The 72,089-nt window shown below is 40.3% G+C and overlaps 2 protein-coding genes across 2 annotated transcripts in view; one reads left to right on the forward strand and one right to left on the reverse strand.

Moving 5' to 3' along the window:
- The window catches only part of LOC139687552 (uncharacterized), a 135,568-nt gene extending 123,960 nt beyond the window's left edge, over positions 1–11,608 (forward strand). The window contains exons 12-14 of the mRNA XM_071584764.1: positions 6,558–6,770; positions 7,035–7,151; positions 10,351–11,608. Coding sequence (XP_071440865.1) covers positions 6,558–6,770; positions 7,035–7,151; positions 10,351–10,521 — 501 coding nt within the window. The 3' untranslated portion in view covers positions 10,522–11,608. The remainder of the gene's footprint in view (positions 1–6,557; positions 6,771–7,034; positions 7,152–10,350) is intronic.
- Positions 11,609–21,835: 10,227 nt separating this feature from the next.
- LOC139687749 (adenosine deaminase 2-like) lies at positions 21,836–60,379 on the reverse strand. Its single transcript, XM_071585023.1, has 8 exons — positions 60,011–60,379; positions 47,005–47,274; positions 44,734–44,903; positions 43,779–43,949; positions 37,689–37,839; positions 24,557–24,711; positions 23,507–23,709; positions 21,836–22,003 (listed from the first exon to the last, which is right to left on the reverse strand). The coding sequence occupies exons 1-8, from the start codon at positions 60,348–60,350 to the stop codon at positions 21,871–21,873; spliced, it is 1,593 nt and encodes a 530-aa protein (XP_071441124.1). The 5' UTR covers positions 60,351–60,379; the 3' UTR covers positions 21,836–21,870.
- Positions 60,380–72,089: the final 11,710 nt, after the last annotated feature.

Below are 72,089 nucleotides of genomic sequence, written 5' to 3' on the forward strand. Positions count from 1 at the left end.
CACATTTTAATTATGCTAATCAAACACCAAGAATGGTTGTGTGATATTTATTTAATTATTTGGAATTTAAGGAAATGGCAACCAAAAAATTAAGCTTTCACAGAGCTGAGCTTTGCTTCTTTTGTTTAGTCTTCATTTCATGAATATAGTTTATTGTTGAGAACTAAATGGTGACAAATAAGGAATCAATTTTGCTATCCCTATTCTTTAGGTGATCCATTCAGTAGGTGGTATTCATTTCACCGACATGAGTAGGGAGTGTAGAGATTAGGAGGGCACACTTATATTGGCACTGATCTTTGTTTTTGGTGCTTTATCTGTTAAATGCTTGCTCCCCTGTAGTTGGTTCTGAGGTAGAAAGCAACACTTGCAAGCAATATTAGTGTACCGTTTACCATTGCTTGAAGAATGTGTGATCACCAGTGACCCTAAGATGCTACCGATACGAGTACTAAACAAAAAATGAAGTAGCAGTTACAAAGTCATTCAGGGAATCCCTCTCCACCCATCACTTGTAATGAAAAAATTCGCTCATGGAATGAGTCATTTCAAAAATATCTGTACCCATTAATGAGTACTTGCTAGACAAACCACTTTCAAACCCATTTTCCACTATATCTTCAAACTCAGCCTCTACTAGACAACAACAAATTTTCTAAATGCCATAATTCCCAGAAGAAAGTAACATTCTACTCATTGATTCACTGCCCCCAATTTAGTTGAGAACTTACTAGATAGATTACAGCTGTTAATGTTCACAACTACCAACATCTTCAAGAAATATTTACTCTTTCATGACTAGAAACTTAAAGAACACTTTCCTTGGGCTAAAACATAATCTGATAAGGTACTGTAAACACATACCTCTAAACTAACTAAAATCAAAAGGAGCATTTCACTGCTTCTTAAACAATTTCTTTATCCTGCAATACACATTTTGGACACTTTGTCATGCTCTGCAGCGCACCAACTCCACTCTGGGCACTGACCCTCTGACTCCCTCCGACTCTCCACCATTTTACACTGCGGATATTGCAATTTCATGTACTGCAGGAGGATCGGGCAGAAGTTCAATGTCAGAGTTAAAGAGGACCAACTTACTTTCACCCACAAAGATCCTTCTTCCCATTTTGCAAAACATCTTACCTATGAATATAGCCTTAACTCCAATTTCAACAAGCACAATTCACCTTTCAAAAACCCAAGAAAAATGTCAACATCCTAGGAATGGAGATGATTCTTCATATCAAAATCCACCGTGTAACTTTGTTACCACTGTTTGTACACACAGTCTTATTACTAGAATCATGCTCCAAAACAATCATAAGCAATAAAAAATGATGTGAGCAGCTTGGTGAGTTATGCAATTGCTGACAAGCCTATTGGGCACTAGTTTGAAATTCTCCTCGGAAATTGCTGTTGAGTCATGATGCATTGGCTATTGTATGATCGAATTTGGAATTGCAAACATTCAAGTTTCATAAACACATGATAGATTATGCCTTAGAAGCATTGATAACATAATACTTATAAATGGTAATTTTACTTTAAGATATCTGTCTTGTCCTAAGGTAAAATATGCCCCCACAAGTGAATTCCAGTGAGGAACCCAGTGGAAGGGTAGAAAGGTGATAGAGTAAGTTAATTTTTAAACCCCTCCACTTTGCCTGTATATATTTCTCAACAGAGCGTGTACCCAATCAGTACTATAGGCATTTGTCGAAGGTGCAATGGTGTGCAGATGATCTACAATGGCATTTTCTTGAACAAACTTACTAAATGTAAATGAATGATTTTCAGCTACTTCCCAAATATTTCTAACCTGAATTGAATTGCCTTAATGAAAGGCGCTGTAGGTGTTACTTATAGAACTCAGTAACTTTCATGGGATTTTGCAATAACGTGAGTATCATAGCGAGTCCTCCTACTCTTTACACTCCCTTTGCACTAGTATATCTATTAAATGCCTAAATTAAATCCCTACTATATATTATTTTATTCTTAAACTCTAAGAAGAAATTTTATCTGTGAAAAACGTTTTTAATTGGTAAAAAATATTTGCCAGAAGTTAGTCTTCGAATCTTCCTAATTATGATTTAATTTTGTACACATGTAATGCTGAACCCTGGATGTAAATAATTGGTGAAAAGACATGACTATGACTACCTGTTGGAGAGTGTGGGGGAAGTGACAATTCCCTCTGCTCTCCATAGCCACTGTAATAATTTATATTCTCTTTTCAGCCAGCCATCTGTCATAAAATCTGTAATTGAATATTAAACTCATTGTTTCATTTTATTGCCCTCTAGGATTTCAAATTGCAGGCTATTGAGGGTAATGCTTGCATGTAAACCAAGTGAAAACGTAACTATTATAAGAGGCACATTAATGGGACATATTTAAGCATGAATGAGTTTATCAACCCTTTTCCGTGCTTCCCAAAATGCAAAAATCTAACCACTCAGACGAACCCATTGTTTCTTCCCACAACTCCCTGACAGAGAAAATCTTCACCTTTGTGTGCCAATACCTCTAACTCTTGGCCCATGTCCACATCATCCTATGTTCAGGACAAATGTACTGATGAATATTTCCTCAACCTACTCCATCTCCAAATTATAATGGCCACAATAGATATTGCTTCCCTTTACTCATCAATTCCTCATTCTGAGGGTCTCTCATCATACACATTTACTTCTTTGGCCTCACAGCATTGATCCACAACCCGTGCATATACTTACTTCCTTCCTAAAGGCTCCATCTCCTGTATTCTCCATATACACAATCTCATCCTCAGAAATTACTTTTCTCAATGTAAAATATATATTTTACTGATATATAAAGTTCTGCACAGTTGCCAACATAAAACACACAAATAAAACAGCTGTGCTTCTACTGTACCCACTTACATCATTCATGTACTAAACACTCTTCTGCCCTCTATCCATGGTCACCAAAAATGCATTATTTAAACCATTTCCCTCAAATTTACACAATAAATGTATAACTTGAATGAAAAAATCTTAGAAATTTTCATGTTCCTAAAAATTCTCAAAATAATAACCAATATACCTTCCCTATCCATACTACTTATTTCTAAGATATTCTGTTCCTCAGATATGTAGTTAAAGACCCTTTTCACTTTCAAACCATCCAGAAATCTATCTGACATCTCAAAAAACCCTAAAATCATGAATAAACCCACAAATACACACCAACATCTTGCAATTGAACTAAATGCAAAACCAATCTCATTTTCATAACTCTTTCTCCCCATTTACAACTCATGAATGCCATCCTATTCCATACTATTTTTTCTTGCACATCCAGTTTTGAAATTCACCAACTGAATTTCAAACTATCCTCCTTTGGTGGACATTTCAACACACCTGTCAACATCAGTATAAACAATCACTGCACCTTTTGCAATCCTTCTTCTTCACTGGTTTGTCTACCAGTTACCATACATGGCTGGCTGCATTGGCAACGTTTCCTTCAATGACTCATTAAGTGATTGAGTTATCACTTCCCTATCCCACTCAGACAAAATTAAAGCTCAAAATCAGTGAGGCGACATACCTTTTGCTCCTGGGAGCCTCTCATACCTGGGCTTGCCCAATTGAGGGTAACCATCCATCAATCGCAACTCAAAACAATTACCATTTGAATATCTCTTCTCCCCAAAAATACAATTACAAACACCCAAGACCTAGATAGGAAAAACCCACCTAGGTGAGAATTGAACCCGCAACCTCTGGGTTGGGAGGAGAAGATGGTATGCTGCTGCCACCAGGGTCGGTAATATATAAATGCTTGTATACATATACATGTGCATGTATATGTATGTATGTATATATATATATATACACACACAAAAATACATAATATATGTATGTATGTGCGTGTGTATATATATATATATATATACACAAAAATACATAATATATGTGTGTTTCTATATATATATACACACACACACACACACACACACACACACACACACACACACACACATATATATATATATATATATATATATATATATATATATATATATAGAAACACACATATATTATGTATTTTTGTGAATAGTGATATTGTTGATGAATTCATTTGGGCATGCATGAGCAAATAGATTAAAATCACCGAAAAATGAAGATTGAAGCATGGAACTATGAATTAATACAACAATTCAATATTTCAAGATAGTTTATATGTAATGGCACTCATGTCGTTAAATATATTGACATTTGTGGTTATCAAATGTGTAAGTAGTTATTATTGAAGAAAAGTGAGAAATTTGCTTTTCTCTTCTAAATCACATGCATGAGTGTCATTATTTGTGTTTGCTTGATAAAAAGAAATGATTTGCTTGGAATATAAACTAAGTCATACCATTAAATTAAATTATTTAATGGCCAGGTACAAATTGCTTATTATGAGGCTAAGGTTTGAAGAAGCTGATATTACATTGAAAATCCAGATTCACAGACAACAAGAATAACCTTTCCAAAGTAAATATCTTGTCTTTACTGTACTGAATTTTTCACTTGAAATTAAGAGGTGCTGCAGTCCAACCAAACATTTGATTCCCTATATATTTTCCTCAAGAATTTATTCTCAATAAATCCACTGATAGAAGTCGGCCTCCATAATTTTATATTCTCAATATTAACGATTGATAACATCTCTCTCTTTAAATTAGTATAATAATTAAGTATCTTATATTATTCTTTGGCTTTCTCTTGGTTCTCATGGTATTAATTTATTTTAACTTATATTCTTACTCTATATATCCTTTTCTTTCCATTAATTCAGTAAAATGAAAGTAATATCTAGTCTTATGACTCTCTAATTGTACAACACTTGTGGTTTGAAAATGGAAACTCACTGGCCAGTGACGTGCACTAATAAGAATGGATAAATTTGTACCTACCTAACCTAAATAAGTTTCCTTTGAGGATACCAAGGTCAAGGATTAACTTCTGTAATTAAAAATGACACTATGAAAACCTAAATATTTGTGCTTGTAATTATAAAATCAAGCCTTTACTTTGGTTTTATGCTATTGCTACTATATTATACTTCATAACTCTTCATGTGGAAATATTCGTAATCCTGTTCAATTTCAGCTTTGCCTTTCCATTGTAATGTCAGTTGTTCCTACTCATTTGTTCAATGATGTAATGAAGCAAGCTTGAAAGTGTTCTCAATCATGAATGGTAAATTTCTTTAATGAGTGGCTAAGTTTGCTTTTTCACATTTAATGAGAGGAGTGGAAAATGGAAATACAATTGTAGGTCTCTTGGTTTTTGTTGCTTTATGAAAATTAAAACTTTGTTTAGATTGATCTTCGTTAGTTAAGTCTCAGTAAAAGGAAAATGGAGAGTTATTTTGAGACTGTGTATGCAGTCCAAGTGGCTGATTTTGCAGGGAGACATTCAAGGTGTGAAATGATATAACCCTTCGAAGCCCATCTGAGCCCTGTTTGCCGCGAAGTGAAAACTATGAGGGGAACAGAGATTTAATTGCTCCCTCACAATCTCTCAGTTACCATAACACTAACTAATCATCAAGCTTACTTTGAAAAATTAATATTTGGGTTGGATAATGGTAGATATGTTACAAGAGATGTGTATATATACAGGTATGTCTATAATACACCTATGATATACATTTATTAATAATTATAGGTTGTTATTTTCACAGACAAAAAACTTGATTTTTTAGTAAGAGGACTTTGACACTATTATCAAATATCAAATTTGTTTTCTTAATACTTTGAAATGTTTTATACATTTTTTATTTGAATTATAATGTACAAATTATGAAAACAGGTTTATAAATTATCACTAACAAGTGATGGGCCTATTATTTTAACAGATATACTTTGGCGATCTTTAGTAAGCTAAGCTCTTTAATAAATAAAAATAAACTACTTGTATGTCATAGTAATAGATTTTTGGTGTATTGTATCTAATTTTTTAAAAATTGCAATTTGATAGTATCTGTGGAGCAGTAATTATTGCTGCTTCATTTTAGCCCTTAAATTGCAAAAATGTGACCTTAGATTCAGTATGAGGAAAATCATATCTGTGAAGTTGGACTGCAGCCTCAAAACAATGTTATTGGTTTCTTCTCTTCTTCATCTCTGATCACCTTTGTCTTCACAATTACTTTAGCTTCATGACACACTTCTCCACTCTGTCACTAAATAACCAAAATGGGTTCAATGTTTTTTCTCTCCCTTCCCACCACTTGTACCAAATTTCCTTTCCCTTTCCCCATTCTCCCATGCCACAAAAAACTGCCCTGTCCTCCTTCTTGCTCTCTGTCCCTCTCCATGGCTGGAACAAAAATGATCTCACAAAATATATGAAATATTTGTGTGTAAATAACAATGAATTTGGAAAACTAACAAATTAACACTGGATGCCATGGTGAATGTCATCAATTACCCCTGCTTCCTCCCATCTTCCCTTTTCTCCCCTTCCCTCTCCCCTCACCCTCTCTCTCTACCCCTCTCCACTGGCTGCTGGTGATGATTGCTGGGCTAGCTGTCTTTCCGATCAGTCCAGTCCCTCCTAGCGAGTGTCAAGGCACAAGTGCACGACATCCTGCAGATGCCAACTTCGTCCACACCGCCTCCCACAGCGCAGGCTGTGAGCAATGTCTCCACTGAGACATCTGGAGTTGCTGAGATGGAGGAGGCAATGGGCGATTATCTACGAAGGAATGTGGAAAATTTTGATATGACCAAGAATGTTGAGGTAAGCAAAGTTAAATTGGTGCGTGTTTGAGTTGCAAATGGGCATGCACTTTCAATGGGTTTGCATAAAGATGTAAGCTTCGTGGAAAAAATTTAGTTTCTTCTTCTATCTACTTTTCCAAAATGATTTAATAGCAAGGTTTAAGATTATTCATAATTATTTTTTTCATCCAATAAACTTAACATTGAATGGCTATTTTTTTGTTGAATGGTAACTGGGGAAATTGTCAAAGTTCTAACACTCATGTTCTATTTTGCTTTACAGGAAGTATGTTCTCAAATTTGGGCCACGCTCTATGACTACCCATGCCTCAAGTCCTGTGAGGGATTGGTGCAATATGTTAAAAGTGCTGTTCGTTTAGCCTGGAGTCTTATCAATCAGGTAAGAGCAAAATGTAGTCAGTTGGGTTGACTTTCTCTTTGATCCTGATCTTTCTACTTCCATCAGTCAAAACATAATCATAAAATAAAAATTGAGTCAAACCTATGTTACAGAACAATTCACAATTTTCAATTTTTTTACCCAATGTATGTAAAAATAAATTGTCCGAGTTTAAATTAGCTAAGGATCATTAAGTTCTAGATAAGTAAGATCAGTATGCATTCTACAAGTGCCTACGGGAAAGTTTGGTTGTGCTCAAATTTGATGGTAGAAATGGATTTGATAAATCTGAAATTCATTGACATCTTCCATTTTAGTCATATACTTGATTATTAATGATATATTGATGTAAAAGAAGAAAATGAGAAATAGGGGTGTTCCCACTTATGGAAAAGTGTTTTTTTTTTTGGCTGGTGCTAGATGGTATTAGTGACTTACTTCACATAGTTCAAAATACAATAAACCCATTTAGAATGCAGTATTTCAATTTTGCCCCAAAAGCAAATCATTTGGATGAACTTTCAGTCTAGCATCCATTTTCTAGCATTTATTTACATATTCATCAATGTTTTCATTCGCCTAGCACATTTTTTTACTGTAAATATCTCTAGTTTTAAAGGTACATACATTGGATGCAATAAGCATTTCTAGTTTTGTAGATACATATCCATTGAATTTTGATGAGAATTTTTCAATTTTTCAGGCATGAATTTTTATATAAAACCCATTCCAATGCGAATTATAGGTCACATGTAACTGTGGTTGGGTTTTATACCCATTGTGTATCTTTGGTGATTCAATTCATTGGGGATTTGCATCAAAGGTTAATGTGCCAACTTAAATGCATATGGATGACATAGCAGCTGCTGCTGATAAAGGAAGGAGCCACGTTTCCCATTATAATTTAGTATGAATTGATAAAGAGAAGTGCCAATGTAAGGAAATTGTTTGATTGCCATATAAGTATGTATACCTCATTTCAAGTCTTCATCATGAAACGTAATTCCTGGATAGACTGGCTACACCTGTTTTCCACTCTTATTTTGACTGAGAAAGAAGCTGAAATTGAATATTACATTTCATTTGGGGACAGTGAAATTTGATTGCCAAACTACTTGCCTGTCTGCCTCATTGCTGGCTATCGTGATGTGCCTGACTTTCATGCTTGCTTTAATTCAAAGTAAAGAATTTTTGTCCCCATTCACTCTGTATTGTATGTATATGAGGCAGGATATTTGTACAATGCTTGGATTGAAGGAGGGATTTCAAATGCTTACTACAGCATTTCTCGAAATGAAAATAATAATTTTGAATTTGCAAATGAGTTTTAAAACTCATCGGTATAATATTTTACTCTCCGCTAAAATGGGATACACTCACAGATTATTTCTGAAATTAAATATGTACATATGTAATAATTAGAATTTTTAGCACTCTGCTTTTCAGTAATAAGGCATTAGTTACTGCATAGTTCATGCAAAAGTTTCATAATAACTAATATCTCGATTTTTGACATACTCTGTACTAAGGTAACTAGGGTCCCCTAAAGTCCTGGAAGGGTTGAGAAATGTGGCTCAGGTCTCATTCCTCAGTGAGGGGCAATATCCAGCTGCACCTCTTCATGATGAGGGACAAGCATCTAAGGGTGGCTAGTATGGCACTGGAGACCAAATGAAGACCGGTGTAAACCCTCTCCTCTATCCTTGAATTGAGATGGGGTGCCCTCTTGTCCCAGAGGCTGGAAACAGCCCGTAAGGTGGGAGAGTGACAAATATGGCTGACAGCATAGCACAGAGAAGGCAAGGGGGGACCACTGCATTAAAGATCTCATGATATCTTTTGTTATTCAGCCATGGATAGTGGATTTTATACAAAGGAATGGAACTAATTATGAGCTTCAGAAATCATTTAAGAAACCAACATATGAAATTGGAGATAAGAAAATATTTTGCTAAAAAATTTATTTATAGTATATTATTATATGGATGTGAAACTTAGGCCTTGGGAAAGATGAAGAAGTCTCAGATGGAAGCAATGGAAATGTGGATTTGGAGAAGGATAAGGAGAACGAGATGGATAGACAAGGAAAGCAAGGTAGAAGTATTGAGAGGAATTAAAGAGGATGGGAATTAAATGAAAGTGATAGAAAACAAGGAAAATAATTAAATTTGTTGGATATGTTTTGTGGGAAAACAACTTCTTGGAAAATATAATGGAGGAAAAATTACTAGTAAAAAAGGGAAAAAAAGAAGATCGAGAATCAAATTTATTGATGACATATAAAGTACTATGAGAGTCCCTGCATATAAAGATAGGAAAAGAACATCAATAGAGAGAGCCATTTGGCTGCAAAGACAAGGATTTGAGATGATGAGGATGAAGTAACCAGGATTAATTTTGTTTTTCTCTCATTGTAATGCCACTTTATCCCACCATTTGCACCTTTGAATTTTGAAAACAAATAATGACCATTGACAAGAAGTAAGATGGTGGCTAATGGGTTTTACAAAGAAAATGATGGATGTGACTGGTCAAGCAAGGAAACTATGGGGTTCTAATAGGCAAAGGTCAAGCAAAATATTGTGCTGTTTTCCTATGATCATAAAAATGATTTCAACAAACTGTAGGCGCATCGTTTATGAACTGAAACAGAGCCTTCGTGATCTCTGTGTCCCTCAGTTCTAAGTAAAAACCATATTGGTGCAAGGAGACAAACCTAGTTTCAGATTACGTTAATGTTTCAACTGACCTTGCAGCTGCATTACATTTTCTGCTCTGCTCATTTGTGAGCTCACACTCTGCTGCTAGAGGTTTTTCAGATGGACAAATTGCACCTGCAGCTCCTGTTCTCCATCCTGACAGACTGGACATGCTGAATGTAGGCTAAATAGACCTGTTTGAATGGTTGGCCACCCATGGTCTGGCCCCTCCCTTCCTTTTTCCATCAGTGCTTAATCCTAATTTAGAACTTAAGACTCTGACCTTTTAGAAATGAGTCATGGCTCTATGGACATGCATAGTTCCTCAGTGATCAAGAATTATAAAAAAATCCATTTGTATTAATTCCACCCCTGTTGTACTTGCAGACCTCTTTGGCCATTAAATTTAAATGAGCAGTGTTCAAATTTTGTGCTTAAATATTTCAATGAAGGTCACGCTTTCCAATTATGCTAAATGTATTGTTTAATTGATATTGCAGTCACCACCATATATGCTGGAATACGAGCATCGTATATTTCGAAAGGACACGCACATTCGATTTCATTCATCTGATCAGAATGCAGACCGCATACGCTGTTACCTTTGGCCAGCATTATTGGAAGGAGGAGCAAATGGACCTTGTGTACACAAAGGGGTTGTTATCACATGAAAAAGAACAAAGTGAAGCCATCCATTACTCAGAAACTGAAGTGTGAAATTAGTAGTTAAGACGACAAAAATTTACCTAAAAATTCATGACTGACAAGCAACAATATTGTTGGTCCAAGCCACAGAAATTTTATGGTTGTCAATCTTCACTACTGCTGTATAGATATAAGTTAGCCATCCTGTGCTATTTGCAGCATACCACTCTTCAACCGGAGAAATTACTTGGATAATCAACTGGAATTTTTAATTGGAGGAAGAGAAGAATGGATTATATTTAGAAAAATATTCTCCTGGTGGTGTGTGTGGGTGTGTGTATGTGTGTGAGGGAATGGGTGAATCTAATCTTTACTTGCTGAATATTTTGTTTCAAATAAAATAACAATGGAATAAAAATAATGATGATCAATAGAATTCAGCAGATATATTCAGGGCAGCTAATATTGTAATAGCTTTACATATTTTTACATAAGGAATTTTGCATTGCAAGTTATAATAAATATTCACAAATTGCAATTATTACTATTCATATTTGGCATATAACTGCAATATTCTTGAGTAAAATATGATGAGAGAGATGTACATGTTTCAAGAGTTGTCATCACAAGCTAAAACAACTGTTTTCAAACTAAAGATGCTTTATGGAAGGAATAAATAATTATTATCTTACTTAATCAGGGTTACATGTTGTCTCCAAAAGAATACTTACAATGTCTTTTAGGCCATAGTACTGACTTGTCTTGTTAATGCACGATTGATTTCATTTTTATCGATGCATGTTTTGGGATGACCAAAAATGTTTTTAATTACATAGTACTCCTTGAGACAAAAATGCATGACATTTCTTGAACTGGGTAAAAAGTAGCATATAATACTGATAAATATATACGTATATTTAATAGTGCCTAGAATCTACTTCATTTAAATTACTACATATTGTTCTTTTATTTTCTGTACATAATGGGTATGAATATTGTGGATTGTTAAGATTTATAGAAATTTAATCGAATTTGCTCAATATCCATTGTAAAATCCATAAGAACTGATCAAAATGAATTATTGTAATAATCATGAGATCATATTAAGTTATAATGATAGCAGTGAAGTGGAATTGGGACCAACCAGTTCTAAAATGTATTAAATTTAGTATTCATTAAATATTTCAAGCCGATAAACAGCAAGTTATTTATAATTTATTATAATACTATGACTTGTGTTAACAGGAGTTAAAATCTAGAAACTGCCGGATTTTATTTAACTGCCTTTTCATATGTTAAACTGGAAATTAGAAGTCATGGACCTTGTCTCAGGATTATAATATCCCCCTCAATTCCTCTTCTTCAATTGAAATGATTGCCAAGGCATTTGCATTAGTTTTCCAGCCCACTACTTTCTATTTTATAAACATTTATATAACTCTATATAATTCTATGACTTATTTCTACTTTATACACCGTTGTAATTTACTATCATATGAAAGATATGTGAAGGAAGAAAATAGATTTTTAAAAAACAAGAAGAGTACCAGAACATCATTTTGCTGAAGTTTCAGAGTGTCAAAATCATTCACCTTGGCCAGGATCCCAAACAAGGTAAATGAATGATTTTTAAGCTCTGAAATTTCCTTATTTCAATGCATATTATTGACTCCATTGAAAATTAGTGTTTTGCCTCTTCAGCAGTCCTTATCATTTTGGTGCTTACATTTGTGAGATAATTTAACTATTTGTAAACACATTAAATATACTGAGCTACAAGAGGAATGGATGACCTTGATAAAGTAATAATAATATTTTAATTCTTTCTTTTTGGTAGTGCTGTATCATAATAATGTTTTCCCATGGACATATGCATGAGAAAAAATCATAAACATAATAATATATGTACAAATTGAATTTAACCGTCATCTTTATAAAATTTACACATTCAGTAATAAGCTTTTTGTCCAAGAATTGAACTCAGCTGACTTCTAAAACTTGATATTGAATGAATGGAACTGATGTGTGCATGGATATTATTAAAAATTGCAGCTGATGAATGACTGGGTCAAAGTGAATGGAGTTTATGAATAACAATTTGTATGGTTATCAATATTTCTACGTATGTTGATATCATGGATTTATGCATTTACAGGAAACCACAGAGGATGATGTCTGACTCTTCTTCTCTCAAATCTATTCTCTCATGAAAGTTATTATAAATGGAACCCAATCACCTTTTCCTCTCATTTCCTGATTCATAATGATAATCCTGTCTTTTATTCTCCAGATTAGGTACTTTTGGTGGCATGCTCTCCTATCTACTCTCAGAAGTTTCACCTTACTTTTAGAATTTCAAGGACATGGTATCTTTTGAATTCCTAGTGGAGCATCCTTGTCATTGGTGTATGATCACCCCGTAAATACATATATATGGTCTTCATAAAGTTCCATTGAGGAATCTGTTGTGAAAGAAAATCAACCATAATGGTGGATAGTAGTGGATTTCTGAATTGTGTACCAATATAATCAAGACTTAAGACTGCTGCTTCCCCTTAGAGATTAAAAATGGATAATGATAATGAAACTCCTCCAATTCAAGGTATGTTTACATTACTTTCCTGGTTAATTTATGATTTGATTCAGGCATTTATTTGCATGAATGCTGGAATTGGTAGTAAAATTATATAGATCCAGGATTGGACTTGGACCTGCAGATGAAACTGATTATGAGGCATATTACAACTTTTGCATATGGCATTAACCATGCATAAATATGAAATGTGAGTTAAGTAGATATATTTCATTAATAAACATATTAGATTAATACACTCTTAAGTTATAGGCTTCACTTTATGGAAGTATGTAGCATCCATATTAAAAGATTTTGTACTTTTCTACAGAAGGTAAATCTGTGGAAAATCGCAAAATCTTTTAATAGGGATATTAAATTGAGTTTTAGGAGCATTACATTTCAATGTAAAAATATCAATTCAGTTTATTCGCACAGCAACAATAGAGTCAGCACTTAAGATAATTATAATATTCTAATTGACATTTATTTTTGTATTTCATAGCACGATCCTATTTAGGGTGGCTTAAAATGAACAAGTGCTTAGACATGACAATGACAAAAGAGTTAAAAATTAGTTTTCATACATGGTGAGAATTAGTGGTGAATATTGTGTCTTCGGCCATGAAGAACAGGAAATTAGTCAGAGAGAATGAAAAAAATTACTTCATCTTTAGTTTAATATACTATGCGTACAAAATATGGAGAACCGTTATATTTTTATTAAAACTTTCTTTGCGTTCATTTTCGTCAATGAAGACTTTTCGCATTGTATAAAATGCGTTTGAGGACGGAGAGGACATCATTCAACAACTGCAAATTGATGTTTTCGGCACAAAAGAATCAATGTTTTTAGTGCATCATGTTCTCGTATCCATGGAGACATTTTATGGAGCTTAAGCGAAAGCATAAAATATGTTTTATCGTCCAAGATTGAGGTAACCATTTATTCATTTTCTCCATTATCGACCAAATCGCTGAGATGGGAAGCACGACTCAATACATGAACCATCCGTTCCAAAGAAATTAATCTTAACATAACTTCAATCGAACCTCCTAGCTGGATTACTTAGAAGAAAAGTATGATTGACATTCGTATGTGCAAAGTAATTAATTTCCTCCATTGTCGAAGAGATTACTGCGATTGACTACCTGAGCATAGAGACGCGTCTATAGTCACGATCCAAGAAAATTGTAATTTCCTCTCAAGCGAAGAAACAGTTTTGATGACGGAAAAATTTATTTCCTCTTTGGCCGAAGGACCTTTTCCGATTCGACAGACTTATCAAGTAAGAAAACGCTAGGAAGATCTAAACCTTACGAGATACAAGTAATTTCTCCCTTGTCTAATACAAGAACACTGCGATCGACTCTCTGAGCAAGAAAAGTTTGAATTACTAGCCTAGCGTGAAGAAAAGGAATTATTATCCATTTCCACTGCTACTGCACCGTTACTATTGCAATTGGCATCACAAAGAATCCACTCACAGTAAGGGAGCTGGAAACCTCCGAGAAGATGTTTCTCCGTCGCTCACGCTGTCTTCCTCAGATGCCTCGGGTGCCCCAACCTCCCCTCAGGTTAGAAGGGGGATCTTCGCCTCTCAACGTTAGGCCGACAACTCTTTCCGTCGAAGAGTTTCAACTACGAGGGTAGGCTGAAATGTAATGCACACATGCTTGTAGAGAGCGTACAAAAACAAATAGCAAGATCGGGATTACACTACATTAAAGCACAATTCTTATGTTCCAAAATCATATATTTATTTTTCAACATAGTCACCGTTAAGGCTAACACATTTTTCTAAATGTGTAACAAGTTTTTTGATTTCGTCCCTGAAAACCTCTTCCGACTTTTCTCGAATCCAGGACATGACAGCTGCCTTCACCTCATCATCCGAGGTGTAATGATTACCCTTGTGGTGTTCCTTGAGTTGAGGAACAAAATAAAAAGCGCAAGGCGCAAGATCAGGGGAATAAGTGAGGAATCGGTTCAAATTTCAGGTTTCTCAGAACCTCTCCTTTAGCGCGTGAGGTATGTGGACGAGCGTTGTCATGTTGCAAGATTATTGGGGCCAGGCTGCCTTTAACACGACAAACTCGACGTCGGAGGTGTTTTAGAGTCTGTATTTACTGGAAAGAATTTATCTTTGCCCCTCGTTCCAGAAAATCGGTCACATGAACTCGCTGAGCATCCCAAAACACAGTCAAAAGAAGTTTCTTCAACAATTATGGCTTTCTGAGGCTCGTAACCACGAAATTTTACTACCCATCGATTTACAGTAGAACTATCAACAGTATCGTCACCATAACAGCTTTTAAACGACGAGGAATCTAAGTAGGAATAATCTTTTCGGCAGTTATTAATTCGACAACAGCACGCTGTTTACCTTACGTTGACATAGCACTAGAACACGTCTCCATACTTCCGCTTCTCAAAATACACTGGAGAAGTGAAATGACCTCAAACCTGTGCATGCGTATTGAGGGGGAATGTTACTTCCACTGGCCACCTGGCGCGCTTCTGAAGGTCTTTTCGTTCGTGCTCTACAAGCAAGTGCGCATTACTTTTCAGCCTACCCTCGTATCTTAACTTCTTCGATCCTGCGAGAATAAATGTTACTTAGGATTACGCGACATGTCTCCGCCGGGGGTGAGGTGTCTTCACCGCCTCTCCATCCACAGCCATTGAACTCCTGACTGCGTCCTGCTCTCTCCTTCGGGACACAATTTTAACGCGGAGATGACTCCACCTAGAGATCCTGGAAAGGGTCACATACTACAGAGAGGGTGGGTACAGCTTTGGTTTTCCCCACTCCCGGACCTTTTTTCATGGTTCACGCAAGGAATGTGCCGTAATCATTGCAATTATAGAATACAATACAAATTGTGTTCAAATTCAGGGTTCTTGCATATGCTTACCCCTCTTACGTCAACGGATACCTTTATTATGCAATTTTATTATTGATGATTTGGCATCTGTTATGGTTTGCTCTTTATTTCCTTGCTCTGCATAAAGTATGTGCTTGCTGTTACATTGATGTCCTAATTTTATTTACAATAATTATATTTTGTACATTTATTTCATTTCTTGCTATTTATTTTTACACTTCTTGCTTGTTACTAATTGTTTATACTTACCTTATTACATAAATTGCTTATTATCATTATTTTTGAGTTGCTAAACTTTGCATATATCTGTGATAATGCCCCTAATATCAAATTTTAAAGGCAAACTAATTAAAAATCCACCAAAATTATCTCTAAAAAGAGCAAACTGGGAAGTATGCCAGAACACGTTTTCACTGAAATTGTGGCAACTAGATATTAAAATCATATGGACACCAAAAAGCAATTGCATGGACATTCCAATGGAAAATTTAACGAAAGCTTCGCAAGGCGCTATGAGGGAAAGTATACCTGTTTTGTTAAGTCTGGAGACAGATAAACTTCCTAGGTGGACAGAAAGCCTCAATAAAATACAGGGAAACCTGAAGATCCTACAGAGAAAAGAGCAGAGGAGTAGACCGGAGGACAGCATGTTCCACCAAAGAAAATTTTTAGAGATATTGCTAGAATTATAAATTTAAAATCACTAACCCATCGTTCATTAAGTCCCGAGACTGACTAAGAAAACAACATTTGTTTCGCATAATTCATTTTTATTTATCAGCATAATCACCTTCAAAAGCTATGCCTCTGGCGACATCAGGACTATTGGGGGGTGGGGCAGCATTGGTACCTGGTGTTTGGCCTGGAAATCGCGGGTAGCGCGTTGTGGCAAGGCGTGTTGTCGTGATGGAGTTGCCAGGTATTTGACAGCCAACCGTACCGCATTCCACAAACGAGCTGGGTGATCGGGGATAATCGAGGGGTGTGATCGGGAAAACCTCCTCTTAGGCTACAAAAGCCTTGTCCTTTGCAGCCTAACTAAAATAAGTTGTCCCTTACAGAGTGGGAATAAATTTTCAATCGAACCCAACTGACGGAATATGCGACGGCAATGGTCGATGCGGGAGGCGGAAGGAATAATATCACGCATGCCATGGAGTGTGCCATCGATAGAATTAAGAGAGTGCTTGGGAAATGGTACGCGCTGAATGATCATTAGTTAAGTAAGAGAAGCATGAAGGAGCGACTGCCGTAATATGGCAGGTTGACAGACCAGTCCCGCCGTAATTCTCAACTAGCAATCAATTGGTCCTACTTGGGGGGAAGGGGAATGCTGCGAGTCCTGTTGCCACGCTCTCGACGGGGGTGAGGAGGGTGAACATACGCTCATAGAGTGGGCAATGCTTAATAGTGATGGGGGAGGGAGTCAAAATTCCCGAGTCTGTGCAAATGAGAATATACGAACATATGGTGTGCTGAATGGCTTTGCAGGTTCTGAAAAACAAGTTTTGTCTAAAAAATAGTATAATTTATTAATCCTAAGGCTTCCGCGACGTCTATTTGATGAATTCATTCTTCTTCCGGGAATTATCGTCGCGTCTGTGAGTTGATGGACAACTGCTTCGCCCCCAGTCCTGGAGGCGTCTTCAGGTCGAAGTGATTTGCGTTGTTCAGTTCAGTTCAGTTTTGAAGGTTTTTATTTCCGTTAAGAACAGCGTACAAGAATGAATATAAAATATATAGTTGAAACATAACAACAACAATACGGAAACTCCGTTTTAGGATATACTCCTCTTTGGGGTGGAAAAATTAAATAAAGGAAAGTAAAACCATATACCACGATGAATACACCGGTTCTCGTTCGATCACTGAAGATTTGCGTTGTTTCAGTTTCAGTTTTAAAGGTTTTTATTTCCGTATTTTTAGAGTACAGAGTTCAAGATATATATAAACCACATGTAAACATAACAAAAACAACACGGAAACCCCGTTATAGGATAAAAATCCTCTTCGGGGTGGAAAAATTAAATAAGGACAGGCTACAAAGTGGGTAGCGTTTGCGGAAAACCTTTCTATTCTTTTCTGCGGGAGCGGTATCGGCCCGGCATTCGCCCAAGGGCGGAGGGAAACCCGTAAAACCTCCGCCAGACCACCGGAGAAGAGAGATGGAAGACAGATGGTAGAAGGATAACAGAAAAAAAACATTCATAGAATATAGAATAAATTAACAAAATTAATAATCAACAGTAATGTTTTTGCGAGTTCACTGGAAAGTTCACGGGGATCTCACAGGTAGTCTTTCACTGCACTTCACTTGTTGCGTTCAGTTTCTTCTTTGATCTTCGGCGAGGGGGGGGATTTGCGTTGCAATTTGGCCGCTATATATAGGAGACGCTGGCTGGCTGGGAGCTCTCTGATTGGCTCTCTCTTGGCGGCCAATGGGAATCAACCTTTTCCATGAGGAAGCCAGAGTGTAGCCGTCCTCACGGTTAAAATTGTTCAGATTCTTCATTATTTCAACTGCTTCTCTTATCAGTCTCGGGAAATAATGCCCTCCTTTTGCCAGCACTCTTGCTTGATCGAAGTTGATCGTGTGCCCGGGTTCCGACCATGCATGTTCGGCAATTGCTGAGAGTCGGAACTGTTCGTTATCTGTGGCACTTTAGTGCTCTTTGGTCCTGCATCTGATGGACCGTCTGTCTGACGTGAAGACGCCTCCAGGACTGGGGGCGAAACAGTTGTCCATCAACTCACCGACGCGACGGAAATTCCCGAAAGAAGAATGAATTCAGTATAATTTATTTTTTTCCCGGATAGATGGACGGACAGGCGGAGGTTTCTCTGGCTCTGTTGGAGGGTGGGGAGTCTCGGGGAAGACTGAAGTACGGTGGCAGTTGGCTCGCAGCCTTTGCGGAGTGCGAATCCTTCGTTTGCGAAACCTCTATAATGTGGCCTCGTTGCGCTCCGTCATGAACCATTTATTTGGACAGTGCTAGGTCATAAAAGTTTGCGTGCAACTGGGAAAAACTGGAAAAGAGACTCATAACATGCTCAAAGCAACTTATGGTCATTACGCCATGGGTAGATCGAGTGCTTTTGAGAGGCACAAGTTGTTTCGGAAGGACAAAGAAGATGTTGAAGACATCAAATGTTCCGTTCCTCCTTCGACCTCAAAAAGTGACAAAAATCTTGATAAAGTGAAGGTTTTTTTTTGTACAGGGATCGCAGGTTAAGTAATCGCATGGTTTCTGATGAACTTTGCGCCTTATAAGGGATGTGCATCGACTTTTCACTGAAAACATGGGCTTGGGAAAGGTGTGTGCGAAGTTGGTGCGGCGAGTGCTTTCTGAGTAACGGAATACCTGACCCGGCACAACGTGGCAACCCTGCCTCAGTTACCCTATAGGCCTGACGTTGCCCCACCAGACTTCTTCCTCTTCCCCCGCCTCGAAGCCGTGATGAAAGGATGTCAGCACGGCTCGGGGGAAGCGTAACAACAGGCCGCAACGAGCGAGCTTGGCAGCATTCCGGGCGCCCCCTTCCTGAAAGCGTATGAGTGAGGAAAACCCACTGGCAGTGGTGTGTGGACGCACAGGGGTGCTATACTCCGAAGACTTTAGAGTGAATGAAAAGAATCACTTCTAGAATCATTTTTTTAATGGACTAAGTCCTACTACTTCTGCGAGAGAACTCGTAGGAGGCCACAAATTAACGTCGGACAAAAATTATTGGGCGCGACAGCGATGGCTGGCCCCCATAGGGCAATCGGTGACAGTGGTAAACCTACGAGCGACACCAGTAAATTTCGTTTTGGGGACAAAATCAAAGGATATGAGTTTCCTTGATTACCATATGCGTACCATGGAGATTCGGTTGGCTTCAACTGGTGGGCCTTCGAGAATCCGAGAATCAGGGATTTTAACTTACTCTTCGTTCAGCGTTTCCTAACCTCTGAGGGAACCTCGCCGAGGAAGGCCCACTACTATCATACATGAACAAGAGATCGAGACAGGGGATACTTACGAGTACACATTCTTACGCGAAACCACGGAAAGGCTAGGACTCCAGGCGGGGGACGAAATGAAACGATTTCCAGACGGGTGAGCTCCAGCACCGAATTCCCATCGAGCCCACCACTTCCTAAGCGGCGGGTATCGTCAAGACCTGAATAAATTTAATTCCTATTTGAATTTCTTCCGGATCCCATTCAACTTACCCTTTTTTGATTAAATATGCTCAAAAAATTTTAAAAATTTGATATGCGACTTTTCGAGACTACTTTCCTGCTGATAAACAGGTAAGGGAACACGGAGGACTCGTTGATTCAATATGCCAATTACTGTAACAGGTTTTGCTGAAGGAACTGTATAAAAATGTGTGCGGGCGTTAATTTTACGCATTTGAGGATTGGATTTCTCATCTTTACTGTTTGAGCAAGTGTCTACTTTGGCTCTGGATTTATCTGTACTAAGGTATCGCTTTCAGCGTTAATGATTTTCATATCTCAAATCCAAAATTCTCGGCGTAAGCCTTAATCCATATCGTCATTTGATTGGAGTAATGCTAAATGACGATGGGATTTTAGAATTTTTAATACAAAGAAACGTGACACTCTACAGGGTGCGTTCCGAAAGTAATGCAATTATGTTTTTAGTAATTAATTGAACAGATTTGCACAAACACTTAAAATTCTTCAAAGTACTGTCCCTGGGCCTCTACACATTTTTCCAGCAACTCTGCCATGACCGGTACGCGTCCTGGAAGGCGTCTTCGGGGACCTCTGGCAAGGTCTTCGTCACAGCTGATTGGATTCCTTCTATGGACGAAAAACGGGTTCCTTTCAGGGTTGCCTTAATCCGACGGAGCAAAAAGAAGTCTGCTGGGGCGACGTTAGGACTATAGGGGGGTTGGGGCAGCGTTAGTGCCGGGTGTTTGGCCAGGAATTCACTGACTCGTAGCGCGTTGTCGTGATGGAAGTGCCAGGTTGCGGAGATGTCTTTTCTCGTCCTGATGACCCTTTTTCGGAGTCTTTCCAGCACATCCACGTAATAGGCAGCGTTAACTATCTGTTCTTGAGGAACAAACTCCTTATGGACCACTCCGTTACTGTCGAAAAATACAATGAGCATTTTTTTCACTTTCGATTCGCTCATTATTGCTTTTTTGGGCTTGGGGGACTGGTCGGTGTGCCACACAGAGCTTTGGCGTTTTGTTTCTGGGTCCTATTAAAAAACCCAGGTTTCATAACCAGTGTTGACGTTGCCCAAATAACCAAGTTCATTTTCAATACGTTGCAAAAGTTTACTTGGAATTTCCGCTCGGTTGGTCGTTCGTGACATGGTCGGTGCGCAGAGGTTTATAATAACTGATGTTCTGCCGCTCCCACACCTTGGAAAGCACTGAGATTGGTTTTGCGGCAAAGTTAAGCGTCCCCCACGTCTACTTTAAGTGGTTTGATTCCACCTCAACTAATAGGAGCGGCGCGGGAAATTCAATTGCATCACTTTCGGAACGCACCCTGTATTAGGTTGATTGTAGGACTACTGACCGAAGAGTCCGGGTTTGATTCCCTGGGAATCCTCTGGGAACTCAGCTTCACCGCAGCTGTGTGATTTTTTGGTTACCTGGTCCTTCAGGGAAACCACATGGAGCGTAGGGAAAGTGACACAGAGAAAGTGGTGAAAGAAAAACTGGCAGTGCTAAGGATTGAATTTCGCTGGTAAGTTGGGCTTTGTGCAAGAGAGTCATTTGATCTACCATCAAACGCCTTCGATAAACTGGCATTCGGATTGATTTCTGTGGTTTAAGTACATAATGAACAAACGTCACCAATATGAAGCAAAATAATTTTCATTTAACCTTTAATACTACATTGTCATTTTAATGTTATTTTAAGGTTGTTATTTATTGAAGTTTATTTCACTTCATTTGTGAATATTCCAAGGTCAATTTGGTGCTTCCGGATGGTTTTTTCAATGAACTGGTTCCACTTTTTCTGCCATAAATTCATTGCTCGATTTTTCTCATCTCCTTGCATTGAGCTATATCTGAAATGAAAAAAAACTGTGAGAGTAAATTCCACTATGCTATCTATTGTGATATGATGTTAGTAGAATAAGTGATTTATTGTAATTCATTAAACTTGCATCACGCCATAAATGACTAGAATTAAAATATTTCTTCACTGTATGGCACATTTTATCATGATAAAATGATTCCCTGGGAGGTTCCCTAAAACGGCTTCACCTCTCTTCATAGTAAGAGCGACATTGACGTATATTGTAGAAAATGTTCCATGAACTCAGGAATGGAAACAAATACATTGAATGGCAATCCGTTTATATTAATTCTCAAGTTTAAATGCAAATGTACAATTAAATGATGCGAAACTTGGAGTTGCACGAGGCTTTAAATGCGTTCATTGCAGCCTCACACATGGAACTGTAATGGCCAATCAAAATTTACATGCAAATATGTCACGTACCGATTCCATGCCATTTCAAAATGAAGTTAATTTGGCATGTGTATGTTGGTGTGTGACCGTGTGGGTTTTATTCCGTAGTTGTCAGTGTTTAGTATATTGGCTTTAATAACCTATATCTTTTAACAATAACTTTATAGAAGTTTCACGAGAAAGAAGTTTTAAGGTAATTTAAGTGGCAAAGTAATTTCATCCCTCGGCACTAAATTTGTTTTCACAGTCACAGCTCAGAAAAAAAATTACAAGAATTTGAAATCGATTAGATTACATTGGCAGTCATCTTTGGGCGATTTACGAGAAAAATGACAGTAAAGACTAACAGATTAAGAGAATTTGGGATTATAGTTTTTGCGTTGGGTGAAAAAAATTCAATCGAGTACACTTTTCTAACAATCACCCATAGTTAGCAATCAAGCAACCGTCAATCATATTAACTGATGTACGTAGGAAAAATGGAGGAGGACATAAAACAGAGAAGCTATCAGGGGTGAGGATATGAATGCAGAAGGATGGAATATGCCAATATTAGAATTAAAGTCACTCACGGAGCGAAGGTTACATTACAGATTGAATCCCTTGCATAAATTGGAAGGATGTCTCTTTAACAGTGATTTTGACGAGGTGTTATTATCGTACTGCAGTAGGAGAGATCATGTCAAAAATATTAGAGAGATTAGGTCTAGAACTGATAGATTTAAGATTTAATCTTTTCCACGAAAGATAGGGGGATCAAAAAAAACATTGTCCGGCCGCGGTAGGGGTAAAATATCCGGGTCAACATTAGTCTGGTGTGTGTTTGCCCCCTGCCACACACCCTAGTGGTGGCTTGCAGGGAACTAAAATATCTAAAAACAAATCAAAGCCAGAACCCTCATTTTTATCTTTTATCATCTTTGAAGGACCACGGGACAATATAGCTTTCAAGAAATTAGAATGTATTGGATCATATCTGATTATTCTTGCTTTTTATCCACGACTGATTAGATTGAATTCATTCCCCGCATGCAATAGCCGTCCTTGGTGGACTCCATTATGCCACGAGCACGTGTTGCTTGTCGAAATCACTTACAGAATGGAATTCACGGAGAGCTGCTTGAGCAATCGAAGGTCTGCCTCGGCTCCCGCGAACCCCATGAACGCCTCGTAGAAGTCGTAACTGAGTCCGGAGGCATTCCAGAAGCAAGGGTCGTCGCAGGAGATGACAACAGGGAATTCGTCGGCAAGCAGTGCTGCCGCCGGGTGATTGCGAAGGTCATCCACCAAGCGCAGCACCTGAAAAGTCGGCAGTTACGTATTTCGATCGGAAGGATTCCCGATTTCTCCAGAGTTCCCTTGCAAGCCAAGCCTCTGACGACACACCTCGTCATTAATTTGGTTGGGAGACCCCTGAAAACGCACTTTTAAGAGTCGCAGATTCTTGGTTAGGAGGCATAGGTTTGTCTGGTCTGTCTTCTTGACCTGTATGTGGTTGAAACATTCAGTTTCAACAAATCAATTAGCCTATGGAACTCGAAAGATTTCAATTGAAGTCTGCCTCTACATGTAAAACAAAGGGTTGTTTTTATTTAATTGTCAAGGGTCAAGAGGCCCATCTGATTTTTGAGATTTAGAAAAAGAATATTTCAACAAAGCATGTGGGATGGACGAAGACAGGTGCTTAATGACAGCCAAAGGAGGGAAATACCTTTTCTTGGACCGATGTTGGTTGACAAGGGGTTTCGCGGGGACCTTAAGCGAATCAAATGATCCATCAAAATTTGTGGGATATAGTTTTCCAGATGTATTGGTGACGAATAAGAGATTAGAATTATGAATGAAAGAAAGTGTGCATTAGGAGTGCATCTAGGGAGAGGGAAGCTGAGGTATGAGGAAAGAATTCGAATGTTGCCTGTTGCGAAGTGTCGGGGTTTCGAATGTTTCATGATACGAGAGGTCATTTCGGTACTCGGCGGGCCTTTCATTCTTTCAGGTAGCATGGGATGACAGTTATTATGAAACCAGGGAAAGGAAGTTATACTCCTTATTGTTTTTTTAATCAACGTCTGAAGGTTTCTGGTCCCCCCTCGTTTTCCCTTTGGACACCGTCAACGTAGTGGCGGTCGTATTTCGATAGCGTTACCTGATTGGAGATTGGGTTGACCTCTACGGCGATTCCGCGTTCCCTGGCCCGATGCACCACCAAGGGGTGCTTGAGGAGAGCGTAGCCGTGGCCTATACGAGTGGTGTTGAGCAATATGGCGTCGACCAGGTTCATGTCGGTGAGGCCCTGCCAATCTGCAATTATGGAACAAAGGTCTAAAGATCAAGTCCGTACTAGGAATGACAAATACACAGGGTGTTATAAATGTGTTGGCAAATACTTTTAGCCGTAGATTTTTCAATATGAGTACAATATTTTTGGTAATTCTCATGCCCAAAATTCCTTTGTCACGAGACTCTGGCAACGCAAATATGGAAGCAAAACATTTTTAGGCGACTAAGAAAAAGCTTCAATGTTTTCATAATCATAAAGGGTTGAATCTTTTGATATCCATTAATATGCTCGCTTAGGGGAGCCTCAATAAATATTTACCCTTTCTTGGGCGAAAAGCAAACGTTCAACTAAAAAACTAGGATAATACATGAAGTTTCTTTGATTAGAACTTTTCGTCATATATTGTTTTAAATCCAGGCACACGAAAAATGGTTGCTTAGTGACATTAGCAGAAAAATTTCCTTTCTAAAGATACCATTGTGTGTTCTGTGTAATCTGAATGGTGCAAAGCAAAAAGACCTCTAACACCAATCTAGGTTTCCAGTCCCCCATTATTGGCTTTGGTTGGAATCGTACGCCTGGTCAAAGTTGCCTCTGCAGCAACCATCTCCATACACATCAAATTATTTTAATAGGAATAAACTTGCAGAATAAAGAATGAATGTGGTTGCGCCAATGGCTAAAAAAGTTATTTTCGGCGCCAAAAGGTTTTCCAAATAAGTGTGGTACCTCCATCTTTCAGTTTAATTGCTCACTGTTTCCAAAAGTGAGCAGACAGATAAACCCGTAGACTGAATTTTCATGAATTTCTCCCGACAACTTAAGGCCTGCCCCAATGTCTAGGATTTGAATTGAAAACTTATATGATGGAATAGAGCGTTTGCTGAAAAATATTAAGCCTAATAAAGCCTCAGGGCCCGATAAAATACTCGCGCTTATACGAGTATTTAAGGAACTAGTGTCAGAAATTGCACCGTATCTAGAAAACATAGTTAAGAAGTCGCTAGTAGATCACAAGGCTCCTGGAGATTGGAAAGCGGTTTCTCCTAGTTGAAACTTAAACGGGAAATATGAGGACAAGCTAATAAAAATTAGGACTAATTAGAAAGGCACTGGGTAAATGTGATGAAAAATTCAAAGAGAAATGTTATCTTTCGCTGGTTGGGCCTTATTTGGAATATGCTGCAAGTATACGGGATCCTCTTGAAGTTGGATTGATTGTAGAATTAGATGGCGTGCAGCGTAGAGGAGCTAGATTTTTAAAACGTTGTTATGGAAATCCTAGTAGCGTATCCAAAATATTATAGGAGCTAGGCTGGGCATCAATCATGGAGTGAGGGTTACATTTCAGATTAAATCTCTCGCATAAATTGGAAGGACGTCTCTTTAGCAGAGATATTGAAAACCTATTAATACCCCCTTCGTACTACGGTTTGCGAGATCGTGTCAATAAAATGTAAAGAGATTAGGAGTAGAATAGGTGGATTTATGATACCATTTTTTCCACAAACCAAAAGGGATCATAATAACGTTGCTCGACGACGGTAGAGTCTGGTTTAGTACCCTACAACACACCCTAGCGGTGGCTTGTAGGTTACTAAAATATCTAAACAATATGCATAGTATCGCTATGAAAAACACTCGTACGTATCGTTTCCAATATACAGTCCCGCTTCTGAAGAGGATGTTATGGTCAAATGCACTTGCTTGATTGGTGGTGTTGAAAATGCCTTTCGGCGTTCTATTAAATGTTATAGTTACCTTTTGCGTATATTTGGCAATGAGCGAGATACGATATAAAATCAACGTTTACTGCTGTGCATTTTGAGGATTCCGGAATATTTCGTAAATATCCTTTCGCGCGAGAAGCGAATTGTAAAAGTAATCATAACTAATATCAAACAACGAGAGTTAACATGAAAGTGAAAGAAGAATGTGTTTCGTGTCACAGGCCAACTTAAGGTTATCTCGCAGCTTCGGAGATAAAATAGCCTTGAATCATGTCATTCAAAAGGTCTTCTGTTGCCCTAATGATTACATAAATTATATTAGTGTCTTCGAAAATTAGCACGATGTGCAATTGACATTTAATATTATGGCCACGAAAGATTTCGGGTAAATATTTGAAAAGGCCATTCTATGCGTTATCGGTTCGTATTATTTAATTTACCGTTTTTACGCACATTAGCGAGATACTAATGCAACAATTTCAGAGCGGAAAAATCATTCGCCTTGACTGGGACTCGAACCCAGATCCCTCAATATCCGGTCGAGTGCTTTAGCCACTTAAGCTACCGAGGCGTCCTCTTAAACTCTGAAATTTTGGGGCTTTTAAAGGAACTAGATGTTATGACGAAATACCGTACATACAATGTCACATGCATTCGTAGTCGTGCGCGAGGCGCCACTGTCCACGAGGTTAAAAGCCAACTTTAAACACGTATGGTGTTTTCCCTTTGACAAATTCCAAAGAAACTGCGGGAGATGCCGCAACAGTAACTTTTAACGGAGTCATCCGCTAATGTGCATTTTAATGCAACAATTTCAGAGCGGAAAAATCATTCGCCTTGACTGGGACTCGAACCCAGATCCCTCAATATCCGGTCGAGTGCTTTAGCCACTTAAGCTACCGAGGCGTCCTCTTAAACTCTGAAATTTTGGGGCTTTTAAAGGAACTAGATGTTATGACGAAATACCGTACATACAATGTCACATGCATTCGTAGTCGTGCGCGAGGCGCCACTGTCCACGAGGTTAAAAGCCAACTTTAAACACGTATGGTGTTTTCCCTTTGACAAATTCCAAAGAAACTGCGGGAGATGCCGCAACAGTAACTTTTAACGGAGTCATCCGCTAATGTGCATTTTAATGCAACAATTTCAGAGCGGAAAAATCATTCGCCTTGACTGGGACTCGAACCCAGATCCCTCAATATCCGGTCGAGTGCTTTAGCCACTTAAGCTACCGAGGCGTCCTCTTAAACTCTGAAATTTTGGGGCTTTTAAAGGAACTAGATGTTATGACGAAATACCGTACATACAATGTCACATGCATTCGTAGTCGTGCGCGAGGCGCCACTGTCCACGAGGTTAAAAGCCAACTTTAAACACGTATGGTGTTTTCCCTTTGACAAATTCCAAAGAAACTGCGGGAGATGCCGCAACAGTAACTTTTAACGGAGTCATCCGCTAATGTGCATTTTAATGCAACAATTTCAGAGCGGAAAAATCATTCGCCTTGACTGGGACTCGAACCCAGATCCCTCAATATCCGGTCGAGTGCTTTAGCCACTTAAGCTACCGAGGCGTCCTCTTAAACTCTGAAATTTTGGGGCTTTTAAAGGAACTAGATGTTATGACGAAATACCGTACATACAATGTCACATGCATTCGTAGTCGTGCGCGAGGCGCCACTGTCCACGAGGTTAAAAGCCAACTTTAAACACGTATGGTGTTTTCCCTTTGACAAATTCCAAAGAAACTGCGGGAGATGCCGCAACAGTAACTTTTAACGGAGTCATCCGCTAATGTGCATTTTAATGCAACAATTTCAGAGCGGAAAAATCATTCGCCTTGACTGGGACTCGAACCCAGATCCCTCAATATCCGGTCGAGTGCTTTAGCCACTTAAGCTACCGAGGCGTCCTCTTAAACTCTGAAATTTTGGGGCTTTTAAAGGAACTAGATGTTATGACGAAATACCGTACATACAATGTCACATGCATTCGTAGTCGTGCGCGAGGCGCCACTGTCCACGAGGTTAAAAGCCAACTTTAAACACGTATGGTGTTTTCCCTTTGACAAATTCCAAAGAAACTGCGGGAGATGCCGCAACAGTAACTTTTAACGGAGTCATCCGCTAATGTGCATTTTAATGCAACAATTTCAGAGCGGAAAAATCATTCGCCTTGACTGGGACTCGAACCCAGATCCCTCAATATCCGGTCGAGTGCTTTAGCCACTTAAGCTACCGAGGCGTCCTCTTAAACTCTGAAATTTTGGGGCTTTTAAAGGAACTAGATGTTATGACGAAATACCGTACATACAATGTCACATGCATTCGTAGTCGTGCGCGAGGCGCCACTGTCCACGAGGTTAAAAGCCAACTTTAAACACGTATGGTGTTTTCCCTTTGACAAATTCCAAAGAAACTGCGGGAGATGCCGCAACAGTAACTTTTAACGGAGTCATCCGCTAATGTGCATTTTAATGCAACAATTTCAGAGCGGAAAAATCATTCGCCTTGACTGGGACTCGAACCCAGATCCCTCAATATCCGGTCGAGTGCTTTAGCCACTTAAGCTACCGAGGCGTCCTCTTAAACTCTGAAATTTTGGGGCTTTTAAAGGAACTAGATGTTATGACGAAATACCGTACATACAATGTCACATGCATTCGTAGTCGTGCGCGAGGCGCCACTGTCCACGAGGTTAAAAGCCAACTTTAAACACGTATGGTGTTTTCCCTTTGACAAATTCCAAAGAAACTGCGGGAGATGCCGCAACAGTAACTTTTAACGGAGTCATCCGCTAATGTGCATTTTAATGCAACAATTTCAGAGCGGAAAAATCATTCGCCTTGACTGGGACTCGAACCCAGATCCCTCAATATCCGGTCGAGTGCTTTAGCCACTTAAGCTGCACATTGCACATTAGCGGATGACTCCGTTAAAAGTTACTGTTGCGGCATCTCCCGCAGTTTCTTTGGAATTTGTCAAAGGGAAAACACCATACGTGTTTAAAGTTGGCTTTTAACCTCGTGGACAGTGGCGCCTCGCGCACGACTACGAATGCATGTGACATTGTATGTACGGTATTTCGTCATAACATCTAGTTCCTTTAAAAGCCCCAAAATTTCAGAGTTTAAGAGGACGCCTCGGTAGCTTAAGTGGCTAAAGCACTCGACCGGATATTGAGGGATCTGGGTTCGAGTCCCAGTCAAGGCGAATGATTTTTCCGCTCTGAAATTGTTGCATTAAAATGCACATTAGCGGATGACTCCGTTAAAAGTTACTGTTGCGGCATCTCCCGCAGTTTCTTTGGAATTTGTCAAAGGGAAAACACCATACGTGTTTAAAGTTGGCTTTTAACCTCGTGGACAGTGGCGCCTCGCGCACGACTACGAATGCATGTGACATTGTATGTACGGTATTTCGTCATAACATCTAGTTCCTTTAAAAGCCCCAAAATTTCAGAGTTTAAGAGGACGCCTCGGTAGCTTAAGTGGCTAAAGCACTCGACCGGATATTGAGGGATCTGGGTTCGAGTCCCAGTCAAGGCGAATGATTTTTCCGCTCTGAAATTGTTGCATTAAAATGCACATTAGCGGATGACTCCGTTAAAAGTTACTGTTGCGGCATCTCCCGCAGTTTCTTTGGAATTTGTCAAAGGGAAAACACCATACGTGTTTAAAGTTGGCTTTTAACCTCGTGGACAGTGGCGCCTCGCGCACGACTACGAATGCATGTGACATTGTATGTACGGTATTTCGTCATAACATCTAGTTCCTTTAAAAGCCCCAAAATTTCAGAGTTTAAGAGGACGCCTCGGTAGCTTAAGTGGCTAAAGCACTCGACCGGATATTGAGGGATCTGGGTTCGAGTCCCAGTCAAGGCGAATGATTTTTCCGCTCTGAAATTGTTGCATTAAAATGCACATTAGCGGATGACTCCGTTAAAAGTTACTGTTGCGGCATCTCCCGCAGTTTCTTTGGAATTTGTCAAAGGGAAAACACCATACGTGTTTAAAGTTGGCTTTTAACCTCGTGGACAGTGGCGCCTCGCGCACGACTACGAATGCATGTGACATTGTATGTACGGTATTTCGTCATAACATCTAGTTCCTTTAAAAGCCCCAAAATTTCAGAGTTTAAGAGGACGCCTCGGTAGCTTAAGTGGCTAAAGCACTCGACCGGATATTGAGGGATCTGGGTTCGAGTCCCAGTCAAGGCGAATGATTTTTCCGCTCTGAAATTGTTGCATTAAAATGCACATTAGCGGATGACTCCGTTAAAAGTTACTGTTGCGGCATCTCCCGCAGTTTCTTTGGAATTTAGCGAGATACGGTGGTTAATCTAAATATACAGTGAAATTTCTTGGTACACATTTAAATTGTCATCTTTATTGATATCCTCTTAAAGAAACTCAAACCACTGTGTTTTCTAGTCCGGACAATCCGCTTTACTGTTTATAATAATGTTCTTCCATTACCCTATTATGATCTGTATTATTCTCATATTATTTCAAATGTTATTCTCTGGGGTTCATCCCCACAGGCCATACCCACTTTTAAATTACAAAAATAAGTTGTAAGATTGATAGCTAATACTAAATATAATGCCCTTATTCTTCGATTATTCAGGCTTTTACATCTTCCGTTTATTTATATTTTTACTACCGTAGTATGCACAAGAATGAACCTGAAGACTTTCCCTACTAATGCTGACTTTCGCAATCATAGTACCCACCAAATATAAACAATTTGTTCGTCAATTTCGTAGGCACAAGATGCACCTACCAAGGGCCCAAGAACATGAGACTTATTTTGTACAATGAACTTCCTTCTTTTCTGAAATCTAATATGTGTTTAATAACCATTTAGAATAAATTTAAGATATTTTTATTTGAAATAATGTTTTATAGTGTGAATGAATACCCGTCTTACAATCAATGAATGCCTCCGTATTCAGCTTGAATTGCACCCCAATGTTTCTATTGTTTTACATACATATTAGTATAGTCTGCTTTGACGAAACCTATACCACATGGTCTCCTGCTGAATAAATAATGATATGATATACTACCTTGAACAAAAAGTTCCCGGAATAACCACCGTGTGGCGCTCCCATCGTTCCGATTTGAGTTCTGTTTTTTTTTGTTAAATTGGTACATCTGTTGTTGATATTCCCTTTAAATCTTAGTGTCATAACTTGACATTTGCAAAAGTTACGTAGCCAAGAGTACATCTATCTCTGTGTGTGTTGGCGATTTTTTACAATTGCAGAAATGGATTTAAATTTGCAACAACGAACTTGTATTAAATTTTGCGTAAAAAACGGATTTAGTGGCGCACGAGGAAGCTGCGAGGAAGCCAGCGACTGGACCCCATCGTATTCTGCGGTGATGAGGTGGCGACATCTCCCGGGGCGAAGGCAGAAATGCTTGCGACCTATCTCGAGGGCACCTTCAGTCCTAACCCCGGGAACGCGGATTCGGCGGCCATCGAGGAGGAGATCGCGGTGTCGGAGGAAGCGGTGAATGCTGCCCCTGAAGATGCTAAGGCTGCTCCCCAGTTCCGGAAGGAGGACGTTCTGGGCACGATACGCTGCTTACGCAAGAGGAAAGCCCCGGGAAATGACGATATACCCAATATCGTCATCCGGGAACTTCCGAATGCAGCGGTGGCGTACCTGACCAGCATCTACAACGGCTGCGTCAGGATTTCCTATTTCCCGACCACTTGGAAGAGAGCGAGGATCATATGTCTCCCGAAGACGTCGAGGACGGAGGTGGGACCCGGAGACTTCCGGCCCATTTCTCTACTCGACGGATTCGGGAAGATGTACGGGAGACTTCTGCTGGAGCCGATAGTAGGTTTCGTCCGAGAGGCTGACATCCTCCCGGATGAGCAGTTCGGCTTCCGCGAGCGGCATTCCACGGTCCATCAGCTGGTGAGAACCACGGACTTCATCACGGACGCCTTCAACAGGAAGATGTCTGTGGCAGGCGCATTTTTCGACGTCAGCAAGGCGTTTGACCGCGTCTGGCACCAGGCACTGCTGTTGAAGATGCGGAGACTCCACTTCCCGACGTGGATCATCGAGGTGATCCGCTCCTACCTAAGAGACAGGACCTTCGTCGTTTCCTGGTCTGAATCGTTCTCTGGGGTGCACCGGATCTCCGCTGGTGTCCCCCAGGGTTCGGTTCTCGGGCCAGTATTATTCAACATCTTCTCCCATGACATTCCCAGGAGTCATGGGAGGCACGAGGTCCTGTCACTATACGCGGACGACGCGGCGCTCCTGTGCAGCTCCCGGCGAATATCTTTCGCCGTGGAGAGGCTGCAGATCGTCGTCGACGAGCTACTTTCGTGGTATCGTCGCTGGCGGTTTGCAGTCAATGCCGGGAAAACGAAGGCAATCGTCTTCCATACCGGCAGAGGAGCGCCGACAGAAGAGGAGCTGTCGGTGAATGGAGTCACCCTTCCGTGGGAATCCGAGGTTCTCTACCTCGGAGTGCTGATGGACCGGAAACTCCTTTGGAACGCCCAAGCGCGACGTGTCCGAGGGAAGGCCTTCGCGGCGCTTAACCGGCTTCGGCCGATTATTCGTCCGGGGGTCCTGAGCTCGGAAACGAAGCGTCGACTGTACCGAGCGTGCGTGTTGCCTGTCATCACGTACGCAGCGCCGGTATGGTCAGGAGTGCCGAAGTCTACCCTCGCTCTCATCCAAGTGGTGCAGAACTCTGCGCTACGGTGCATCTTGGGATGCGGGCGCTACGCCCGCGTGGAAGAGATGCACCAGGACGGGAACATGGAACCTCTGAACGTCCTTCTTCCGGAGCTGTCTCGAAGATTCTTCGAGAGGGCTGCGGATTCAGACGTCGCCACCATCCGACGCCTCGGAGAGATCCAGGTTTCAACGTGGGACCGCTATAAGCGCCCCATTGCGAGCATGGATCGCCAAGATGCCCTCCCAGCGAAGAAGAGGCCCAGGCTTCAGTAGCAGGGATCGCCAGAACGCCGTGACAACGCAGAAGACGACGCCCTGCCTTAGAAGCCTAGGCGGCTGGAAAGGCAACACAGTGGAGCCCCGACCGGAGTAACGGGGGTCCGTCCACGAGAATTGGCACGGACGTTGGAAATGTTGGAAAAGTGTTTCGGCAACGATTCTCTAAAAAAAACGGTCGTTTACCAGTGGCACGAGCGGTTCAGAAGTGGTCTTGAGTCAATCGAAGATGATGAACGCAATGGCAGACCATCGACATCGAAAGTCGGTGAAAAAATTGATAAAGTAAAAGAAATGTTGGTCAAAAACCGCAAATTAACCATCAGAGAAATAGCGGAGGACTTGAACATTGCCTATGGATCCGCCCAAGACATTGTGGTTAATGATTTGGGTTTCCGTCGTGTAGCAGCAAAGTTGGTTCCAAAAGACCTCAATTTCACGCAAAAAAGAGACCGTGTTGACGTCGCAAAAGACATGATTTGCGAGGCTGAATCCGATCCCACATTCATCAAAAGGATCATTACTGGAGACGAGACGTGGGTTTATGAGTACGACACGCAATCCAGACATCAGGCAAGTGAATGGCGTTCACCAAATGAGCCGAGACCAAAAAAACCACGTCGTTTTCAGTCAAAAAAGAAGGCAATGCTGACGGTTTTCATGGATTACAACGGTGTAGTGCATCATGAATTTTTGCCAGAAGGCCAGACAGTAAACAAAGAGTATTATTTGGGCGTTATGAGACGTTTGCGTGAAGCAATTCGCCGAAAGAGACCAGAAATGTGGGCAGAAAACTCGTGGATTTTGCACCATGATAACGCACCGTCGCACAGTGCTATCATTATTCGTAATTTTTTGACGAAAAATGCAACAAATACCATCCAACAGCCACCGAATTCACCTGATTTGGCTCCCTGTGACTTCTTTCTGTTCAATCGAGTTAAAAAACCATTACGGGGAACGCGTTTTAGCAGCCGAGAGGAAGTAATGGAAAAAAAAAAAATGGAGTTCTTATCAAACAGTGAACAAAAACTAGGTGTCGATGAGATGAGTGTATTAAAAGCAGACTTTTATAAAAGTGTGTTGCATGGAAGTGTTATAGGACCTCCACTATCCCTGATATACTATATATAATTATTTCTATCCAGTCAATATAAGTGTCAGTCGAACTACTTCGATGATTTTAATATTTTTCCCTGAAAAAACATTTATTCCTTAATTCAAAACAAATAATTGCAGGGGCGTACAATTTTTATTTAAAGAAGGCCCTAGAAGTGAAGCTGGCTGTGAAATTTTCTTAAGACAACTGCGCTGTTAAATTTCATTTTATTTAAGTTCATGGAATGAAAATTCAGATATCATATGTTTTTTATTTGCTTAACGTGAAACATCCCGCCATAGTGGAGATATCGTCTGCGTTCTCCTAAACGGAGAGTCTAAGATCCAGGCTTGTGATATTCGTGCATTTCCCACCGTGGAAGGACACGCGCGAGCGTACACTGACCTTCCTCGAAGGTCACGGGTGCTCGCTGGCAAACTGTCCACACGCGTGCCCGCAATCAGCCCTTCAGGGAGGAATGACGTCAGTGGGCGCCTTATAAGTACTTGTACTTGATGCGATCGGGGTAGTGAAGTCGAATACACCTCTGTACTTGCTCTCTCTCACTAACTCTGTAGGAATTAAAAGTACGAGGTAGGCTGAAAATCAATGCACAGATGCTTGTAGAGTGCGAACAAAAACAAATAGCAAGATCGAGATAACACTGCATTAAAGTACAATTTTTAAGTTTCAAAATCACATTTATATTTTTCAACATAGTCACCGTTAAGGCTAACACATTTCTCCCAAAGTGTGATAAGTTTTTTTTCATTTCGTCACTGAAAAACTCTCCCGACTTTTCTCAAATCCAGAACTCGTGGTGGCATGTGGAAGTAACATTCCCCCTCAACACACGCACGCATGTTTGAGGTCGTAACATGATTCCAGTGTATTTGAGAAGCGGAAGTATGGAGATGTGTTCTAGTGCTATGTAAACGCGAGTTAAACAGCGTGCTGTTATCGAATTTTTGCCTTCACCTCATTGTCCGAGGTGTAATGATTACCCTTGAGGTGTTTCTTGAGTTGAGGAAAAAATGAAAATCGCAAGGCGCAATATCGGGGAAATAAGAAGGGTGTGGAATCGGTTCACATTTTAGGTTTCCCAGGGCCTCTCCAGTTGCGCGGGAGGTGTGTGGACGAGCATTGTCATGTTGCAAGATGATTGGCGCCAGGCTGCCTTCAACACGACAAACTTCTTCCTTGGATATCCCAAATTGGTTTTCGATACGCTTCTGAGTGATTCGCCGGTCAATTTGAATCAATATTTTGACAAATTTGCGATGTTTTCGTCCGTGGCAGTGTTCGGACGTCCACTGCGTTCTTCATTAATAGTTATGGCTTTTTCAGACTCGCATCCACGAAATTTCACTACTTATCGATTTACAGTAGACCTATCAACAACGTTGCCAACATAAAAAGCCTTTAAACAACGATGAATCTCAGTAGGGGTCACTTTTTAAGTCGCGCTGCTTAACTCGCGTCGAAATAGCACAAGAACATGTATCCATATTTCCGCTTCTAAAAATACTCTGGATGAATTTAACGACCTCAAATCTGCATATGCGTGTTGAGGGGTAATGTTACTTCTATATGCCACCAGGAGTGCTTCTAAAGGTCATTTTGTTTGTGATCTTCAAGCAAGTGTGCATTAGTTTTCAGCCTACCCTCGTTGTTTCATTTGAATCTACTCTTCCTCTCGAGTATTCATAATCTTGTGTCATTTTTTCCCGTTTAGACGTAATTCTCGATCCACCCTATTGATTTATTTTGTTATCTTACGCTTTTTAACGAGCTACCACCTCACTATTTGCCAACCATCCATGCTTCCCTTATTCGGCTATTTCTTCAATTTAATCGCCACCTTATTATCGGTAAGACCACCACACACACGCGCACGCACACATGCGCGCACATACGCGCGCGCACACACACACACACACACACACTTGTCAGAGGTGAATCAAAATCTTTGTTCTCCGGAAATGGAGTTGAACTAGCAGGAGGAGGTTTCATCAACATTGGTCTTCACCTGAAATTAAAAAAAACTAAAGAAGAGAGATCCTTAGAGTTAAAAAGAGAGAAATTATGCTGTACGGTGTGCGTTCCGAAAGTAATGCAATTATTTTTTAAACTAATTAATTGAACAGATTTTTACAAACACTTAAAATTCTTCAAAGTACTGTCCTTGGGCTTCTACACATTTTTTCCAGCCACTCTGCCATGACCGGCACGCGCCCTGGAAGGCGTCTTCCGGGATCTCTCGCAAGGTCTTCCTTGCGGCTGATTGGATCTCTTCTATGGACGAAAAACGGGTTCCTTTCAGGGCTGCCTTAATCCGAGGGAACAAAACGAAGTCTGCTGGGGTGACGTCAGGACCATAAGGGGGTGGAGCAGTGTTGGCACCTGGTTTTTGTCTAGGAACTCGTTGACTCGTAGCACGTGGAGGCAAACACCTTGGACACGAGCTTGGCGCACACTATTCCCATCGCTAAATCTTCTGTAACAATGCGAAATCCAACAGAAGACGACAAGTGTTGGCATTGGCAATGATCTTGGTACTCAATCGATGGTCAGAATCCAACAATTGTCGAACACGAGCCACATTGTTTTCGGTTTTGATGGTTGACGGCCGTTGACAGAGCGCGTTGTTCGTCGTGAATCTCTTCCCGGCCCTCCTTAAAGACCAGCTCGAAACTTGTGAATAGGACAAGGCAGAGTCCCCGTAAGCCTCATGAATCATTTTGTTTGTCTCCTCAAGAGATTTTTTCACAAAACTTAGTAATCGCGTAACATTTTTCGATCGTCGATTCCTTTTTTTTCGTGACACGGTCGGCGCTCAGAGGTAACTGACGTCCAATAACTGACGAACTGCCACGTCCACAGCTTGGAGAGCACTGAAACCAAATTTGCGACAAAGTTTAGCGTCCCCCCTAGCTGCTCCAAGTAGTTCAATCTCATTCCGACGAATAGGAGCGGCGCGGGAAATTAAATAGCATTACTTTCGGAACGCATCCTAATAAATAAAAAGCAAAAAACAACTGCAAACAAGCAACTAACTGTATTAGAAAAATAACGGTCGTAGCGCTAAGTTGCTTTAATTAAAGTTTCCTGTGTTGGAATCAATCGGCATTTCACATGGGGCACCGGAACGTCGGGGTCAAGGCGTCGGACTCACTCGTCTCTCCGGCGTGGAAGAAGAACTGGATGTCGGGCGGCAGGGTGAGGAGGCGGTCGACGAAGTCTTTCAGGGGCCGGCCTTTGTCCTCCTGGCCAACGAGGTCAAAGCCCGCCAGGAAATCTGGATATTGGGCGTGCAGGTTCATCACCTTTGAGGAAATCCGGATTGTCGCATTAATGCTTGTTAAACACGTCGTAAAGATACCTTTTAGTAATTTTAAAACTATTGCAATTAATAATTAACATATGGGTAGGGTAGGAAAATATTGGATACAGAATACTTCGGACAGTTTTCCGATTCATCAGGTTCTCCATAGTAAATGTTTTGACAAATTGAACATTAAGACAATAAAATAATTGGTATATTTTATTCATATTTGCTAGAGATTTTTTAAAAGTTGTTACAAATTCATTCGATGCAGCAATTTTGAATCCCTATTAGTATTAGGGAGTTACAAGTATGCCGACTACAAGGGTGTACTTGGCACGAAAGTGCACATGCAGTTAAATAAACTGAATAATTAACTTGTCGTTTAATTGATTATTCTTCCTTTGCAGTCCTCTGACATTATTGATATGATCCTGAGCTCATTTCCATTAGACTGAAGAGATTAAGTGTTGAAAAGTTTGATTTACGATGCCATTCTTTCTGCGAACGATAAGGCAACAGAATCCGACCACGAAAGACAGGGATGACGGTATAGGAAATGGAATTTGAAATATTAATAGGAACAACAAAAAATGGTGTCAGCGAGATTTGCAGAATATTATGCGGTAGGACAGCTTTAAAGAAACTTGGCTTCATAAAACGGGTGGTGGGGAAATGTAATGAAAAAATTATAGGGAGGTGTTACTTTGCTCTAGTTAGACCTCATTTGGAATATGCCGCAAGTATTTGGGATCCTTGGGAGAAAATTTGGCAAAAAGAATTAGATTAAGTCCAGAGAAAATCCGCTAGATTCCTTAAAAATTGTTATGATAAGAACACAGGTGTGACAGGTCTCTCAGGGGAAGTAGGCTGGGAACCACTTGAAGTGCGGAGAGAACAAGTGAGGCTTAGACTTTAAGAAAGGATCATAAAAAACCAGTTTAACTATGACACTGAAGGAATTATAATGACCCCACACTACTTAGGTAGATAAGACCACAAAGATAAAATAAGGGAGATAGATTCCAGTACAGATATATACAAATACTCATTCTTTCCCCGAACAATCAGAAATCATAATACGTAGTAAGAAACCGAAGTCACTTTGGAAATATTGAAAACATTGAATTTACAAGTCGGAACAAAATTAAAATTTGCAAAGATGTTAGGTATACTTTCAGGTGCATGTGTATGTTAGTTGGTAGTTTGAGTGTTTGCATGTGTGTGGAGTGTAAATATTCTTGCATGAATGTATGGCATGTTTTTTGTGGGTGCATGAATTTATGGTTTTTGCATGCGGTTTTTTTTTCTTTTCCAAATTACGGGTGGTGTCCTAACACCCCCCCGCCACACGCCCTTGCGGCGGCTTGCGGGGTATTAAGTAGATGTAGATGTAGATAGGAAGCTTGGAAATATAGAAGTAAAACGGGAACATCTCAAAACTCAAATTTCAAAGCCTCCAATCTATTCTAATGATTTTGCTTCAACAATAATGCCTCCGCATCTTACCAAACCACGCTCCATATCGAAGTTTTGACGAGCCTTTACTTGACATCCGGCCGGCCTCGGTGGCGGCGAGGTCACGCCATCTCCTGCCAGCTCAAGAGGTCGCGGATTTTCCTCGATCTAGGGCTTGGGTGTGTGTAATAGGTGTCTTTAATGTAATATACAGGGGTTAAGTGGAAGAAGGGACTATTAAGTTTCAACCTCACCTCAATGGAGTCAATAAATAAATAAAGAAACAAAACATCCTTCCTCAAAGTCTTTGTCATTAATTCCCTCCTCCTTGTGAAAACTTCTTTGTCTAATGCAATTCTTCTCCTACTGTCTCTGCTAATTTAACCTTACTGATATTATGCACTGCCCACCGATTTTCATTCATATCTCCTATTCTTTCCATCATTTGCTTAACCCTTTCCTCCATATATACGTTGAAAGGCCCAGGTGATAATGGTCACCCCTGTCCTTCTCCTCTTCCTAACACTGCCCATCCGAACTCTCCGTCTGCCACTCGCATCTGATCAGTCTGAGACATGTGCAGATTGGCGGATAAGTCTCCTACCCCTCCGATCTAAACCTTTTTTCTGCAATAAATGCATTAATCATACCCAAGGTACTCTATCAAACGCCTTTTGAAATATACGAAAGAGACAAACAAGTCCTGATTGTATTCTATATTCCTCTCGATTAGTGATCTCATTACTGCAATGGCATCACGGGTGCCTCTCCCCATCTTTAACCCAAACTGATCATCCGCTGAGTAATCATTTGCCCTACTCTCCATCCTTTTGTCGATGATCCTGAGAACAAATTTAACTGCGAGGGAAATCAAATTTCTTGTTCTATAGCCCTCACAAAATGTAGCCTTTTAACAAGTTTGGAATAAGAATTTACATTGATCGGACGAAGTTTGTTTCCCAAATCCTTCCTCACAAATACTACAAATTAGTACGAGGGCGATTCGAAAAGCAAGGACTCCTGTTTTTTTCAGTGACGGAGAAGTGATGGAGCGACTTCAACCTGACGACGCTCGTTGAAAAACGGGCTAAACAGTTGTCAGAAAAACAACCTACGCGGTGACATCCCGAGAATGGAGTCTTTCATCTGAACGCCGCGATAATCTACGACAAAGAGCGTGCCGGATGCCCAAGCACGTCAACAGCATACGAAAATATTTATGAAGTGAAGAAAATAGTATTGGCCAATCGTCAAATCATCGTTAGAGAAGTTTCTGAGGACCTAAACATATTGATTGGTTCGTGCCATTTGATTTTTACCAATGATTTGGGCATGACGACGACAGGTCGCCGCGAAATTCGTACCAAAATGGCTCAATTTCGACCAAAAACAGCAACGCATTAAAATTAATAATGAAGCGTTGAACTCTGTCCGCGACGTTCCAAATTTGATCCAGGGGGTCATAACTGGTGACGAATCATGGGTTAATGGTTATAACGTGGAAACTAAAGCTCAATATTCCCAATGGAAGCAACAGCACGAGCTAAGACCGAAAAAAGCGCGCCAAGTTCGGTAGAATGTGAAAGTTTTGCTTATAGTTTTCTTCAATTGCAGGGACTTGGTGCATCATGAGTTCTTGCCACGGGGTAGAACGGTAAATAAGCAATATTACCTGTAAGTTATGCGCAATTTGCACGACGCAACCCGCCACAAACACCCGGATTTGTGGAAGAACAAAAATTGGCTTTTGCACAATGGCATCGCCCCTGCTCACACATCGTTACTTGTGCGCAAATGTTTGGCCAAAAACAACATAATAATGATGCCGCAACCACCGCATTCCCCAGACCTGGCCCCAGTGCCTATTTATTGTTCCCAAAACTGAAGAGGCCCATGAAAGGACAACGCTACGCTACGATTGACGAGATGAAGGACTGTATCGGAGGAGCTGAACAAGATCACAAAAAATGATTTTTTGAAGTCCTTCGAGGATTGGGAAAAACGTTGGCACAAGTGTATAATATCTGATGAGGATTACTTTGAAGGGAAAAAAATAAATATTCATGAATAAATAAACAATTTTTGAAAAAACAAAAGTCACGATACTTTTTTAACACACCTCGTATAGTAATGAGGGTATTGTAGATTCAGTCTGCTAACTTGACGACATAAAAAGCTGGCGTGACACATGGCAATTAAAATTAAGCTCTTAAAAACCTTTTAGTGATACATTTTTGGAATATAGTAGTTCCTTCTCGGGCACCAAATGCATCAGAAATGTCTAAATAGAAAACGCATACTCGATTTAATTCTTAGGCGCTACCCTCACTTACAACATCAAATGGGTGAAGCATGGACTGGTAGAATGCGTGTAGAATCTAACAAAAAATTAGGATTTATTAGAAGAGTACTGGGTAAATGTGTTGCAAAGGTCAAAGAGAAATGTTGACTTCGCTGGTTTGGCCTCATTTAGAATATGCTGCAAGTATATGGGATCCTCACGAAATTGGATTGATTGCCGATTTGGTTCGCGTACAGCGTAGAAAAGCTAAATTTGTAAAACGATGTTATGTTGAACTTAGTAGCGTATCCAAAATATTAGAGCGACTAGACTGGGAATCACTCACTGACCGAAGGTTAAAGTACATATAAAATCTTTTGCATAGATTGGAAGAATGTCTCTTCAGCGGTGATGTTGAAAATTTATCATTGCCCCATCGTGCCACGGTAGGAGAGATCATATCAATAAAATTAGAGAGATTAAGTGTAGAAAAGAAAGATGTAAGGTGTCATCCTTCTCACGATAGATAAGAGATCAGAATGACTGTATCCAATCGCCTAGGGGGAGAATTTGCTTTTCCTTTTTTCCACACAAGGTAGCATTTTTTCATTATCTCACCTAACTTTAAACTTGCTGACATTTTCCCAGAAGTGGTTGAAACACTAAAAAACGTAGGCGTAACTATCACTATCATGGAATTTCCATGTAAGTGAAATCTGTGGGAAGGTAATTTAAAATTGGAAGTCATTGGTAGCAAAAAGGTCAAGGAACATCGCCACCACGCTCTCTTGAGACCCAGTTTATAATATGCGCTGCGTATTAATGTGATCCGACGGAGAAAGGCCTCATTCGGGAAATTCTTAAGGTTCAACGAGGGTTGACTTGATTATTTAAAAACTATTACGTCGTTACTCTTACCTTGATCGTTTGGATCGTGAATATGAAATCCGAAAATAGAATAGGTCGCTCGTACAAGTTGTTGGTGTTCATTTTTATCCCCTCCCATTTAATAAACCTGTGAACTTCTGTAATGGGTAAAATTAAGACTTGTTTAAAACAAAGTTTTTCACAAACATGGGTATATGTATGTGTGAACCGTCATACGTGTCCTTTTAAGGAATTTTAAGTGGGTATTTTTCCCCTTCCCTGATCCCTTTCTCTTCCCTACCCTTACCTGGTGATTTCACCTACTGCCACAAACCTTTTTGGTGGATTGCAGGGATTTGTGTAGACGAAGATAGATCCGTTCGATAGTCCATATCTCTTATTTTGTGATAATTGTATGTCCTGCCATTGTAAATGTATGTATCACATATTACTCAATACCATTTTTTAAGAGGATCCTCTTCTAACAATTATGTATTGGCTATCAACACATAATAACAGCTATGTCAGTTGGCTTCGCGACGCGGCGGGAGAAAGGTACGACGCCGGTATTAATAAGCTGCTTGCAAGGATGCTAAAAGTGATTGATCGTCAAGGCAACTATGTAGAAAAATAGCTAAATGCTCAACCTTTCCAACGATGCACTCAAAGTTGAGAATAAATTTGATTTTTCATGACCTTATATATATATATATATATATATATATATATATATATATATATATATATATATATATGTATGTATGTATGTATATATGGATCGCGGTATCCCAGGGGAAGAGCGTGTCTTCCACTTTCGAAACAATCGTCGAAGTCCTTTTTATGTATGGTAATCAGCTGCCTTGTCACACTCTCTTTTATCACGTTTACGACAAGAATTTCGTGCTGCAGTTGCAGGAGACTTGCTCCTAGCCGGAAACTATGAGCCAGACTTTCTAAAATAAAGGTCATAACTGGAGATCAATCATGTGTTTACGGGATTGTGAGCCTGAAACATAAGTCCAGTCTTCCCAACAGTCTGTTGACAAAGTAAAGGGGAATGCAAGGAGGCAGCTGATTACCATACCGAAAAAGGACTTTGGAAATTGTTTTGTTGGTTGGAAGAGACACTGGGATAAGTATGTGAGGTGTCAAGGGGAGCGCTTCGAAGGGGGGGAATAAGGCACCATTATTGCTCTGGGTAGGCTATTTTTCTCAAAATATAGTATGGCTGGATAGTTTCCGGTTAGACCTCGTATACATATATCGATCGCTCTCTGAGATCTTTACTAAAGAGTTAGAGTGTTAGATTCAGACACGGAGCAGGATTATTTTACCATTTGCAGATCATCGGTGAACGTGGAGTCGTTGATGTGCCGAATGGGTCCATAAATCAACTTGGCACCGAAGAAGTCCTCCGGGTTCTTGCTTACAAACTCTTCGGTTGCCTCCTTTAATATTTTGGCCACGTCGGATCCTTCCCATTGATTGCCCTCCAAGTCGTACAGCTGACGGGAAAAGAAACCATTGGTTTAATATGATCTCAGATTGGCATGCACCTATGAGAATTTTAGACCAATACTCAAAAGAAACCAACACTGGAAAAGGGATAAAACGTCAAAATGGAGCAAAAGGTCTTTGCTCCTCGAAAATTTTCATTTGCATCGGAGATTCCTTAAGCGTTAACGGCCAGATGGCAGTGAGTGAAACAAGTTTTAAAGAGAGGCTTTGGCTGTGAGCAATATGGTGGATTAAATTTATAAATGTTGAGTCATTGCTCGCGCCAGGCCACCGTCAACTCCAAACTGCCCCTAACATCGAGAGAAATGCAATGGTCTGGCAAAAATATTATGCGTTTCATTACCACAGCTAGGAAGAAAAGAGATAATTAGACCACAGTTCGCTTACAATTAAACTAAAGTGCATGAATTAAATAATTTCTGAGATTTCAAGATTCTGAGAAAGGACTTTATGGGGAAACAAAATGTTAAATTTCAGTATAACTAATGAAAGTTTATTGAGCTACAGGAAACGGGAATAATGTGGGACGAATTCACCACGAACGAAACAGGGAATCCAATTAAAGTAATTAAAAAGCAATATTTAAAGAGTACAGCGTAGAAAACTGGTATTCCGACACCTAATACTCTTCCAGTATCCATGGTTTTCTTCGCTAGAAATGGCATAAAACATACGCATAAACAAATCACAATGTTCTATAGTGTGGACACATTAAAGCAACTTAAAAGTAATTTTTGTCAGCATAGAATCAAAAATATATTTTTTAATTACCTTTGATAATGTTCCTCTAATTTCGAGATATATTATATTATCATCCCTCAGTTCTGTTAATACTTGTTTGTAATAATCTTCAAATACTGGTTTATAATTAATTAAACCGGAAATTCTTTCAAAAAGTTGGTTGAAGTAATCCCAGACGATATCTACGGTCGGATATTTTTCTGAAATAAAACCATAAAGATATTATGAAATTAATGATTATGGGTAATAGGTGCATTTGTGGTATTTCTCATGTCTTGCTTAGAGTAAAATTGAAATTTGAATGATTGGGGTTTGACGTTTTGTGGATCTATGTCTAACGTAAGAGCCACCGGAGAAATTCCTTCCTTTCTAACTTTAGTTCACCCATATGAGTTAAGTAAAGTAATTTTCATATCCCATACGAATGTACCTTTGTGATCTGGTATGTCCTGAAATGTGGAGTAGATGAATAGCGATGTAATAATAGAAAAAGATCAAAGCATGTGATTTAGTGCCCAAAACATCGCCAGTATAAACAATCGATCATCATAAATATAAAGATATCGAATATGAACAATTTTCTAATATTTTAAGTATGCGAATATATTGGCATTATGTTGTATATCTTGATTTATGAGTGAATTGCTCTCCTGTACACTCACATGTGCAATAAAATCAAAACATGCAAACATGTGTAATAAAATGCAAACATGCAAAAAATGCAAACATGTGTAATAAAATCTGTGGAAAAGTACGAGTCTTTCTTTCCTTTTTAGTAATGGATATTAAATACTTCCACGAAGTGAAGCCTGAAACAATAGAATATACTCACATGTGAGTTTAAAAAATGTTAAATTACTTAGAAATGCGCATTCAAAAATATATCCACGAGTTATAGAAGTGAGTTAACAGAATTTAATAATTAGGAAAAAATGAGGTACGATTTACACATTAGATCTGTCAAAAAATTGAAGTTTTAAGTAAAAATTCAGGAGTAAAATGCATTGTTTAAAAACCTAACCTAACAGAGAAACACAAAGATAGGACTCCTGTGATTATATTTAACGTTTTGATGGGCAGTCCAGTATCTTCAGAATCCCTTTCTCCGAGAAAGAGCGGAGAGAATTCAGGACCCATCCAAAAAATAATGATTTTTAGAATGATTTTTTCGCGCGAACAACGACGGTGGGAATGGGGCAATTTATGCCGAGATTGGTAAAGGGAGATCTTGGGAAAGAAACATAACTCGCGGCAGTTGTCTGCGAACCATCACAGTCAGCAGATCACTGCTAGACAGACCCTTGTTTCAGGGTCACTTCACGAATACACGATCCCCATGCTCCATGGAGCAACGATACGCGATACAATATTGTTATTAGCTTATAAAAAGGGTTAAGATATCATAACCATGGTCAAGGATGCTTACGGAGATGAACCGATATCCCAAGGTATGGTTTTCTGCTGGCATTAGATGTTCTGATAGGGTGGAGAGAAGGTTGACGACGAGGAACGCCCTGGACGTCCGTCAACGACTCAGTGCCACGAAAGTGTGCAAAAAGTGAGAGGGGTGCTCAAATCTGATCGACTTTTGTGTGTCAGAATGTTATCAGAAGAGTGATTTATTTTTGAAACCAAAATGCATCGCATTCTTACGGAAGATTCAGTCAAGAGAAAGTGTGTGCTAAGTTGGTCTCCAAGGTGCTTTCGGAAGGCAATCTCACGTGGCCTCTTGGACACTTCCCCAGCCGTCCGAGAGCCCCCATGTGACACCGCCGGACTTCTTATTGTTCCAAAGAATAAAAAGGAGCTTGGAAGGCAACCATTTTGGAACGCTGGATAAGGTCAAAGAGGTTATCATTAGGTGCTTGAACGAGGTACCCGTCAACACCTTCCAAGAAGCATGTTGCGACTGGGCGGGGTGCTGGCATCGGTGTGTCGATGCGTAAGGGTACTATTTTGAAGACTTTTTTAGTAATCTCTACTTTGATCTGAGATACATTTTTCCCGAATTTTCTTCTACTCATTTTTTGAACAGACCCTTTATGATAGGGAGGGGTGTAAGGGGGGGGAGAAGGTAAGGGATAAACGGTGAAGGGACAAGGGGTGAGAGGGGATGGCGGTTATTGGGTGATTTTATTGGGCGATATTAAGCCTGTGAGGGAAAGGGTGGTGGTGCAATCGCCCACCCATGCCTACCCTAACACACACAGAAACACACAAAGACACACACGCGCATGCGCACACACATATATTTGTTTAGGTGTGGGGGGGAAGTACGGAAATGTCGGTCATTGCGCTTACCCCAGGGGTTGTCTGTGACTAGACTCAGCTCTCGGCTGAGCCAATGGTCGATGAACTCCGTGCCGTGGCTCTTGCGCAGTTCGTCCATGGCCGTCCACTCGCAGTCGCCATCACTGCTTGGAGGCTCACCGTCCGTGAACTGCATTCTCTTTAGTGTCAGGTCAGCCGTGTTCCCAACGACGCAGGCGTAAAGGTTTTCTCGGTGTGTGAGGTTGGTCACCAGGTAGCCGAGGGATACCATCGAGCTGTCGTGCCCGTGGAGGACCGCACCTGCGACGAGGGCGAGCCACACGATGAGCCACTATCGGACAGTTAGTTGTCAATGCTGTAGGAATCCTACGAAAATACCCTTTGCGAAATATGTGCCATATACCCTTCACTAAACGTAGGACATAATTTTTTTGAAATATGGGGCAATTGGGGCAGATTCATTGTTGATTCATTGGGAAATCATAATTTAAAATACTGAGAGGATATCTCAGTATTCAGTGTTCTATGCATTTTACATTGCCGTAAAATAACGTTCCAACTGAACACATAAGTCTGTTCGTTTTTCATTTTTTAAATGAGGTATGATTTTGCCACCATGAACTCTTTGATACAATAGAACTTGAACATGCCCTGCGAATAGAAAGATGGGAAATATTGGATACTCGGTTCTGATTTAATTTCTTATCAATCCACCAAAGCACTGCGGCCTGATTGAGCTGATGACTGTTTCCATTTATCCCTAATAATGCCATACTTGCGTACATATTTTAAATTGCTTAGTCGCTGAGAGACTTTAAATAAAGGTGACTTTTTGTAAGGCTGGGAGATACGGCAATATTCAAGATACATTAGGTATCTCTTGGGAACTAAGGCCCGGTATCACCATCCTGTTTTCTCAACGATCGTTTGACCTTCATAAATTAATTGATCGAAGATAAAAGCTTGCATTCGTAGTATCAATATTTGCTGGCCCCGGCAATGGCAGGGTAACGTCCTCACCTACCAACCCAGATGTCGCGGGTTCGATTCCCTCCTAGGCGGATTTTTCTCCATCTAGGACTTGGTTTTATGTAATTGTCTTCAATGTGATGTCTGTAATATGAGGATTAGGTTAGGGTTAGGAAGGGACTATACGTCTCAACCTCGCCCAATTAAGTTGGTAAATAAATTAAAGAAGAGTAGTAATAGCGATAGGCTTATTTATAGATCTAAAGTCATTTAGTACCTCTTACAACCTAATATGTTCACGACAAAGATATGTAACTAATTGAGCTGTCCAAATTAAATAGCATTAAGACAAAATATTGTTTGTACCTTGCATCGCATGCATGTAGCACAAGAGGTCTTGAAGGCCATAACTTCTTTTGAAAAGCTATTACTCACCTGGACTTCTCCGTTCTCGCCTAGCACAGAAACGATGTTTCCTTCGATGTTTAGCCTACCGCATCCGCCCGCTTTTTCTCATATTTCGTCTGCAGGTGACCGACGATCATTTGGGGAGACTCAATTTCACAGAAAGGTGGAGTTTTATCCTCTGTGAAGAGTACCTCAAAGCATGTTGCCATATTCTCAGCCGCGTGATGACGACCTTCGTGTACTTCTGACAGTAGATGACCACACCGAAGTCTCTTGTTTCACGGTACACAGCTTGTTCTCGGTGTAACCATCCGACTAGTGTCATTCACTGCTTTTGTGATGCGTTCGTTAACGCCACTTTCAGATCCGCAGCCGTCACTACTGAAGATCCTGGGTCAGTAGGATACAGGGTCTCCTTTGCCCCTGAATTAGCCATCTCATATCCAGCAATTCCAATGTGCTTTGGGACCCAGAGAAAGGATACCTAAACACCTTTATGGTTTATTTACTTATGTATACCCTGCAAGCTACCGCTAGAGTGTGATGACAGAGGGTGAACACACCCCACAATAATTTGACCCGGACATGACTCTACCACGGTTGAACAACAATGTTATAATTATCCCCTATCGTTCGTGGAAAAAATGACATCTTTCATCAATCCGTTCTACACTTAACCTCTCTACATACATTACATATACATACAATACATATATATATATATATATATATATATATATATATATATATATATATATATATATATATATATATATATATATATATATATATATATAGTACAATACACAGTAACACACAATATAGAAACACAAAAAAAGAAGAACACTCACACGTTATTTCTTGATATTTCGACGGAAACACTCCGTCTTCATCTGAAGATATAGAAGTAATGACTGCTGGAATTGTAGAGGTGAGGGGTGCGAGAGAAAGGGAAGGGGGCCAGGGGAAGGGGAGAACGGGAGGCGGAGGAGGGGTGAGAGGAATGGTTGGGGAGAGAAAAGGGAGAGGAGAGGCTAGAGGGGAGCGGAGATAGGCAAGGAGGGAGAGGGAGGAGGTGGAATTGACACAAAATCGGAACAGAGAACAACATGCTCACCGCAACTATTACAACATACGAGACCCAGGTTTCAACCTACAAAGTATTGATCAAGACTTCGCAAATCGAAACAAAGGCCACGTACACCAAAACTCATGCGGAAAAACACAGTGTTCACCCTCCGATATGCATCGCTTCCACAAAGTAACAATTTTAGGCCACTCCCATCAGAGAACGACATTAAGGCCCGGATGCTGATAGGCCAAACATATGTAAATGAATGCCATTTCAACAGTTTTTAATTCTATAGGGTTATCGGATGTGGGAAGGGACGCAAGGCGGAAATATTGTAACACTGGTTGAAAGGGGTATTATGATGGGAAGCATGTTTAGGGATGGGGAGACCCGCGGACGGGGAGGAGGGATTGCACGAGGCGCGGTGGTTATTAATCCTAATGTTAAGTGGTGTGGAACATTGGCCTATGTAAAAGGACGGGCAGAGTTTACAGGTTAGAAGATAAACAACATTCTTGGAAGTGCAAGAGGAATAGGGGAAGGGCGGGAGAGAGTTAAATGGTGGGATGGAGTGGGGTGGAGTGGTGAAAATAGGGCTGCTTTTGCATCTTGCTCGATGACATGGAGTGGGTATGGCTCTGGGGGTGTGAGGGGATTTTGAGAGCGGCCTGGTGGATTTGAGGATATCTGCTAGTTTGGCGGGACGTTTGAAAGTGACAGAGGGGCATTTGGGAAGAAGGTTGGAGGAAGTGTTGTGATTTTTGAGGATGGAGAATAGGTCTTTGAGGATGAATTTGAGAGACTGAATGCCTGGGAAGTAGGTAGTACAGATTGAGAGAGGCTGGGAGTATGTGGTTGAGGCAGGCTTGGGGGTGTAGGAATGTTTAAGTATTTTTTTATTGAGGAGAGAATCAGGGTATCCTCGTTGGAGGAGGGAGTGGTGAAGGTTGTTAAGGTATTTGTTAAGGAATTCGGGATGGTTGCAAATGCGGTGACCGCGGAGAAGTCATTATTTCTATATCTTCAGATGAAGACGGAGTGTTTCCGTCGAAATATCAAGAAATAACGTGTGAGTGTTCTTATTTTTTTGTGTTTTTATATTGTGTGTTACTGTGTATTGTACTATTCGGCACTTCCATGTTACGTCTACGAAAGCATATATATTTATATATATATATATATATATATATATATATATATATATATATATATATATATATATATGGGTCGCGGTAGTCCAGGGGGTAGAGCGTTGAACTACTGACCGGAGGGTTCCGGGTTCGATTCCCGGGCAAGGCACTCTGGGCACCTACAGTTCCTCCCAAGCTATGTGATTTTTCGGGTACCAGGTCTTCCTGGGAAACCATAACACCGGTACAGGGAAAGGAACTGGCCCCCCTATGTGTGAATTTCACTCGCCGTCGGGCTTAGTACAGGGTGAACACTACCATCACCTACCAAACCCACCTTCGAGTTGATTACTGTGTTTATGGTTTATATATATGGACAAATATAAACACAAATGTAGACTTTTAAAACATAGAAACACAAAGAGAGAACACTCGCATATATAGTTTTGACGTTTCGACGGCTCGACCGAGGAAGAGCGGAGATGACATGTGCGAGGGAAGGCTGAGGTAAAGAGAGGTAAGGGACCAATTGGAAATGAACAAGGGGGTGGGAGGGGATATATAGGCAGCTATTGAATGCATTCAGTGGGCGTGGTTCCGTCCGGGGGGTTTAAATGACTGGGACACCCAGATATGCGCCATCTCGCGGGTTCTCACCTCTATGATACTTGCATATTTGGGAAGTGTTTCAATCACCAAAACGGAGAAGCAGTCATCGGAAGAGTATTCTTGGGAAGCAGTGTGAGTAGGAATGGGATAATTAAGGAAGATGGAAGATTTGGTGGAATAGCGGTGGATATTCATGCGCAGAGAAAGTGTGGTCGTGCATTCGTCCACGTAGAAGGCGAATTCAACGACAAAATATATTTGTAAATAAAAGGCAATGTAATGGGCACGCGTATGGCTCCTGCGCACGCCAATCTTTTTATGGGTAAACTAGAAAATGACATTCGGCAGCAACAAACCCTCAAACCACTCTTCTGGGCCCGCTATATTGATGACATTTTCCTCCTTTGGTCCCACGGACGCGAAACTTTATCCTCTTTTATTTCCTCTCTCAAGTACTCCTCCTCGGTATCTTTCACTTCTTCTATATCTGAATCGAATGTCACTTTCCTAGATATCGATATTCACCTCCAGAACAATACGTTTTACACCTCAGTCCACATTAAACCAACCAATAGCCAATAGTATCTTCATTTCGACGGCTGCCATCCATATCATACAAAACGCTCCATCCCCTTCTCACACTCAGTCCGTGGCTTCCGTCTCTGCAAAAACCTCCTCTCAACAGAAATACATGGATCAGCTACATGAATTACTCAGAAAATGTAGGTACCCTGAAAAATTACTAAAAAGTAAAATTCTCAAACCGTCAACCCATTACACTCCTCTCCCCAAACCAACCCGTTCAAAATGCCTTAACCTTGCCACCACTTTCTTCCCCGGAACACACAAAATTAAACATTTAATCCATGACCTCTTCCCAATTATTAATCGCAGTCAGTCCACATCACTTTTATTTCCATATTGTCCCTCCGTTTATTTTAAACGCCGGTCGAACTTGCGAGACATCTTCAAGTCGAAAAAACCAACTGCGAGCACCCCCATCTCTTCCCCACCCATATCCGCACCATGCAACAGCTGAAGATGCAAATGGTGCCATCTTCTAAGACCCTCACCCTCCCTTAGTACCAACCCGACGCCACCTGCATCTCAAAAAACATTATATATCGCCTCTCCTGTAACTTCCGCCCTGCCTTCTACGTGGGCGTTTGCACGATCGCACCTTCCCTCCGCATGAATAACCACTGATATTTCACCAAATTTCCCACCTTCCTTAATTATCCCATTCTTACTCACACTGCTTCCCACAACCAATCTTTTCATGACTGCTTCTCCGTTTTGGTGATTGAAACCCTTCCCAAATCTGCAAGTATCAAAGAGGTGAGAACCCGCGAGATGGTGCATATTTGGGTGTCCCAGTCATTTAAACCCCCGGACTGAACCACGCCCACTGAATGCATTCAATAGCGGCCTACATGTCCCCTCCCACCCCCTTGTTCATTTCCTGTTGGTCCCTCACCTCTCCTTCCCTCCCCCCTCCCTCGCACACGTCCTCGCCGCTCTTCCCCGAGAACGCCACTGTGATGACGATGGTCGAGCCGTCGAAACGTCAAAATTACCTATGTGAGTGTATTTTCTTTGTGTTTCCATGGTTTAAAAATCTACATCTGTGTTTAAAAATATATAATCAGTTGATGCATACGTCGATTAACTACGAATGGTTTACATAAAGTCCGAATATACACATATATCCGGAAGCTGGAAACCAGGGTCCTCGATAAAATTAGGGAAACGGATTCTACGGCATCACGTCGCCCTTGCCCGTTCGTCAAAGATATATGTAAATCAACATTATATGAGAACCAACATTAAAACCTGCGTGCTCGGTCATTGATAAAACATTAGCAGCGTATTTACACATTATTATTATATAAATCTTTTGCAATTAGGCAATTATCCTGGCGACAACGGTCAAGTCTGGTCAACGGCCACTCTTACGATGTGGAATAGACAAGAAGAACAGAGTTGTGACAAAATGCTGTATATATGCACGATGACACTTAAAGATTGCCAACCGTACCTTTACCACCACACAAGGGCTAGGTTAACACCCTACCCATTACAACGCTCCGTCCATAATCACGTACTCTTCAATTGCATATACCGTTCAAAATCACGCACCGATAACACATCATTCGCTTTTGGAATATAGCTTCTCACACCGTCCACATTACATGCAAACAATATTTTAATAAGTACAATAGTATAGTAATCACTAATCAATAACGTTTATAACCCAGTGACTGCTTTACACTTATTATTTAAACTCCTAAAATTGGATGGAAAGGGCTTGAACGAACATCCAGGCAACTGCTTCCAATCAGCATTAGTTCTGTTTAAACAAGAGCATTTTTTCTTATTTGTCTCTTGAGTTCTTATTTTTATTTTAAAACTGCGGTCGTTTTTTGCATAAAATTTGGTTTTTCTATCACTTTCCATAATTATTCCTACACTTCGTCGTTTTTAACAATTCTATACATCGCGCCTAACCTACTCATTTTTATTCTATTTTTCAAACTCTCCCATTTCAGTGAATCCAACATTTCCATGACACTATCAGTTCTTTTGTCTTTTCCGAGTACATACCTTGCTGCCTTTCTTTGAAATTTTTCTTTGATCTTTTTAATATTCCCCACCTCATATGAATCCCTCATATGGATGAGGGTGTTCCTTCTGGTACGCAAAGGTGGATCCCCTTTGTCCGATTTTATGCTGATAACCCGACTGTTTCTGTAACCTCCGATCGCTAACCGCAGGCCTTTATTGTGTACCGTCGTAAAAGGTTTTCGATATGAATTTCACCCAGACGAGTAATTGAATGAGCTATAGCCGAGTTTAGACCTTATTAGGGTTTTGTATATCATAAGCATGGTCGTATGATCAGCATTCCACATTGAATGCTTTAAATGGCGTAAAATATTTAAAATTTTAATGCACCCATCCCTTAAAAATCGAACATGTTCACGCCAATGTAATCGGTCGTCTAAACCCATGTCAAGGAAACGGATGCTTTCCACATACAGGGGAAACTCTCTTCAGCCTAGATGTAGTTCCGATATAATAAAATTTCCTCGCACCCAATAAAAATGCACGTATTTCATTTCCTTAGAGAAGAAAGGAAGGCTGTTGGATCAGGACAACTCTAACAATCTATTCAATGTCAGCAGCAGGGCGAACGACGAAAAACGGCAGTTAGGCTTTTTAGTCTTCTCGTTGTTTCTTACTTTAATGTGTTTACATCTTCCCAGTGATATCCCCTCATCACATTTTTGCATTTTGGGAATAGGAAAAAGTCGCAGGGGGCGAGATCTGGCCAAAAAGGAGGATGATCAAGGATGGTGATTGAATTTCTTGCCAGAAACTGGCAGGAAATCAATTCTGAATGTGCAGGTGCATTGTCATGGCGAAGGATCCATCCATCGCCTTGAGTCAAATTTGATCGCACACGACGCACACGATCTCTCAAACGCTTGAGAACTAAAAGGTAGAACTCATCATTTACTGTTTGTTCTTTAGGGAGAAACTCATGATGAACAACACCTTCGACATCAAAGAAAACCTGGAGCATGACTTAGAACTTGGATCGGCTTTTTCTTCATTTTTTGTTTTGATTTAATCCACTTGAAAACGGATGTTTTCTTTGGAGCATTATCACGGTAAACAGCTGTCAACATTTCAGTCATTTCTTGATAACTTTTACCGCACTTCACCAAAAACCTGATGCTGATTCGTTACTCCGTGATTTCTTTAATTTCCATTTTCGACGGACAGTAAAAACAGTAAGGACAACAGAAACTAACACAACTGGCACCCTACGCACAGCTCGACGATCCGCCAAGCACAGACTGCTCATTGGGTCTCAGACAACTATCGCCGCTAGTGGAGCTATAGTTCGCCTCATGGCTGCCAGATTGCACCGTTCCGCGTATTTATTGGATTCACCTCGTACTGAACGTAAGGAAGGTTGCGTCTCAATAGGCTCAAAAGTAGCCGTCGATTCATTGTCACCTCCATGAGTTTGTTGAAGTTACTAGTCAGACAATTGTTCCTTTTTTTCTTTACCCAGATAGCATGTGGAAGTAACATTCCCCCTCAACGCGCATGCGCAGGATTGAGGTGGTTACATTCATACATTCATCCAATGTATCTTGAGAAGCGGAAGTATGGAGATGTGTTCTAGTGTTATGTCAACGTGAGTTGAACAGCGTACTGTTATTGACAGCTGCCTTCTACTCATCGTCTGAGGTGTAATGATTACCCTTAAGGTGTCACTTGAGTTGAGGAAAAAAATAAAAATCGCCAGGTGCAAATCGAGGGAATAAGGAGGGTGCGGAATCGGATCAAATTTCGGGTTTCCCCGATCCTCTCCAGTTGCGCGCGAGGTGTGCGGACGAGCGTTGTCATGTTGCAAGATTATTGGCGCCAGGCTGCCTTTGAAACGACGAACGTCTTCCCTGGATATTCCATTATGGTTTGCGTGACGCCTTTGAGTGATTCACCAGTCATTTTGAATCAAATCTTCGACGAGTTTATCATCTGTGGCAGTGATCGGACGTCCGCTGCATGTTTCGTCAACAATTATGCCTGTTTACCAGCCTCGCAACCACGAAAATTTACTTCCCATCAATTTACAGTAGACCAACCAACAGTATCGTCACCATGAACAGCCTTTGAACGACGATGAATCTCAGTAAAAGTCACTTTTTCAGCAGTTAAGAATTTGATGACAGTACGCTGTTTAACTCGCCTTGGCATAGCACTGGAGCACGTCTCCATACTTCCGCTCCTCGAAATACGCTGGATGAATGAAACGACCTCAAACCTCCGCATGCATGTTGAAGGGGAATGTTACTTCCACATTCCACAAGGAGTTCTTCTGAAGGTCATTTTGTTTGTGGTCTACAAGCTTGTGTGCTTTAGTTTTCAGCCGACCCTCGTATATATGGTGTGTTTTCGTTCCCTTTCTTCCTTTTCCTCTTGGAGTGTATTTAATAAACGCGGTGTGTCCCTCACAATTTGCACCGAAAGGATCAGAGTAACACGTCATCCCGTCGTTTTTTTCCTTGCCAAATTGAGGACAGATGGACTTGCCCTCACGTCGTTGAGAGATGTGGCCGAGGCGTTGGCACCGCACTGAGCTCGCACTGATAGGTCGTACTGGGACGCGCCTGATCACTTTCTTAGGGAGCTCGTCCAACGAGAATGTGAGGACGATGGATGTTGTTTTGATTTTTTCTCCATTTAACCTTGCATTCAGCCACCTGGCAGTTGATGACTCCTTGAGGAGCCATCTATTGCTTAATCTCCTCGACATGAATATAGCCGAAATGGGAAATCACTTCCCGACTCCTATTGAAAATGTTATGTTGTTCATCCCACAGAGTAATATTGCGCAACATGGTCGTGCCAAGTAGATTTTTAATTTGATTTACATTTGTCGTTTCTATCAATAGTGCACAATTGCTTGGTTTTTTGACAGATTTTAGTTCTCCAAGCACGGAAAGAGACAAAACGTTGAATATTAGGAAAGGGAACACCTTGCCAATAGTTTCTCCCTTCTTAGTACACAGCATTCAAAGATATTTTTACTTCCACAGAAAACGGGATCTTTTAGTTGGAGGTTAAAGTGGTTCTTCCATCAACCGGTCCATTTGCTGATGTATATTATATAACTAGCAGCGGGCTTGTTTTCGAGGTTGTATCCACGGCCTTTTCGTCGCCTTTTTCGTCCAACAGGAATACTGGAGGAGTAATTCCAATCCCATGATTCTCAGGGGAGCTGGTACGTACATTCACACCACAAATAGTTGTGATTGGATATCAGGAACGGTAATCGTATAATCTGTAATCGTGGAATATTTAATGCAATCATAGTTTTGAAAACTGATTTCCTACGTTTCCTATTGGCTGTCGCCATCACGTGATCGCAACGCGATGTTGATTAATGTACATGACGACTGCGGCGTTTTCACAAAATATGTATCGCGTTTCTGCAACTACTACGAATTCATATGCGAACCATAGCGTAGTTACTTCTTCGCAATTCACTTCGACTCTGCGAGGTAAAATTCTTTTGATTCTTCGATCTCTCTTCTAGTTATTCGTTGATTAGTGCTGCCGAGTGGTTGTATCCTTGTTCTCCGTTGTATTCTACGTTGTTTATTTTGACTTATATTTTCCTCCTGTTTTCCATTTGTGTGAATGTTACCAGATTCTAGTATGTAGAAGTTGTCTGCTATCGTAGCTCTTCTGATTCTTTTAAAGATGGTATCTTTCGATTTGCTCTGATTATTACTAGATTTTTTCTTCCTTCATTTTGTAAACCTTCTGGGGCCAGGTTGTTTTACCAGGTCTTTCACAAGGTTGTCGAATTCGCATTTCAGTATTTCCGGGGCCTGTTTGTGCTCTTTTATCCAGATTTCATCTTTAATTAAATCACCTCCAATAGACATTGAAAAAGTATTTCAATACATTCCTTGCACCTCTCCAGCAGAAGAATCTTCTTCTTCATCTATCAGTATTTTTCGTAAGCATCTCGCATGTTGTGGGGTATTTATTTTTCTTGCTCCGAATCGTTGTCTATAGCTGAATATAAGCAGTTTCCCTGTTTACCTTATTCATTTTTCATTGCTTTTTTTCAGCAGGTGTCTATCCAGTCTTCCTTAACCTTCGTGCACTCTCGTAATATTTGGTTCCGCAATTTTTTATAAAGAGTGTCCTCAGTTACATTTGTAGAATTCCTCTAGGTTCTTCTTGCCTCTATGAAAATCCAGAAGACCCATAATTCGTGTGTGCGGTTCATATGTGATCTTGAAGAATACGATCATAGTATCTCCGACTCATTTACAAGAATATCCTGGTTAAAGCCAGAAGACCGCAGGCATTTACATACTCTTTCAATTTTCCACAGGATATTTTCAAACCGCACACCTAAATATTTATACAAAAATTTCCCCTTCATCAGCTCAATCCACAACTAGAAAACTAGGGGTAATAATAAACTTCTTGTCCCTCACCATCGCACGGAAATCTATCACAAATCTTTTCATGTTACAGCATGCCGTCTGTGGAACTCACTCGACTTATAAGCTTCTCACCAGCCTCGTATCCCGCCCGGTCGTCCAGATCCACTCGACTGACTCGAGAATCCTCCCATCTATTTACAAACACGAGCGTCGCCGTGACGTCAATGCCGGAGCGATATCGGGTTATCCGCCCGGATTCAGCACGGAGGCACTGTCATTGACAGCGTGGTGGCAGAGCATTCATTCATTCATCTAGCACGCTTCCTCTCATGCCACATAGCCCGAGATAAATAAAACCGAAGAGATCCAGTCCCAACAACAGAGAGATTTATTTAAGTATTTTTATGCGTCGATTTTCATGATAGACGGTTAAGATGGCAAAATTCGATACAATTTTCCAGTAGGTGGTGTTTGTCAAATTATTATTTAGGTTGTTTCGTGAATTAGGATAATATACTAATATCTCAACTAGCGATGGAAAAAATATTCAAAGTTGTTTTCTAATCAGAGATAAAATAAAGACTTTCATGACCATAGAAATATATGTCACAGGCGACCTTTTAAAGCAGAGCTAGTTCAAAGGTAAAAATGATAATAATGACATTTAGATTGTTTCGATTGCCAGATTAAGTAGTGTAACATTGCTGCGACACGAGAGAGGACCTTCTAGTTACGATAACATTTTCATTTTTGACACATCTGGTAGTCATCTGTAAATGCCGTGTCATATGGCCGTTCCGCCTTGTGACCTAAAGAGAATTCTCCAAGACAGCCATCCAAAAGAACAGACTACATAGGCTTTGGTAATAATGGATCGCACTGCTCACAGTTTGGAAGGCACTCCCTGAATCACATACTATTTGAAGAGCAACGACTCCAGGGCAAAACCAACTCACTTCCATAAAACGCACACGCATACTCTGGAGTGCGCCGGAACTGCGATTTAGGATGTACCCGCCGCTAGTATGACTTGGAGCCTTATTCATTGCCATTTTGCTGGCAAGGTGACGAGTAATATGCCTTATTGACGTGCAATAAATGACCAGTTGTACACCCCGACCCGTTCTGACGTTATTTTCCTCCACTATGGTGTGGCTTTCAAACGCACCAATTAATTGTTGTGTCTTGGTACGTGGAAAGAAGGAAATAGGTCGCCTATCGACCCTACGCGGTGTAAATTATTCTATAAAATATGAAGCAATGACACTCAAGTGTTTAAAGAAATTATGGGTCTGAGAAGTAAAAAGCCCGGCACTAGACGAAAGGCGAGACCCCGCTGTTGGCCGAGTCATGTTCTCGGCGTGGGTGAACTAACTCTTCGACATCTCGATCGGTGTGCCCAAAGCATTTTGGCTCATAGGAAGCCAGTTGTGCTCGACCCTTTTGAGCCCTGGGAAATGTAGCAAACTCAATGGTATCCTGGTCCGAATAAGAACTACAGGGTGTCTTATTATCCGGTAGGAAACACTTTTTATGCATTCATCAGCTGTCATTAACATGTATAGAGCATTAATAAAATATTAAATATATTTTCTGGCACTTGATATACTTATATATAAACATCATATCTAATACTAGCAATCATATCCTTTTCCAAACAATCTTTCGGATGCTGAGCGGAACGGTTAACTATTAGCCAGTCCAACGCCGCAAACTAATTCATTTACGTCGACTGAAACCCGCATATTGTAACGAGGTATAATTATATATTGCGTACAAGTTGCTTTATCCCTGTGAGCAAATTGAGATTACTGAGGAAAAAAATCAAAATCTCCTGCCATTTTTCCATGGCGGGATTAACATACCTTTTGGGAGGTCCTTGATGAAGCGGAAGACGTCCGACTTCTCCATATCCGCTTTGGCTTCGAAGAAATGCCTTGACGGGAGGAAGGTATTCGTCCCGTTGAAGGCCTCGGCCAGTTCCTTCCGCTTCGCCTCCATGAGTATTCCGTTGACCATCTCCTCTTCAGCGGTCAGGTTGATGAGGCCACCCACTGCCCACGAGGCCTCCTCTTTCAGAAAACTCTCCCTCTGATCCCAGTAAGACGACGCCACAAGCGGCGCCATGGCCACAACCGCCATCAACACCCAAAGGTGGTGGCTCCGGCGTCCATGGACCACAACGCATCTTTCCGTTCCGATCATCTCCACCGTTGCAAGAGGACTGTTTGCCTTCGCTCCAAGAAGGCTTGCTTCGTCGCCGTTTGCTTCATCTTTATACCCCTTTTCACGTCCATTATCTGATACTTTATCTCGAGACAGTTGCAGCTGGCCAGGCAAAAAATTACAAAAATATAATCGTCGCCTTTCGCTAGACTTCCATCGCCAAGTGGGGGAGAATATCGCTCCAGCCTTGGCAATTCATTAATTATCCAGAATGACTCTCGCGGTATTTCGTTTGTTAGTGGATTGTTACTCTGTCGAATGGGACGCGATAATGATATTTATAAAATACTATATTATCAATTATTTTGCCGTCCAACTCTTTATTACTTTTCTCTTTCGGATTGGAGTCAAAACTATGTTTTTTTACTCGTCAAAAATATTGACTGTGTTCTGGTTAAGTGAATATTACATGAATGGTGCATAATAAAATATTATACATATTATATTAAATACATTTTCCAAGATAGATTAAAAATTTCTTTTAGGTGTGCGTCGACACCCGAGTTCATTTTTCAGCCTCTCATGTGTTATTCTTAACAATTATTAGTTATGCTTGAGAAAATTAAAACGTCTTTTTGTTATTCCCAGCAACTCTACCGGCTAAAATTTTTAGTAAATGAGATAGTTCTACTTCTTTAAGAAAATTAAAAGCCGTTGAATCCCTTCCGGATCGTCACCTAAATTGCGATTTATAGATATATCAATTTGCTTAGGACGAAAATAAAAGAAATAGGGAGGGTGGTCCCAGAAGTACCCGGCCTAATCTAGAGATGGCGGTAGTTGTTTGAAAAACATCACTGTATTAGAAATTACGCAATCTATAAAGTATATGTTTCAAGTTTGAAGATGCCACGTTGTTTAGCATTTGTTTGGCAGCCATCAATAGCCAACGTTTTGAGTGAATTTGTGTAAATGGAGAAAATTGGTAATCGTTATGTGATACAATTCTTTCAGTTGGAGGCCTCAGCCCAACCAATATAAAAGCTGACCTGGATTCTACTCTGGGTGAGTCTGCTCCTTCGTTTAAACAGTAAAATACTGGGTAGCAGAGTTTAAAGGAGATCGTGCGAGCTATCAAGACGAGCATCGAATTGGTCGACCAAAATGAGATGACGACTCCAGAAACGGTGAAGAAAATGATTCTGTATGATCGTCGATTGAAAGTGACTATGCGAGCTAGCACACATAGTAAGCATTTCAAAAAGTGCGGTACATCCCATATTAACTGAAAATTTAAACATGAGAAAGCTGTGTGCAAGATGACTGCCGCGTTTGCTCCCACTCGAGCCATTGAGTGTTTAGCAAAGTTTCACTGCAAAAAAGCAGAATTTATGCGCCGTTCCATAACCATTGATGAAACATGGGCTCATTACTTCACACTCGAGACAGAACAACAATCAAAGCAATGGAATCCAAAGAGAAAATCGGCTCCAAAGAAGGCGAAGACCGTTTCATCTGCAGGCAAGGTCATGGCGTCGATTTCTGGGATGCACATGGCATAATTTTCATTGAATGCCTTGAAAAAGGAAAAACTATCAACGACATGTATTATGCGAACTTATTGGAACGTTTGAGTGAATTAATCAAGGAAAAGCAGCCGCATTTGGCTGAGAAAAAAGTGAGTGTTGTTACATCAAGACAATGCACCAGCTCACAATCCGCTATTGTAATGGCCAAAAATCATGAATTAAAGTTTGAATTGCTATCTCATGCACCCTATTTGCCAGATTTAGGACCCTTGGATTATTTTCTGTTCACAAACCTGAAAAAATGGCTCGGTGCTCAAGAATTTTCCAATCGTGAGGAAGTGATGTCGGCAGTCAATGGCTTTTTTGAGGAGCAAGACAGTTCTCATTTTAAAAAGGTAATAAAACTTATTGAATATCGCTGGGAAAAGTGTATAGAGCTGAAAGGAGATTATGTTGAAAAATAAATACATTTTTTGCAAAATGTTTGTCGGGTCGGGTACTTCTGGGATTACCATCATATATATATATATATATATATATATATATATATATATATATATATATTATATATATATATATATATATATATATATATATATATAATGTATAACACTTAGCACTAGTGGACACAGACAAAAACACAGAAGCACACAAGAAAGAGACTCACTATTTTTCGAATTTTCGGTGGTCGAGGCCACCTTTATCAAGGAAGAGAGGGACAGAACTGCAGGGAATACGAGGGCTGGAGCGATAGATGGAAGGGGAAGGTGGGGAAAGAATTCGGAAGGGAAGGCTTTGGAGGGGCAGCGTTAGAAGGGTGGGGAAAATAGAGAGGGTGATGGGGATAGAGGTGGGATGAAAATATGTTTGGAGCAGGGTAATTAATTGAATCCTGGCCAATTGCAGGACTCTAAGAGCCAGATGAGGGATTGCTCTAATGTTGTGAGTTTCAGTGGAGGATCAGAGGGTGGGAGGGATGCTATGATGGATACACTATAGCATTTATCAAAGGGAGTGCTGTGTTCGGAGGCGTGTTTGGGGATAGGGAGCATATCAATGAAAGAAGAGTTTTTGCATACTCCTTAAATCCCCAACCCGTCCTAAAACCACCTCAACGCCATGCAATTAACCCAGATGCAAAACAATATATATATATATATATATATATATATATGTATATGTTTATAGAGATACACATACACTCATACATATAAATACACATGCATGCATATATATATATATATATATATATTATACATATTTATGTATACGAATAATATGATGATACGTAGGTGCCAGAACTAGCACTCAAGGACTTCCTCTTCTCGCGGACAATATGGAATAGTAACTGCCGGGATATAGATAGCAAAAATCCCACTGGCCACATACAGCGTCCAGGGAATAATTAGATTTACTTAAATGTATGCACTTTCACTAATCTCGGGTATTTTGCTGTCAAAACCCTTGTTGCATGACCGCATGGGACTGCCATTAAAGAATGTAGGGCTTGTTACAGCATTGGTTGCCCTGCTTTGTTTGTTTTCAAGTTTTTCCTTCCATCCCCTGTCTCTCTCTGTGGGAAGGACACATGCTGTGCGCTGCCTACAGCGGTGTGTCACATTCCCTACCTGTGATTTTATCGGGCGGAGGCCATGAGTTGCATGTCCATGTGATAATAGAATTTCCCTTTCTTACTTTTCAATTCTAATTTCCCACGTTATTGAAAAGACTTTTACTACATTTGTAGGTGCGTGTGAATTTGCATGTTAGTTGATAGTGTATGTATTTGCATGCGTGTTAGTTAAAGAGGTTTTCGCATGAAAAAATATGTCCATGTGAATGTAGATTTTCATAAATTTGTTGGTTTTGCATGTGGTTTTATCTTCTTTCACGGGTGGTGACCTAACACCACACGCCTCTGCGGTGGCTTGCTGGGTATTACGTAAATTTAGATGAACTCCATTGAGTCTTATTATCCTGTACAAAACACTTTTTATGCATTCATCAGTAGTAATAAACATGTATAGAACATTAAAATATCATGAAATCCATTTTATAGCTTTTGATATGTTTTATTTTTATTCTTATGCGCTGTGCCCCACTTTTCCGGAAAGGAAAGGTTTCAGTAAAATTACGAAAATACCTACTGACGAATCATTTTGATCCTAAGCTCCTAGAAATAGTTGAGCACGAGTACTACAAATTCCATTATTTAATGCAGGAAGATAAGCACGTGTAGCAGGACGGTTTCTCTGTCCACCACCACTCTTCGAGAAATTGTGGCAAGTTGCAACTTTTGCAGTTTTATGAATGCAGCTCTAAGGAACCAATTTACCTGTGGGATTCGATTTCAAAAGGTCGTATATCAGAGGATGGACCTTGGACTTGGACCACGTCGTGGAATCGTAGTGGTTTTGGAAATGTCATGACTGGTTGCTAAACGGCTAAATGGCAACCCAGTCGTAAATGCAGAAAAATAAAGACGGAGAAGAAGTTTTAACAAACTATGATTCCAATAATTTTTCGAAATCGCCAGTGAAAAAAATAAATTAAAGGGAAATCTCAACTGGGTCTTTTTAATTATGATAAACTGAAAACAGAGGAAGGGAATACTCAAGCGGATGCGATATTTATAGGGTAAGAAAAAATTGCAGCTTTGTAAATTCCACTTAATGCGATATCTTTAGATTTCTTGAAAGCCTTCGACAAGGTCTTTAACGAAAATTGATAAGGAAACTAAGATATTGTGGTTTTAACGATGAAGCGATTAACTTACTGTGGACATCTTATCTAAAAACAAACAGATAATTAGCAGTCGAAGAGTTAAATGTATTAAAACAGATGTAATTTCAGGTGTGTTGCAGGAAACTGTCACAGGGCCTCCACTCCTCCTAATATCCGTTAACGACCCAAGCACCGACCTCAGTAGTAATCTTCGATTATTTGCAAGCGGCACAGCGATTTATAGAAAAATGACACTGAAAGATAGTGGGGCACTGTCTATCAAAGCAGACCAGATATCGCAGTGGTGTAAGGAATGGGCGTTAGAATTCAATATCAGAAAATGTGTAACACTGAAGTTTTAGGATAAAAGAACAGATAAGCAAGGTATGAACTATTAAATAAGAAGGTGATAAGCCAGTGATGCAACGTGTTAAGTGGACGATAAGTGGTTCAAACATGAGAAAAAATCATGCTGGTAATAAATCCATGGGCGAGGGCGAGAACTTTTCAGACCATCTCACAATTGCTCTTTATTTATCCACGCAAGAAGTTCACGGTACAATGTTCCAAATCAATTTTTTAACAAGCCTTTTCATAACATGCTTGCTCAGCATCCCTGTCATCATTTTTTTTCCTCCTTGTGAAGCTTCATTGACCAGAGCAATTCTTCTTTTCTGGATAATTTAGTCATTTTCCTCCAAAACACTTTCAGGATAGGTATCAACATCTACATCTAAATCCCCGCAAGCCGCCGCCAGGGCGAGTGGCGGGGTTGTTAGGACACCACCCGTAATTAAGAAAGGAAAAAAAACTGCATGCAAAAGCCACAATTTTATACCATCCGCAAACAAAATTGGCATACACTCATGCAAGAACAAATACACCCCACACACATGCAAACACTCAAACTGCCAACTATCATACCCATGCACCTACAAATATACCTAATATCCTATACACAAGCACCTACAAATACACCTAATATCCTTGCAATGTCTAATTTTTTGTCAACTTTTGAATTCAATGTTTTCAATATTTCTAAAGGGAATTCGGTTTCTTACTATTTTGATTTCTGATTTTTCGGGGAAAGAATGAGTATTTGTATCTATCTGTACTGGAATCTATCTCTCTTATTTAACTTTGTGGTCTGATCTACCTGAGTAGTGTGGGGCCATTATAATTCCTTCAGTGTCATACTGGAGGACATACAAATACGTCAATTAGTTAATCTAACCGTAAACATCAAATAAGCAATTCACGAACAATAGCAAAGGGGAAATTTTCATGGGGAAAGTAAAAATAAATAAATAGCTGAAACGCAGACGGAAAAACACCAATGAGTTAAGATCAAAACACTATACGTAGTATCGAAAGGAGGCACGAACGTCTGTTCAAATACATGTCTTACATGTACGAGTATGTGTATTATTTGATTTCGCCGCGGTCCACGATGGCACGGAATTATAATTAGTAATTATTTTATGATTACACAGATATCTATGAAGATATGACGATGTACTTTGAAATCAAAAAAATATTCAATAGTATTTTGGCAAAAATGATTGTTTCCATCAAAATGATGGAAAAGTGGCAAAGTAGGTTTTTCCTTCCAATTCTATGGATGCATTTAACTTCCACGGCCTGAAGCCCCAAATCATAGTGTTTATAGAGCTCTCCCTACGTTAAAGGACCAATTTCACTACTAAACTAGGGACCTAAAGTTGTTGGACAACGGCAAAAACTTTATTTCATTTTCATAATATTATGAGTTTCATGCAATGTAAAAAATATATAAAAATGGTAACCTGAAGTAAATTCTTTTTTAATTACCCACGGCTAAGACGGCCAAAAAACACTTCACATTCCTTCCGTAAAAGTTGGGCATTGGAGGGAAAAGATCGAGTCGGTCTACCCTTGTAGTGAGTACACCAACGCAGCTTCTCTTTCTTGCAATTCAATAATCAAATCCTTGATGTAATTTCTTTCAAGATTGAATCAAAATAACACAATTGAGCAGTAGCATGTGCAAATTTAGCAATGCCAGACTAAAGTAATCGTCGAACGAAGTCGCAAATTTTCTTTTAACTTCCAACACAGATTATGAAATCGCTGTCGTGTGCAAAAGAGGCGGACCTGTGGCAGAATCGGCACCGGGAAGTGCTCGTGATCCCACCGCAATCCACCTGGAAATGCACACGCTGGGACCCAAAACCTGTTTAGCACTTTTAAATTGCACCTGCGCTCTCGCAAGCGATTTCCGCTTCGCGACCAATTCTCCGGACGATGACCACCGGACGCTTTCGTGGAATTCATGCCTCTTATCATCGTCCGAAAGCATCTTCTTTGATTCATATCTGAGACGATGATATCCAACCAAGGACGGCCGACCCACCCCTTATTCATTTCCTCCCCCCCCCCGAACCAAATCCCGTCCCTTCTCTCGTGTACACACGAGTTCAGATATCTTGGCAGATATCTGAACGTCGTTCAAATCAGAATTTCTCCGATTTTTATCCGGGAACTTATAATTTCACTCGCTCTCTACTTTTTCAAATTGTGGTTTGCGGCTCATATTTAATTTAACCTTCCAATTAGAGATAGACGTCTAACCCCCCCCCCCCCCCCTTATAATTCTGCCACTTATCGTCGACTTTTGCTCAGCGCATTCCCTTACGTCCGTTCCCTCTTTAGTTTCTCACATTGTCTGTCCCCATTCATGCCGAGTTAATTCTCATTATCTTCCCCTTTCAACCCCGCTCGTTCGCCATCCTCCCTTCCATTACTCTCCCTAACAACCCTCCGCAGCCCAACACATCCTCCTTTTCCGTCTTCATGGAACTCGCCCGAAAATACATGTATTCCTCAACCCTTCTTTGGTATCTCTCTCTTCGGCTTTGCGATTTTTCCGCGAGCTCCTCCATTAAATGAATGAGCCGATCTATTCTCTTCATCCTTCATTGAAACTTTAGGGAACTACAAAAAATTAGACTGTATTTTTTTTATTATATTCTTAGTTTTTTCTAATCTTCCATGCCAAATACTCTGTCATAGTTTCCTCTCTTGCTGCCATTATGTAAAAACATTCCACTCATTTTCCTCCAAAATAATGATGCAACTCCATTTGTATTTGCATATTCACCCTTAATTGACTGGTTTTCTATTTTCTTTATATTATGATTTATTTAACTTTTTTATTCAGCAAATCAAAGGGAATAAATTATCACCCACTTAACTTCAGTCCCGTCTCAATCTCTTCTCATTTGCCGCTTCCGTATTTTTTTCGGCGTGCAAGTTAAAATGCCAATAGGCCGATGTGTGGCAACACAGACCTACCCCTTGCATATTACTACCCAAATAGATTCAACCGCTGCATTTCTATACCCTTGTTAGCTTTCAATTTATTTGAATTTCCTTCACTAGCTATATTATATGCTCAAGTGCCTTCTTTTAAGTACCTTGCTCATTCCACTTGATTAAATCACATTTACAAAATCCATTATGCAAATTAAGAAGATTTTTTTGTGTTCCTTCACATGTATATAGGGTCACTTCCTGGATATAGGGTCACTCTCACGCGTAATGCGTCCGACCTCTGAAAGACAGTTCTTTTGAAAGTATTTCTTTCTGATCGGTTTTCAAGTCTCCGAGTATTGGTATTGCAGAGGCAACTGACTTTAAACAGCAGACAGAGTGTAATTTTTCGCCATAGCTAATAGGAACAAGTATCATAGGAATATCTTCTTACGCTATTTCAACTCTCTTGAGCCTTGGTATTCGAAAGTTTTTGATCATCTATGGATGATAAGAAAATGCTCATTGAAACTTTGATACGGTGCGTGGCCATGGGCGCGGAAGACTGGTCAATGAAGCAGGATAAAATAAACGAGGAAGTGCAGGGCATAGCGGGCAAGGAGAAAGTTCGGGGAAATCCGTAGGAGGCAGGAAAAGTGGATTGAGTGTTTTTATTTCGCATAGGATAATGTAGATTGTGCGAGATGGGAGAACGTTTGGCAAACAAAGAAGGAGAAGGGATAGGTATGTTGGACGGAATGAAGGGAGGAAGTTAGTATATGGAATTGAAGTAGAACTTATTGCAGAGCTCGACCTCATGCTGTGTTATTGGTTAGGAGAGGGACGATAGTATTATTGTACAATTGCTTATGTAGGGTTCATCCAAAGCCATCCTTAGCCGTTAAAACCCCAAAAATTATATTGTTCAACATATATTTACATACATATTAATATATATACGAGGTGTGTTCAGAAAATGCCAGGAATTTTTAAATTTCACGGGTTTGGAGAGTCTTGATTGTCAAAATATTTTTCATTATGTTAGCATACATGCCCGAAAGTATGATAAAATTTTCAGCTGTGTTCATTGTTTATACTTCTTCTGTTGGCAGCCGCGTTTAGGTTAGACGTGTTTTTTGAGCTCGGCGATTTTCGTTTGTTAAAAAAATGGATCAAAGAATTGGTATCAAATTTTGTGTAAAAAATGAAAAAGTATAACAAAGGTTGTGAAATGTTAAGAAAGGCCAAAATGGCGAGTCTGCTATGAGTAAAACGAGAGTGTACGAGTGGTATAAGCATTTCCAAGATGGCCGTGAAGGCGTTGGAGATGAAGAACGCCCCAGCACATCAACAACCGAAATGTAAACGTGGAAAAAGTGAAAGAAATGGTTTTTAAATGATCGCCGAATCATGATAATCAGAGAAGTCGCTGATGATGTTGGCGCGTATGTCGATTGGCTCATGCCATGGAATATTTTCGAATGTTTTGGGGATTGTTGTGTTGAATTTTGAACAAAAAAAACGGCGAATGGAAGTTGCTAAGGAGTCACTAAATGAAGTCAACGACGATGCAGAATTACTTAAACGTTTTATAACAGGGGACGACATGGGTTTATGGATATGTCGTCAAAACTAAGGCTTGACACAAATTCTTTGATCCATTTTTAACAAACGAATGTCGCAAATCTAATAAAAACACGTCTAACCTTAGATCGGTTAAATTACAGTTTCTAGGTCTTGCATGAATTAGACGGTCTTTTTAGCAGTGATGTTGAAAATGTACTATTACCCCCAACGTACTCGTCTCCGTTGGAGAGATCATGTCGAAAAATTTGAGAGATTATGTGTAAACTAGATAAAAATAAGATGTCATTTTTTCTGCGTAAGATAGGGGATCATAATAACATTGTTCGATCGCGGTAGGGTAATGTTCGGGTAAAAAATAGCCTGGTGTGCATCCATCCCCTGCCACACACCCTAGCGGTGGTTTGCAGGGTATATAAATAAATAATAAATAAATAAATACCGCGCGATCCACTAATCGACGCAGATGATTCCGCGTGCATTTCAAATAACCGTAGTCATCACTATGTCAACCTATTTCATTGTATTCACATTCCTCGGAGAGAGATCGCCTTTTACAGGTATAAACCCACTGTTTCAGCTGTTCTTTTATCTCTGGAGTGCAGTTATATATCCATGTCAGTCCACAGTTATATATCAACTGGTAAACTCCACAGGATTACGATGGGAGACTTCCTCCAAACAAGCCTCCGAATTAACAACACGATTGCTTATATTATCCACAAACAACAAACACGGAACCAATCATGCGGAGATTTTTTTTCACTCAAATTATGGTCAAGGTGTGATCAAAAAAAGACAGGACTGATTTAAATACTTGTTTCTTCAGGGCCGCCGTACAATTATTTTTAATTTCCGCAATAGAGTGGAATCGGCGCCCTTTCAAGGTAGATTTTAACTTTGGAAACAAAAAAAATCTGATGGAGCCAAGTCTGGAGAGTAGGGTGGCTGCGTGACCACGGAAGTGGTTCCGGTTATGGCGAAAAACTCTGTCACGATCAGCGCCGTGTGAGCCTGGCGCGTTATCGTGGTGGAAACGCCATGCATTGTTTCTCCACATGTCCGGCCTCTTTCGGCTCACTGCGACCCTCAGCCTCTTCATAAGCTTTAAGTAGAAATCTTTGACGGTTTGACCTTGAGGGACGTATTCGTAATGAATCAGCCCTTGCCAATCGAAGAAACACATCAGCATGACCTTCACATTGGACCGGGACATGCGAGCTTTCTTTGGTGGCGGAGAATGAGGACCTTACCACTGAGAAGACTGTGCCTTGATCTCAACATCATAACCGTGAACCCAGGTTTCGTCACCGGTTTCGATGGTTTTAAGAAAATCTGGGTCGGCATTGGCTCGGTCCAGGAGTTTCTGACTAATGTCCACGCGTTTTTGTCTCTGTTCATCAGTCTTCAATCGGGTCGAATTTTGATGTGACGCGCGTCATGCCCAAAATGTCTGTCAACATTTTCTGACAGGATCCAAAACTAATGCTCTCTTCCTCGGCTATCCCCATAACAGATAAAGGGTGATTTGCCCGCACCGAATCGTTCACCAATTTTACATGGTTGGGGTATGTCGAAGTGGAAGGCCACCACGTTCACAAATCTTCATCTGCCGAGGTTCTGCCCGATTCAATACCATAATTTTCCACAAGATCACCCAGTATAAGGGGTGGGTCATCTGATTTTTCCCGATCGGTATTACGGTGTACGTGCAGACCAGGTTTGCATATTGCTCCTTTGCTCTTTGACATAAGCTCGATCTGAACTTGAATAATGTTTGCCGTTAAAATGAAGCTTAAAATTTTGTAACAATGTATGGAAAGATAGAAACAGGTTGCTATGGCTAATAAGGGTGGCAAATTTTCCTGAGGTTACTCATTACCAATATTGAGAGTAGTCCTCAGTTTTGAAAAAATATACCCTTCAGAACCTGGCACTTGCCAAGATTTGGAGGCGCCCCCTTCTGCAAAAATATTTGATGACACAGAACTACAATTCTGCTATATGTTTCCATCTTAATATCTCATGTCACTATTGGTTATCCCCTTCTAGGCTTCTAGAGGATTCCAAACTATAGCTTTGTGAGAAGGCTTCGGTAAAATTGCAAAATGTGTGATTTTGTGGAAACAACAGAATTCTGACTCATTACATGGTGAACTTTTGGGCTAGGCAAGACTAGCGTCCAATTCTATTTTAATATAGTTACACGTAAAAAAATTTTAAGGAAACAAATTATTTGCATTAAGATGTATGCATTGAAATACAACGCTTAACACTTAACACCATCAACGCAACAATTAAAAAATGATATATCCTTGGTTCATGAAGATTGTAAGGACTAACTGTGAGATTAGGAAAACAAAAATCAGAGCTAGGCCTGTGCTAAGACTCCTGTGAGTGAAAAAGTTCCTAAATTTATCATCTTGGTGCATGCCTGAAATAAATGTGAATCAAATAATTATGTAGAAAGTCATGCTTGTTTTAAAGGTGGTACTCCTTGAACAAAATAAATCTCTCATATTGGTGTTGGCAGCAGAACTTTCTATATGTTTGTAATATGTAAATGTTAAGAAATATTGGAGCAAATTTTCATTTGGCTATCAGTTGTCGATGATCAGTGCTCTTAAGGAGAGAAAAATCTTTTGAGGCT

Source organism: Hetaerina americana, unplaced genomic scaffold (genome assembly GCF_022747635.1).
Source record: "Hetaerina americana unplaced genomic scaffold, ioHetAmer1.1.p SCAF_2, whole genome shotgun sequence".
In the NCBI taxonomy this organism is placed as follows: Eukaryota; Metazoa; Arthropoda; class Insecta; order Odonata; family Calopterygidae; genus Hetaerina; species Hetaerina americana.

Bases quoted from the DNA above. Each gene is read 5' to 3' on its own strand.
- LOC139687749 (XM_071585023.1), bottom strand. From the start codon at position 60,350: ATGATCGGAACGGAAAGATGCGTTGTGGTCCATGGACGCCGGAGCCAC. The intron at 37,840-43,778 runs GTAAAATAATCC...ATTTCCTCAAAG, and splicing joins TCACCGATGATCTGCAAATG to GTGATGAACCTGCACGCCCA. The intron at 22,004-23,506 runs GTAAGTGATTTC...TTTTCATTTCAG, and splicing joins CTCTCCGTGAATTCCATTCT to ATATAGCTCAATGCAAGGAG.